Source organism: Ruditapes philippinarum, unplaced genomic scaffold (assembly GCF_026571515.1).
Source record: "Ruditapes philippinarum isolate M1 unplaced genomic scaffold, ASM2657151v2 ctg4146_1_1_1_1, whole genome shotgun sequence".
Lineage (NCBI taxonomy): Eukaryota > Metazoa > Mollusca > Bivalvia > Venerida > Veneridae > Ruditapes > Ruditapes philippinarum.
The window spans coordinates 88,044-140,419 of NW_026856238.1; the positions used below are offsets into that span (position 1 = coordinate 88,044).

At 33.2% G+C, this 52,376-nt stretch overlaps 3 protein-coding genes across 3 annotated transcripts; all 3 read right to left on the reverse strand.

Annotated features, from left to right (window-relative positions):
- Nucleotides 1–14,163: 14,163 nt before the first annotated feature.
- LOC132745910 (ras-related protein Rab-13-like) lies at nucleotides 14,164–24,633 on the reverse strand. Its single transcript, XM_060734921.1, has 5 exons — nucleotides 23,991–24,633; nucleotides 20,158–20,306; nucleotides 18,823–18,948; nucleotides 15,495–15,588; nucleotides 14,164–15,003 (listed from the first exon to the last, which is right to left on the reverse strand). The coding sequence occupies exons 1-5, from the start codon at nucleotides 24,142–24,144 to the stop codon at nucleotides 14,906–14,908; spliced, it is 621 nt and encodes a 206-aa protein (XP_060590904.1). The 5' UTR covers nucleotides 24,145–24,633; the 3' UTR covers nucleotides 14,164–14,905.
- A 4,161-nt stretch (nucleotides 24,634–28,794) lies between these two features.
- Nucleotides 28,795–34,717, reverse strand: LOC132745906 (con-Ins Im2-like). Its single transcript, XM_060734915.1, has 3 exons — nucleotides 34,360–34,717; nucleotides 32,306–32,535; nucleotides 28,795–29,590 (listed from the first exon to the last, which is right to left on the reverse strand). The coding sequence occupies exons 2-3, from the start codon at nucleotides 32,508–32,510 to the stop codon at nucleotides 29,436–29,438; spliced, it is 360 nt and encodes a 119-aa protein (XP_060590898.1). The 5' UTR covers nucleotides 32,511–32,535; nucleotides 34,360–34,717; the 3' UTR covers nucleotides 28,795–29,435.
- A 2,260-nt stretch (nucleotides 34,718–36,977) lies between these two features.
- LOC132745907 (con-Ins Im2-like) lies at nucleotides 36,978–39,824 on the reverse strand. The gene is made up of 2 exons (XM_060734917.1): nucleotides 39,612–39,824; nucleotides 36,978–37,564 (listed from the first exon to the last, which is right to left on the reverse strand). The coding sequence occupies exons 1-2, from the start codon at nucleotides 39,805–39,807 to the stop codon at nucleotides 37,413–37,415; spliced, it is 348 nt and encodes a 115-aa protein (XP_060590900.1). The 5' UTR covers nucleotides 39,808–39,824; the 3' UTR covers nucleotides 36,978–37,412.
- Between the last annotated feature and the right edge of the window lie 12,552 nt (nucleotides 39,825–52,376).

The following is a 52,376-nucleotide window of genomic DNA, read 5'->3' on the forward strand; positions in this document are numbered from 1 at the left end:
TGACACATGAATAATGTTAATAATACATTGTGTAGTATGCATATTTATTTGATTGGATGCCATGTGCTCATTTTGTTGAAATATCTCATCTTAAATAAACGTATATATGTAAAAACGAACATATAAATGAAAATAAGTCATGTTGAATATGATTGTTAATTTTATAACATATTATCAGTCTTGCAGTTCTTTTCGGTAAGGCGATATATTTATGTTATAACCATTAAACAAATGAATTAAAATATGCATCAATTATATTCTATGTTTCTTGTCTTAGAGTGTGGCAAGAACCGTGGATATATTCAGTACAATGTATGTATATAACCTATTATTTGATGATGTATATAATTTCACATAGGTTTTTAAAACTTTAAAGATTTCATCAAAATAGATATGTTTTGATTACATTTATATAAAATGATACTATACATATATATGTAAGTTAACACAAATTAATGTATTTTATACTTGAAGAGTTTGTCGTTATGATCTTCTCCGATATTATCATCATGCTATGTTATGTATTTCATATGTATATGCACTGTTCGTTGTCTAGTATTATGCTGTTAACATGTCATCGTGGGCTTTTAAGCCTAATATGATTGAAATAAAACTATCTATCTATCTATCTATCTATCAATTTATTCTCGTTTTTTTCTTTTCCTGAGTCTGAAAATTTTAAATGCACCCGTACCCCATATAGCATGTATAGCCTTGTTATATTCAGATTAAAATCGAATGTATATGGTTCCACGTGAAGTCTCGTTTTCATTTTCTGGGTATATAAAAGCCTGTGTACTCCATCTAGTGTTCTTTTCATTTTTGAAGTCCAAAAACCCCTATTAACATCTGACAAAATATCCAAAAATGATGATGTGAAATAAACTTGTCATTATACATTGTTGAGAACAATTATACTGTAGTACCCAGGCGGAAATCCTTTGTCAGACTCGACTAGCGTCTAGTTCAATATATCTTTGACAGCTGTGTACTCGTCCAAAAGAATCCAGTCCAGTAGAGAACTAAGGAATAATTGTTTAAGTTTCATTTGTCAGTGATTTAATAAAAAATTAAGCAAATTTAATTAAGAATATATAATCCGCATAATTTCTCCTACATTAGCCAATTAACTCATATCCTATACTTTTTTTAACGAGTAGCCTGAAAATTGGATCGATATGTAACGTATATAAAACATCGCAATGCAAAGACAGATGTCACAATTCTCTAGAAGGAGAAGTTATAATTATTGTTTATTAAATATTTTATTCTTAAAATAAAACTCCGTCTTTAAAAATAATCTGTTATCGACAATTCAAGACTTCGGTGTGCAACCAATAAACAAAATTTTGGATTAGAAGATCAGACAAACAAAGTTTTACTTTGTGGTAAGTGAATTTATATCCATTATTAACGATTACTTTAAGTTTCCAAACGGGTGTAATAGACCCTACTTCGTAAAAGAGGTACTTAGAGATCCTTAATTGAAAGATATAAAGAAATACTTTTCGTTTCTCTTTTCGTGTTAAGTAATAATATGCTGTACATAAATAATAAACAAGATTGAAACCCGTCTATAACACGTTGTACGTTTGGTACGGCGAATTTCATTGGGCAAACATATCATCTATATTTTCTGTAAACATTTCATCAAGGATAGCAATTGTGTATTATTGTCAGACTTGTAAAGACTTCCTTATAACTTCAGCTGGTGTGATTGGGTTGTGTCGGAGGCTGCGTTTTGTGAACGTCGGCTTGCCTTGTTGACCTTTATTCCAAATTTTTTATAAAGGTTATACAAAGGTTGTTCAGAAAGAGAGAAAGAAATAGGACAGCGCGTTTCGCGTCTTCACTCGAGTATTATCTTTTGATGATCATCCCATAATTACGGCTCGGACTGTATAATCGTACAACATTTCTTCACCCAGCTCTAAGCCTGTCATATTTATGGTGGACTTATGCTGCACTCCTATATCTTGGTGACATAAAAACTTCATTGTTATCCAATAAAAGTCGATGTTGCAACCATACAGTGTTATAAAAAGTATTACATTAAAAACTGTACTTAAATTCGAAAATTTATGACACAAATTTTAATACTATATCAGTGAAGTAATGTATTGTCAACCTTCTTCTTTTTAGGTTAAATATGAGACAGATATATAAAGTCCCTTTAGTAATGCTTTTATTTTTGCTGATGTATGAATGCGAAAGTGGAATAAGCCGAGATAAGATAAAGGAGATGGCAAGACTGCTGTGTACCGGACAAGACATATGCTCAGCGAACAACTCACTGAGTAACACTGTCCAAAATTCAACTACTTGTTGCTATCGTAAGTATGCGTTTTTATTAAAATAGGTTTATAATTGAGAGGCCCCTTTGTGTGCTTAGATGCTAGTGGTATACGAGTAAGCCTTACAAAATATAAATAAGTTGCTTGATGCAGATTTACATGGACCTGTTCTCAAGATTACATCGTCACGTTAATGCAATAACTGATTGACTGCTATTGAATGTAGAAGGACTTATTCCTTTTTGCACTTAGGCGACGATATACGGCTGTTCATATCTTACATAATTCGTCAGCCCTTTCAGCTCAATAACCCAGGTTTATAATCCAGGGATCGCTACTTCCATCCTCTCGTACGAGGCGAATTTTGACACGTGACAATCGATCTTGGACATTGAGTCTAATGATTATTTGTCCAAACCTCTGTTTCAGAAATAAGTATTATTTATCTTGGTCATTTACGGAGATATTGGCTATGACTTGTTAGTTATCACGGAAAGACAGTTAAGAGGATTTGATAGTCTTTTCTGTTATTTTTGGGACATTAGTGTGTACTTTTTAATATTTACATATTTACTTTTTAGAATGTTCCTGTGGCCCAAGTTGTAAAGAATATGGAAATTGTTGTTTCCCAGATCAGGCGTATCCTATTGGAAACAACAATACTGAAGATGGACCAGGAAAAATTGAATTAGAAAAGGACACTGAACTTGTTTACGAATGTTTATATCCTTTATCACCTCAACCATCTGATGCATCTGACAGGGTTCAACTTCAATCCTTTTGGATGATGTCCGAAATAGTAAACCCTCGTCAGTTATCAACAAATCAGAAATGTGGAAATTTCCAGGTAGCACCATGGGGAAGTCTTCTGCCAGTATCATCGAAACAGACTGGAAATATTTACAAGAATATTAACTGTGCAAGAGAACATAATGTGAAAGAAGAGGATATTGTTTTCTGGGAAGGATTCTATTATTGCCGTAATCAAAGAATTCTTTACCCGGAGTTAAATGAAAATTATCTAAACCAGGTGTACAGAAACAATTTTATCCACCAAATGACATTGCTATTCAAACATCAGTTTTGTGTTTCAATAATTTAATTGACTCTTGCCCCTGTGATGGACTTTCCTATTCCAATGTATTTTAGAATGCGCTCATCAGATGTCATTGACGCATGTACCAGCGGGTTCGTGTCTCCGTTTACAGACAGAAAGATATGTTTGTAAACATATTTTGTCACATATGTAATGGATTTATGCTGAATAGTAAAGGCGAATGCAGAAACCTTCTGTCACTGTCAAGTACCATCGGAAAGACTGGGTTAGACATATTTGGACTTATTGATTACAGATATTTACCGAGCTTATCACGCGATCAAAGTGTTGGAAGTGATTCCACTATGGCAAAGATGGCATGTTTGGAGGAGGATACAGTTTTCGGAAAGGTATATTTAGTGGGATAGCATAAATATTTTTAAAGGTTCCTTATTTGTCCGTGTTTTCTTCTTTTCTTCTTTTATCTATCAGCATTTATTATGTTACATACCAGTACAATAATTTTTACATATTTCACGAATTAAACTGTATTTATATCTCACAGTGTTAATACTACAAATAATTACAAACATTAGACGAAGAAATTAGATCATTATGAAGAACAAAACATTGTTCTCGTTCGAGAAATAATTTAAATAATTTCTTTCAACTTATTTATAGAAATACCTGAGCCATACATAATATATATATACATTTAACATTTGATTTGAGATACTGAATACAAAAGTGTTATTTATTGTATTGCAGGATGGTGACAAGTGCAAACTTATTTATTGTCCATTAGGACAAATCCGCACCAGTGATGGAAAATGTATCTATTTGACACGTGAATGGTCCAATATTAATTTTGAAATAAGTATACAACTTACAAGTCCTAAACGTTTTAACATTCTCCACTATTTTCCAGATCTTTACAGTTCACAACCTTTTGATATTTCAAACTTAAAGTCCCCACTTCCAAATTCATTAAAGATCGAAAGTGTTCATTACAAAGAATTCAACTCTACCATCTATACAGATGAACTTGCTGTTTTTCTAACTAAAATAACGCCTATTACTAAAACTGAACTGTTCATGAACAAGGTCAAGGAAAGTATCGGTAAAGAATGGCTTCTTACATCACAGAATACAACTCTTTCGTTGAATTCAAAATTAGCTAGTGAGGTTATTATTTGGATGACAAAGATTTTCACAGGTAGTACCAACACAAGTTATCGAAGAATCTATTTCAAATATAATCGCGTGAATCACCCTGTTCTTCTAACAGAATTGTATTTTTGTGAAAATATTCAATTAGAAGGCAATGAATTTAATGTTTCGAATGACGAAAAAATTGTGTTTAACAAAATTTCAGATCGCTTCTTGTATGATAACGAGTTTAGTCTTGTTAAGTCAAAACCAAATTGGGTTTGCCGTGTTTGTCTTGATAGTTCCGGGTACTATGTTGTTGAAAAGAATCATTCTGCTAGCAATCCTCTCTCCTTAAGATTGTTTGTCACTTTCACCTGCGTTTTTGTTATCACTTGGGCGAACATAAATGATGCAAATTAGCGGTTTATAATACGATGATTAAAATTTAAAAAATAAGTGTTAAAAGTATTAATATCAGTTGATGACACAAAAAGATAATATATAAAGTAGTAGTCAAGATAATGTATAAAGTTATTTATTTCACCTAATTTGACATAATTTGACTTAATGTCCGGAAGTGGATGTTTCCGACGAAACCAGAAAAAAATAAATTATAGATAAACAAGCATTTACAACAAACAAAATATGCCAGTAATTACCTTCACGGTCAGAAAAAAATGAGAATTTATGGGAAATCAATTACAAACAAAGCACTAATGTTCAAAAACAAGGTGAACTTTCAGTTTCCTCGAAGGCCACACTTAATAATACTCAAGTTACAATAATTTTGATATTTATTATAACATGGTTCATCCGCTACCAACATTATTGTATTTCTGTACCCTTAGTGTTATAACTGTAGTTTAAATCAGAATGTATTTATGTAAGTATCTACTATATTTCTAATTGTTTCGTTAATAAGGTGGGTATATCCAATTTCTACAGCTGCCAATTTCATGAAATTCTTCTTTAAGTTGTGGTTGAGAAATTATACAGAATTTAGATAATTCAGACACTTTGGAACAGTAAAACATTTACATTGTTTAATCGATCAAAGGAAAGAAATAGACAGAAATATTTTGCGGCATCATATGGTACTGATTAGTCTTGGCACGAAGGATGTAGCACAAAAGAAATAGTTTTCACAAACACTGCAGAGGAAGTAAAAGCCATTGTCTACATAAAGGATTCTATATATCAAAAATGAATTCTAAAACATAATGACTATAAGAAACCATAAATGTAAATGATGCAGCTTATTAAAGTGTATAATGTAGTTCTGTGTTAAATAACAGTCTACGTAGAATAGAAAAAATAGGAATCCCTCAGGTCAATAAAATAATTATGTTAAATGCGCTTCCTGTGGTAAAGCTATCTTTTACATTGAAGGAACATTAAAACTGGTAGAGGGAGAATATTTTTAACTCTGCTTGATTAAAGAGTATCATTATTGAAACAAATTTATGAAAAACAAGTTGGGTCACCATGCTTTGTCATGACTTATCTGTCGTTGAAAGTTTTTTTATGTCATTTTCAAAAGCATTTAATGTCTTTAATATTATAGTTTTATTGTTTGTTATTGCATATATATACGTAGATGAAATTTCACAATAATACGCAATGATACATTTATGTAATATACAGAGGCGCTTAATATATATGAACCATGCATATATAATCGTAAACAATTTTAATTTGACAAATAATGTCGGGATGATATTAACCACTGAATATGAACGTCTGATTTCAATTACTGTATTTTCAAATGTACAAAACATAACAAAGTGACGTCAACGTCACGTCGCGATAAAACGATACGTACCATAATAGCGCCAAAGTATATAAGATGTCTAACTGTCTAATAATAATACGCGTAATATCTAACAAATAGTGTTTATAAATCAAATAATAATCTTTTTGTATAATAAATGTCAAGTTTTGAAGACAGACATTGATGTATTGAAAGGCTTTATTTTGATTATTTCCGTTATTTGTTTAACATATTTAAATCGAGTTTTTAATGATGGGCTTGAAGAAAAGGGAAGCTTAAGTCATTATCGTTATATCAGATCATAGAAATCAATGATGTCTGCAAAATTGTCAATGTCAAAATATCTTATTACAGGCATTTTTCTAGAAGACTTTTCTTATAATAGCAGTCTTGATTAAATTGTTTTATTGCAACTGAGCTAGACATAAATTTAGTTATTTGTCTGAAATTTTATTGCCAAAATCAACAAACTATTGTGAAATCCTTGCTTAAAAGAAATATAAGTACTTGACGTAAAGCACATTGTTCTTTATTATTCTTAACATGTATTCAAAAAATGATTTCATTGATTATACTGAAATATTGTAAACATTGTATTTGTCTCTCTTTCATATTATTAGATAGGAATCTCTACTGCTTACGCAGGTGCTAGAAAAACCTGTCTGATACCTCCATGTTAGATAAAAAAAAAATCTCAAGTGGTGATTGTTTATATGACCAATATCAGATGGCACTGTGTATACATTTATGCGAACATTTCAGGTTGTGTACAAGTACAATTACAGATTCAGCATGTAAATTTCAAATATGCATTAATTATTATGCGTCTGCGTGCGTACATGCGCCAGCGCGTATAGTTGTGGGGTGGGGGCGTTTTGGTGCATGGGGGTATGAATGAATACGATACAATAGCTCCTTTTCTCTGGCTGTCGATACTGCTTTTCGATTTATTCATTTCTGCAGATTTTAAAAACAATACCCCAAATCGTATCTTCAAAGATAAATTGTCTCCATCGAGAGAACGAAACTGTGAAACTAATTAATGAACCGACACATTTTACTGAAATGAACTTTATATCTAACATTTATATCCAAAGGTGAAAATGCTTTATTGTCAGGAGTTGGTGACCAAGTTGTCCGGTTTCACTGTCAAGTCTTTGCTACATTGAAGTTTCCAAAGCCAATTTTGAAAATTGATTTCTTATTCAACACACATATGGATTTAGACCGTGGCGACCATAACTCTCTAAGCAAACTACTATCTGAGTTTCACTAGCACTCTTGTTACCATGTCATCATCAATACATACATAGTATACCAGTACCACAGACATTACAACTCGGCAAAAATGTATCCCCAATAAAACCATAATAATACGCCCTAACGATGTACCATGTTTGAATACATCGGTTTGAAAACTATCAGTAAATGTAAATGTGCATATCGAGAGGTCAAACACACTTATAAGGAAAAATCATAGGCTTTATTAAAAAGACTTCGTAATGACGCTTATCGTTCCAGAACCCTGGTAATATGAATCATGTAGTTCTATCGAGCCTTTGTCATTGCGGCAAACCTGACAAACAAATTATCATCATCTTTTCGAATGTCACTTTAACAGTCATCTTTGTATATATCTTCTCGCAAATGTGTATCGAATTACTGAAAAACGTCTCTGTCTATTCCCTATGCTCTGGAATGCTTTTCTTCCTCAATATTGTGACGGTTACATAGTTGTGGCATTCATAAAAATAATGGATAAATTGAGAGATTTGTCTGGTGATAAAATATCACATAGCATCGAATCTGCAATGCTTCCGGAGTATCACACATGTAAAGACTCTATTAAACCGTGTATGCAATTGTTATGTACTTCTGTTGTGATCAATGCTTCCGAGGGATCACCTTTCTTACAGATTTTTTTTAAAACTAAAACAATGCTGCGTTCAAAACAAATCAACTTATATTGTTTTAATGTTTTGGTGCTTAAAGAATTTTTTTCCAGAGCTATAGGCGTTTGTTTTTTAACTAGTAATTATCTCTTCTCGTTTCCTTTAGTTCTTTTTTTTGCTCGACTTAAGGATAAATTTACAATGATTAACCATTAAACCTTTGAAATATTTGAATTTTATTTTTTATGCCCCCACAATGTGGGAGCATATAGCGTTGCACTTGTCCGTCCGTCCGTCCGTCAGTCCGTCAGTCCGTCCGTCCGTACGTCCCGAAATCTTGTGAACGCGACTCCTCTTAAACCGGATGCCAGATTTTACTTAAACTTACAGGGATGAACAACCTTAATGTGTAGATGGTAGTAAAGGAAGGAATTTTCGCTGCGACCAAATTTAACAGAATTATGGCCCTTTGTTGATTTTTTCACTAGATACTATATAGAAATTTTGTGAACGCAACTCCTCTTTAACCAGTAGGCAGATTTTGCTTAAACTTACAGGGATTAACAACCTTAATGTGTAGATGTAAGTAAAGGAAGGAATTTTTGCTGCGACCAAATTTAACAGAGTTATGGCCCTTTATTGATTTTTCACTATATACTATGTAGAAATTTTGTGAACGCAACTCCTCTTAAACCGGATGGCAGATTTTGCTTAAACTTACAGGGATGAACAACCTTAAGGTGTAGATGGTAGTAAAGGAAGGAATTTTCGCTGCGACCAAATTTTACAGAATTATGGCCCTTTGTTGATTTTTTTCACTATATACTATGTAGAAATTTTGTGAAACGCAACTCCTCTTAAACCGGATGGCAGATTTTGCTTAAACTTATAGGGATGAACAACTTTAAGGTGTAGATGGTAGTAAAGGAAGGAATTTTCGCTGCGACCAAATTTTACAGAATTATGGCCCTTTGTTGATTTTTTCACTATATACTATGTAGAAATTTTGTGAATGCAACTCTTCTTAAACCAGGTGGCAGATTTTGCTTAAACTTACAGGGATGAACAACCTTAATGTGTAGATGGCAGTAAAGGAAGGAATTTTTGCTGCGACCAAATTTAACAGAATTATGGCCCTTTGTTGATTTTTCACTATATACTGTGTAGAAATTTTGTGAACGCAACTCCTCTTAAACCGGATGGCAGATTTTGCTTAAACTTACAGGGATTTACAACCTTAATGTGTAGATGGTAGTAAAGGAAGGAATTTTTGCTGCGACCAAATTTAACAGAATTATTGGCCTTTGTTGATTTTTAGTTTTCAACTTGTGGCACATGTAGTCCAAAAAATATTTGACCTAGAGTCATAAGATTGACAGAACAGTGGCATGTGGGGGCATCCGTGTCCTATGGACACATTTCTAGTTTTATATAGGTATATAGATATACAATCAATAAAGGTAGCTGTAGTACATACATTGTAAGATGATAAAATGCTCTTTACATGTACATTTACCAGCCTATATCACTTTTGTTGTAACTAATGAGTGTGAGATAAGCCCATGTGAGATTTTCGTCTATCAGATTGGTGAGAAATCAAGATCTTTAGAGACATTGACAACAAAACATTTAAAAAAAATAGTCATTGACTTAACAGAAAATCAAGTGAGTTTATTCTAACTATAGTCTTGCATACTAACTGAGCAGAGATACATTTATGGAAATAAAAACAATCTGGAAAAAGTGTAATCCTTCGGAAGCATTTGTAACAACAAAAATAACATGAAATTGTAGACCCTCGAAAAATTCAGGGGAAAAGAAAAATCCCCGGTGACTTAAGGCACTAAAGTAAAAACAGCTTACTGCAATGACAGCCCCGATGGTATTATAATCAAAACAGTATTGTCAACATAATGACGCTAGCTCGTGAAAAACATTGAGAAACGGAAAAAAAAACGGAATGGAACATAACTTAATCAGACAAATGCTTTAATGCCGATATGTACTTTAAGAGCAGTCTCTTAGAGCCTAAGGAAAAAAGCATTATAATACAGAGAAGTTCTTGTTCGTATACAGTTTATATCGTTTGAGTTGCGAATATTGTATCTTGATGTCTCACCTACTGAAGGGGGACAAGAGATGAAAGGTAGTTTGGGGAAATTCCATTTTTCTTTTTGTGAAGAAGTATAAGTTTGTGTTTCCTTCGTCTAGACTCTAAAGATTCCTAAGGGACTTCTTGTTAGATCTCATGCAGAAAAACAAGTTTACTAGCGCCAGAGGTAATTTTACAAGCTTCGTATTGGATTTTATCAAGTTCATTTTTTTCATATTGAGTACAAATTATAGAGACAACATCGTCGTATTCTAAAATAGGTCTGATGTAAGAAAGACATAGAGTTTCTAGAGATCTACGATCAAGTTGAAATCTAAGTCTAAGCATGATATGTAAACGTTTCCAAGCTCTTTCCTTTATATAGTTTATATGAGTATGCCAAGAACCATCATCAGAAAAATGTAAACCAAGGTGTTTGTGAGAAGTAAATGCAGAAATTATTTCGTTTTGCATAGAAATATGTGGATAGAAAGGTTAAGATGTTTTACGTCTGAGTGACATGGTTTCAGATTTAGAAGGATTGAACTTGACCCGCCATATATCAGCCTATAAAGAAATTTTGTTTATATCAATTTGATGAGTCTCAGCTGCATGTATTGGATAATCGACGATTAAATAAAAGCTGGTATCATCAGCGAAGATTTACACAAGACCGTAGGTCTACATCTATATAATTGATATAAACTATAAAAAGAGAAGTTGACCCAAAATCGAACCTTGAGGGACACCTGCTTTGATAGAAGGCCAATCAGATTTAGCACCAGGAAGAACCATAGATTGACGTCTATTTGACAGATAGTTTGAAAAATAATCAAGAAAAGGCACTCGAATACCAGCTCTTTGTAACTTAGGCAGGGAGACCTTTGTGCAACACATTATCGAAAGCCTTTTGTTTATGTCGAAGAACACAACGTCTGTATCTCTAGACCATCGTCAAACACCTACAAAAAGAATTGTAGAGAAAAGTTTAGTTTGATTCACAGTTTGAAACCAGATTGAAGCGGAGATATAGAGTTCAAAGACCTTTTCCATACAATAAAGAAGTGATATAGGACGATAGTTGTTTGGCAGAAGCAAGGGTCATCTTTCTTAAAAAAATTGGGCAAACATAAAGCATCTTTCCAAAGATTGTTGGACTTTACAGCAGCGAAGTGAATGATTGAACAGGGAGCAAAGTGGATATTTAATTACGGAAGCTGTTTCACACAAGATCCGATTGCTGATTTCATCAGGCCCGGACGCTTAATTGATATTGAGAGTTGACATTTTAAGTTGTAACCGTGATTGAAGTGAGTGTGCGGACAGGCTCTACGTAGAAATCTTCAGGAGTTTCTTCATTTAAATTATCAAGAGAAGTCTGACAGTAGAAAAAGATATTTAATATATCAGATATTGATTTATTGTCAAATATCAGTCTGTTAGAGTCTGGACATGTCAGTGCGGGAATGATTTGGTTTTCAGTCGGAGATATAAATGATTTGATGACTCTCTTTTTGTATAGTATTATCAGATTGAATGGGAATATGCCCAGTTTCTTTATTATGGTTTCGCCCCTTGGCACTATGAATAAGCCTGAAACAAATTTTGTTAACGAAGTTGGGTTTGAATTTGTGCCAAGTTCATAGGATTTTAGGTGCGTTTTTGCCTCTGTGGTAAAGTTTCTTAACGTTTACGAAATAAGTTGTTTAGTTTGTGACGTGATCCACCACTGCATCATTTTGGTCTTACTAACTGTTTATTGTTGCTTTGTTGGAATTCACTGCTCTGAGAGTTTAAGAATCTTGTTGTTTATTGTTGTTGTGTAAATGTTTATATCATTGTTAATATATTGTTCCCAGTCTGTTTGCATAATGTGGTGTTTAAGGGTTTTGTAATGTTCAAGTTTTTGAAAACTATTGGTAAGGCTGGCGTTTCGAAATAACAAGATATCTAATATCCCAATGGACCTTTATAATAGCAAGATCTTTGATATTGATTATATTGGAAATAATGTTACCTATTTAGGAAATCATATATAGAAACTAATGAAAATGTACCATATTTATGTGAAAAGACTAACTATTATAATACAGGTTTTTCCAAAGCATGTAGCATAGATAATAATCCATATAAGCTTTTAAGAAATTACACTGTCGTTTTTGTTTTACATTATACCTTTTAATGTGTATTCTAATAAGGGCAAAATACCTAAAGATTGGGGAAAGGTTTTATTAATCAGATATTAAGTATTTACTTTATATCTATATTATCTTAAGCAATCACAAGCTATAATAGAGTCAAATTTAATTAGTGAATGTATAGACATGTAGGTATGTATAACAAGGGAGGTAAATCTCTAATTAAAAAAAATCCTCATTATTATATGTTGTTGAGTTATCCCCCTTTTCAGCCAAGAATAAAGACGGGTAAACAGTAAAAGTTGGGATATTGTCATGACCTTCTCGTCGTTGTTAGCGTCGGCGTTTGCGTTGGTAGCTGCGTTGGTTAACCTTTTTGTTAAGGTCCATTTTCTCAGAAAGTATAAATGCTATTGATTTCAAGCTTTGTATAAATGTTTATTGTCATAATTATGAAGACGCAAATAATCCTAAAATTATTCTTCGTAAAGTTATGTCCCTTTTCGAAATAGATTTTTGGATCTGTATTTTTATATGTAGCTGGTATGTACCACTTATTCCTTTATGGACAAACAAACAAATAAAATAAACATTTAGCAATACATTTGAACTATAAGTTAAAACACGCAATTCATGTATTTAATTCATTTGTTTTCAATATGAACAACTTCAAGGGAAAAAAATCCCCAACGTTAATAAAGCCAATGATTACGATGAAGATAAATGCAAAAATATAGCGTTGTATGACCTTGATAATTTAGCAACTTTCACCTTAACAATATCACATCTTCTTCCCTATATGCCGGTAATTTATTCAATTGTTTGATGACATCATGCGCTACATAGACAACAAAACTTTTTATCTTATCATAACACATTGAACAATATTAACAATAGTAAAGTACATTTGTACATTTCAACTAGTTAATTGATTTATCTCTTTTTTAAAAAAACTTTTGAAAAAAAATTTAAAAAAAAATATTTTACAACATTTCAACTTAACAGCATTTAATTTAATGGTGTAGAGAATACCTCAGACATTCCTTTACACGGTTTTTTAAACACTGACAATATAAGTATACGCGAAAAGTTCGTGCGAGACCGTAGGACCAAAGAGCTTAAGCCCTCTAAGATAACACGTATGACGTGTATAAGTTAAATTGAAATCACATTAAAATAAATAAAAAAAGATATTCTCTCCAAATCTAAAAGGTTTCAGAAAAATCAAAATTCTAAGTTAACAGGGCGCCGCTATTTTGCAAATCTTGGGACTGTTTCTAGATTTGAGTTGTATATTTAGATTACAGGGCGCTTTTGGAAAAACAATGAACAAAAGCGTCTACACAATTCAGACTGTTGCTTGAAGACACTACAGCCTTCTCTCTATCATAAATTACACTTCCGGTAGAAGTATGATTTTAGAAAACCGGTAAATAAATATCATTATCTTAGAAAAAAAAAACTTAATTAACGATGATAAACATAAAATGTTACGTCTTTATATGCATTTCTAAGATAAATCATCACGTTTCAAATTAGGTAAAATTAAAGCTTAACAAGCATGGTGGACGAGCTATGTAGAAACACTCGGTACAATAGCAACACCAATTCATGCGTATCTATTAAACGGCACAACATACTTGCATTTACTTATTATTTACAAAATCTAGGAAAGATATGGTTTATATATGGAAATGTTTATGCTTGATATTAAATTCAAAAAAAGCTAACCACGTCACTGGTATAGACCCTAATTTCATATTATCTTAATGTAAGATATACAAAATGTATGTCATTTTGACTATGGATCCTGTGTTTAAACTGACACGATAACGTGGCCTAGAGTGGCGGAACTGATTTTAAAGGCCCATTTTGCCACAAAAATAAACAATGTCAATCTAAAGAAAATAGCATTTTCATAGTTCGTTATGTATATATGTGCCTTTTGAAATGGTTTTCCCGTTTTTGACACAACCTTTAGTTATGTAAATATTTGTAAACAGCCTTTTTTTCAGTTCAAGGTTTTGTAACGTGCAATTTCATTGGTTAAAAATTTTGGTCAAAAGCGATTTTTATTCAGCCACACCAAATAAAAAAAGAACAAAAACAAACTCCTTGTGTGAATCAAATGTCCCGTTTTACATATTAACGGTATTAAATGTCATTCTTTGATAATCAATTAAAAGTTTTTTGTCAAAATGCAGAACTATACATAAAGCTACAATGGGCAGTTTAAAAATTCAAAGTACAAAGTCATAAATAAAGCATAAAAAAATGTAAGCAAACTTTCATTATCCTGACGTCACTAAGGATGATATTGCCTCATCCTTCTTATTTTTAATCACAATATCATACATTAGTATTTGTTTTAAGTTTAGACTTATACATTATCATATAATGATATAAATCCAATCCAAACACTTTAGAAAGACCGTCCAAAATTTGAAAAATGACGTCATCTTCTCTAAGGTCGTACTTCATTCTCTTTGCAATTTAAGTTTCTTGACGTTTACGTATATAAATGTTGACGTCAGCAACATTTCCTTTCCTTTTCTATAGACATGCTAATACTGTCAGAGTATACATAACGAGATGGCTTTTGTTTTATCTTTCTTAACATTTCTTCCCCTGATTACATAGAAGAGAAAAAAAGAGAATAAAAAACAAAGTTTAATGATTGATATAGAGATAATGTAACTTCTACAAAGCGCGCCCTCTGTAGAGCGATAACCTTTATACAAAATCGGTATCATTTTATGTTCTTTAAGATATAATATCATCAAATTTGATATTAGAAAATATTGAAAATTGTTACACAGTCTCTGTAAACATAAAATATTTACTATACTTTACCATATTTTGACTTCACAGAAAGTAGATATGTTATGTTTAAAATTCTACACAATAAAGGTGGTCACCATGCATATATATATAGTGTCTTTAGAAAAACTTTCAGTTTTTTTTTATAGTTTTTTTTAGAAATTTTATCAAATTTACTTTACCTGTGATAGGAAACGCAGCTTTCTGTACATAGTTTATTGATTGAATAATAAAAAAGTAAATTTTCGTACCAAAAATAAGTCATTTGTTTATATTTGAAATCAGAAATAGATACCTACCAAGTGACAAAAATAACTTGTCTACATTTTCGCCTGTCTTTGCGGAACTTTCATAAAACAGGATGTCATGGGACTTGCACCAAGATTCGGCCTCCTGAAAACATAAATAAACATAGACACTAAGTTACTTGGATGATCCGGGACGATCCAGGGTGATATTATTGTTGCGGTCACACCTACCCCGGCAGCGCTACGGTAATTCCCAACTTACCACACAGGATGCGCTCCGGACCATCCAGGCAGAGCCCAGGTGAAGCTACGGTTCATGCCGGTGCTTCCCCGGCCGTTACCGGTTGACGCCGGAAAAATCCTTACGCAAGACTTGATAGAAGTGAAATGGAAAGGGTTTTAATACAAACAAGTGCAATCATCGCAAAATGTCGTTATTTTTTTTTAATGAACCGGGCTTTACCGGGGCTCTACCGGGACCAACCGTAGCTCCATCGTCATTCAGTAATGGTCAAAAAATCAGTTATGGTCAAACGTAAAGGTTATAAAAATCAGTAATGGTCAAAGAAAAATGGAATAAAAATCAATTAGGGTCAAAGGAAAAAGTTATAAAATCAGAAATTGTCAAAAGTAAATGTTAAAAAAAATAAGTAATGGTCAAAGGAAAAAGTGATTAAAATCAGTAAAGGTCGAAGGAAAAGTTATAAAAAACTAGTGATGGTCAAAAGGAAAAGTGTTTTAAAAAATCAGTAATGCACAAAAGAAAAAGTTATAAAAATCAGTAACTATCAAGGAAAATAGTTATAAAAATTTGAAATGAACAAAAGATAAAGTAATAAAAATCAGTAACTATCAAAGGAAATGGTTATAAAAATCAGTAATGAACTAAAGTAAAAGCTATGAAAATCAGAAACGGTGAAAAGAAAAAGTTATAAAAATCAGTAACGGTCAAAGGAAATAGTTACATGTATATAAATGAACAAAAGAAAAAGCTATAAAAAATCAGTGATGGTGAAAAAAAGTTATAAAAATCAGTTATAGACTATGGTGGCATATTTCTGCCACCAGATAACCTGATAGCTAACTAATTAATTAAGAGGTTAACTAGTTACGATACTAGTTAACCTGATAACTAACTAGTTAATTAAGAGGTTAACTAGTTACGTAACTAGTTAACCTGATACCTAACTAGTTAATTAAGAGGTTAACTAGTTACGTAACTAGTTAACCTGATACCTAACTAGTTAATTAAGAGGTTAACTAGTTGCGTAACTAGTTAACCTGATACCTAACTAGTTAATTAAGAGGTTAACTAGTTACGTAACTAGTTAACCTCTTAATTAACTAGTTAGTTATATGGTTATCTGGTGGCAGAAATATGCCACCATAATAGACAAAGGGAAAAATATATAAAATAGTAATGAACAAAGGAAAAAGGTTATAAAAATCAAAATCAAAGGAAAAAGTTTTAAAACATCAGTAATGGTTAAAGGAAAAAGTTATGAAAGATAGTAATGGTCAAAGGGGAAAAAGTTATAAAAATCAGTAATGGAAAAAGGAAAAAGTTTTTAAAATCAGTAATTATAAAAGGAAAAGGTTATAAAAGTCAGTAATGAAGTAATTATAAAAGGAAAAGGTTATAAAAGTCAGTAATGAACAAAGGAAAAGGTTGTAAAATCAAAATGGTCAAAGAAAAAAAGTTATGAAAGACAGAAATGGTCAAAGGAAAAAGTTATAAAATCTGTAATGGACAAAGAAAAAGTAATAAATATCACTAATGGAGAAAACAATAATTATTAAAAAAAGTAATAAACAAAGGGAAAAGTAATGAAAATCAGTAATGGACAAAAGAAAATCACAGGTTTTACTGTAAACACATACATTAATGATTTACATAGGAAATAACAAAGTGCAAAAATAACAATGTCTTGAAAACAACCATACGTCATACATCATAATATAGAAATATATATCCTGAGACCTATAGCCTTATAACTGACTTAATTTCCTGAAAGAATGTATTGATTTCTTACATACGTACAAACAATGAATTTGATTCTTTGTTTGGATTTCACTTAAAACACTTTTGTATTTTAGTGTTCATTATGGAGAGGGCTATTGAGTCCGCTTCTGGAACAAACCAGCATTGATGTCATAAAAGGTCACTTGGAAGTGACCCAAGTACGGCTCGCACCCACGATCTCTGGGGAAAAGGCTGTTTAGTGCGCTTCTGGATCAAACCAGCAATGATGTCATATGAAATCATTTGGTTGTGACCCTAGTAAGGCTCGAACCTACGATCCCTGGGTTGAGAGGCAGATACCTTAACCAATAGGCCACCGCCCCGCCCCATTACAGCTTACATAAATGTAGGGTTTTTTTAAGCGCAATTCGCTATACATATAAATGGTAAAATATTGTATCTATATATCCTTTTAATAATCTCACTTTTAGTAAATAAGGTTGTTATGCTTCTTGACATCAAGAAATATGTCATAACCAGAAATATGATATATCAAAAATTATAATATAATTTATAAGAGACCCTTCTAATGTCTAAAAACTGAAATGGAATGAAATTCAACACAAACTAGCAACTTCCCGCCAAAATTAACAACACAAAACAACACAAGCGGAGATAAGTCAAACAAGCTAACTATGTATATACAAAACATTACACAAGTATAAGAAATAACTAAATGAAATTTGAAAAGCGACTTTCTCTAAACGTGTCCGACAAAAACGTGAAAGGGCACCAAACCCTATAATTTATACAATTTAGCGTAGTAATACAAATTTGACCTATGACCTAACCTAAACAACATCCAATCAGAAAGGCTGTTATATCTATAATTAAAAGAATTTATCTGTTAATGTCGCAATGGGTCCCCGTCGCAATGATATATCAAACTAATGATCGTGAAAATCAAGCATGTCCTTGATAGAAACCCTTCGAAAGATAAGTTACTGATTTAAATTCTTTACGGGGATTCCACAAACACAAACAACAGCGATCTTAATTAACCAACCGAAGATGTACCCCAAAATTGATTAGTATGACGTTGGACAAGATTTACTAGTATATTTTTATCATATGTTTTCGATGGTTTTCAAATAGTTAATATAAGATACGTATTCATAAGACATCTACTTATGGGATTTCCATGCTCTCTCATTAGTATCGATGAGATTTGTTAAAACTACGTGTTGATTTATAACAACGATTATATAAAACAATGTATTGTATCTTCAACACCATTCATACACACATGACACGAGCAGACTGAAAATTTATTATTAAACTCCATATGATATTCCCTAATGATAATCACAAAATAGTACTTTTATCTAGGTTTAATCAATCAAAAGTGTCACTCACCGCGGCGGTTACTTGTTTTCTATCTTCAGGTAGGTCTATTTTGTTTCCTACAACCATAATTGCCGTATTGGTCTCAGCATATTTTCTGATTTCTTTAACCCAGCCGTTCAAATTGTCGTACGTAACCTAGCATGGTTAAATAAATATATTTTTTATAGTTTCTTTAAGTATGTGGATATTAATATTAAAGGCCCATTATGCCTGAGAAATGCTATTATTTTTTTATTTCTCTTTTTTTTTGTATCTTGTTACAGTTTCTAAATAATACTTATTTGCCAAATACATGAACTGCATTTTGATCAGTTAGCTCTGTTTGCTATAGATATAATTAAAGTAAATAAATATTTTGTATGGAAGTCAAAATACTGATTTGATTACATGTTGCTATCTTTACGACACATTCCTGCACAATCAATGCTACTTTCTTCCTTAATTTTTGTTTAACAAAATCCATTTTTGAAACATTATTAATATCAAACATATGTTTGACATTTCTATAGAATTAAAAACTATTATGGATTTCTTAAGCATAAAGTGCCTTTAATAGAACGTACAAACTTAAATGTTTTTATGAATATTTGCTCATATTTTAATTAGATTTTTCGGCGTAAAACTTCAGAAAATATATTGAAAAATGTTGGTGTGTAGGTGTTCGGTCAGACTTTAATATTTCTTCCAGTTTTTTTTAAACATTTTCCAAAGTATTTCACATAAATGTTATAAAGTGTCCTAGCATACTTTCCATGTTTAGGTTAATTGTTGCTTTAGAATTTCTAAATTGGAATATTGGCAGAACACGTGTTGTTACATATTGATTCAGATCAATAGACGTTTCGAAATAAAATAACTTTTTAAAAATCATTTCAGTAGCATAATAACATGCAGCATGAAAACAATAGCGGATTTTATGTCTTTAATGTCTTTCAGGTATTTACCCTTTGAGTTCCTTTAATATCTAAAACATATTATAGTTATCACTAAAAATAAAAATAAAATCTGTGCATATTATTGAACACGCTGATTGCAAAGTTTTAAAAAAAATCCGGAACTTTATTTCACAAAAGTGATATGTCAAATGTGTGCGCGTCACGACAAAACCAACGTTATGCGTTTGCGACCAGCATGGATCCAGACCAGCCTGCGCATCCGCGCAGTCTGATCAGGATCCATGCTGTTCGCTTACCAACCCTATTACAAGTAGAGAAACTGATAGCGAACAGCATGGATCCTGATCAGACTGCGCGGATGCGCAGGCTTGTCTGGATCCATGCTGGTCGCAAACGCATTACGTGGTTTTGTCATGACATGGCTCAAATATATGTGATGATATATTACTTTATCGGTTACGTCATACACAACAAGAGCGCCATCTATGCCTTTCATGTACAACGGCAGTAAGGAACGGAAGCGTTCTTGACCAGCGGTGTCCCAGATCTGAAATACGACTCTGTTACCTTGGATTTCTAGTCCCTTTGTTTCAATATCTGAAAAGTAATAATTCTTTCTTGTGAGACAATTGGCCCATGTTTTATATGCGTCAATTTTAACTTCTGTTGTCCGCACATACAAGCCGAATGTCGTTTCTTTAAACAATCTGTCGCAGTCTGTCACTACACCAAAGAGAATAGAGTACATGTATATCCAAGGTCATCATTTATTTAGGACGGCATTGCTTAAGAGAAAATATTGTGTGTATTTTAACTTTCGTAATAAACGCTTGAAATGTTCTTGACATTTGCATAAATTAGATCGTATATTAACTTGGGTCATTCAATTTGAACTGACCCTGACTAAGGCGTCCATTCCTTTTAGTATATGTATGTAAAAGAAAATTCATAAAAAGTCAAATGTACAAAGCTAAGTCGTAGCATTTGCTTATCTTTTTATAATCATATACGATTGAACCACATCCTAGAAATCAAAGCCCCATTCATTCTTAAAAATATCATAATTTCGTTACATAAGAATAAAAGCAACATTTACCGACTGTTATCGGCCCATAATGTGACTGATACAGATACATATTTCTTTCTTGCCTTGGAAAATTACTCTCTGCAGAGTCTCAAAAGGATGTCATAATATTGATCGTGTTTAAGTATTCCGCAAGCAAGTTTCCGAAGTCTGTCCGTAATGCATCAGAGTATTTCCGTAATACATCGAAGTCTTCCGTTATAAATCGATTTCTGTCAGTAATACATCGAAGTCTGTCCGTAATACATCGGATGTCTGTCCTTAATACATCGATGTCTGTCCGTATTTCATCGAAGTGTGTCCGTAATACATCGAGATCTGTTCGTAATACATCGAAATTTGTCCGTAATACATCGAAGTTTGTCCGTATCACAACGAAGTCTGTCCGTTATACATCGGGGTCTGTTCGTAATACATCGGGGTCTGTTCGTAATACACCGACGTATGTCCGTAATACATCGAAGTTTATCCGTAACACATCGGAGTTTGACCGTAATACATCGAAGTATGTCCGTAATACATCGGGGTTGGTTCTTAATAAATCGAAGTTTGTCTGTAACACATCGAAGTCTGACCGTTATACATCGAAGTCTTTCCGTAATACATCGGAGTCTGTTCGTAAAACATAGAGGATATTCAAGTTTTTCTATGAATACATGATTTATTTTCATTGAGTGGTATGAACATAAATATTTCATGAGTGGCGGTAGCCACGTGTGAAATATGGTAATTTTCATGCCACAAGATGAAAATAAATCATGTATTTATAGAAAAACTTGAATTTTCTGTTTATTATATATACATTTTTCTCCTTTTTGATATTAAAATTTAAAAGATTTTCCCTTAAATTTTGTGAACTGGCAGAATTTAAAAGAAAGTAGTCCGGTAAGACACCAGTGAAAATACGGAAAATATGTTTCACTGCAGTGAAAAATAAATTTTTACAGTGAAATACGGAAAGTGAAAATACGCATTTTATTTCAGCAATATTTCTCAATATTTCATTTATACGTATATAATAAATCGGGGTCTGTTCATAAAATATCAATTAAAGTATGTCCGTAATACATCGGGGTTTGTTCTTTATACATCGATTTTGTCCGTAATAGATGAAAATGTGTCCGTAATACATCGAAGTTTGTTCATAATACATCGGGGTCTGTTCGTAATAGATCGGAGTCTGTTCTTAAGACATCGACGTCTTCCGTAATACATCGGGGTCTGTTCGTAATACATCGAAGACTGTCCATAATACATCGGTGTCTGTTCGTAATATATCAAAGTCTGTTCGTAAAACATCGACGTATGCCCGTAATACCCCGGTCATATATTCACGGAATACGCCCACGGAAGAGCCACGGATTAATTCCGGCATTGTCCGTAGCTACCCGTACTGGTCAGTAGCTCTCCGTATTGTAACCGTAGTCAATCGTAGTAGTCCTTGTATATCCGTAGCGATTCTTGACAATTTTTGAACATGCACAAAAATTTGCTACGGAAAAATCAACCGTAGCATATCCCTGCTAGTCCGTATTAAACCGTACTGTACGTACTGGTCCTAACGAAAACCGTGTTAGTCCGTACTGATTCGTGGACCACCAACTTGTCAAGGATTTCTACGGTTTAGTACGGAAAACTACGTATTTGTACGGTTACACTACGTATATGCTACGGTTTTAATACGGATTAATACGACATTGTCACGGAAAGTCACGATCGTAATACGTTGTACTACGGAGAGACAGGGATTAGCACGGTCTTATACGGTTTATTGCGTTGCAACAAGAAACGGTACGGAATTGTACGGTCCACCACTGTTTAGTACGGATGAATTAAGTATCATGTACTTTTTCATGGGTATAAATACTACCTTCTTGTTAAAAACAGACATATTTGCGGGAACATTCAATAAATGATAATTGCCATTTACTGGTTGCAACTTTATATTGAAAAGACTCAGAATGCGGGGTCAGTGGTCGAGCTGCTTGATGACATGCATAGAGGTAAAATATATTAATATCGTACTACACTTCATAAGTAATAGAATAACATTTAATGTTACATATTTTACAAACATTGGATCGTGAATTTGGAGTTAATATGTACATACAACCAAGTGTCTCATAAGCCTCATTCACGATAATTAATGTAATTGTAAAATGAACAGCAAATTTTAAAATTAATAGAGAAGCAGTATTGATCAACATTTTTCATAAATGCTTACTAGCCTATATCTAATCAGGTAAGAGAAGACAGACGAGATGGTGGACTAGAGATGGGCTTTTACAAAGACCACTTTATGTTTAGTATGAGGCTCTCATGTCCGAACTTGTTGAGGATACAGCGTCCTTTAATCGGACCTGATTTGTCTCGGGGGTCGGACGCAGTTAGGCCGAATCCTCTCATCCAAAATTATTGAACTCTGCAATTCGTTTTCTATGTTTTCTTTTCTTGTGGGGCATTTTGAAAATGAGCATGCAAGAGGTTGTGGACGGATGTATTAGGTCCGTATAGATCCGTGGCAATTCGTTCTTCTCCGTATCAATTCCTCCTTCTCCGTATCAGACCGTACTTATTCGTACTAACCCGTGCTTATACCGTAGCAGACCGTAGTGTATCCGTAGAGCGTCCGTCCTGATTCGTGTCGCTCCGTATCAAACCGTGTCGGTCCGTAACAGTCCGTATCTTTCCGGGGGCTTTTTGTGGAAAATCCGTCGGACTCCGTACTCATACCGTTGTGTGTCCGTACTGGAACCGTAGCGGTCTACGGAATTTCACATTTCCGTAGTAATCCGTGAACAATTAGAACGTAGCTCTTCCGTGGCATTATCCGTGAATATGTGACCGGGGAATTAAACATCGAAGTATGTCCATTATACTGTAATACATCGGGGTCTGTCCGTAACACACCGTAGTCTAGCCGTAACACATCGCAATGCATCGGACGAGTTTGAGCTGTAATTTTTCCGGCAGCTATATACAATGTCATGATCAATAGTTACAAAAATATACATAATTATACATGTGTGTACTTAAACACTTCATAGAGATGTACTGTAACTCTTTAAACTTGAAAAAAATATTCGATACCGTGTCTATAACCACGAATGCTACATTTCTTTAAAAGAAAAATGGTAAACCTATTTGTTTGAATCGAATTTTTATGTTACATGCATACATGTTTAAGCATTACTAACCTGAGATAGTGGCTTTATGAGCGTCAGTGAACAGGTCTTTTACAAATCGTAGTGACAGGCACGTTTTACCAGTTCCCATATCACCAATGATAGATATCTTAAATTTCGTCGCCTCTTCAATATCATCCCGTTTGTGTTTAAAAAGTTTTTCCATAGCGCGTTCATTACATGAATATATAGTAAAATGCCGTAGTTAATATAACTATATAATACAACTGTATATGTAACGATCTTATTTTAATAAAATAACAATTATGAATGTATGTATGGACATATATAAAATGTCAAGGAAATTCACCACTTACATGTACTTTCTTGTGATTAAAGCCTACGCTCATTAGATAGAATACACTATAACTCTGTTTCCGGTAAGGAATATATATTAATCATGTAAATCAACATTAAAAACAAACGAAAATAATCCAAATCAACAGCGTATTACTTGTATTTAAAGTCTTTTCTTAGTGTTTGGGTGTGAGTGTTCACATATTGATGATGATTTTAGTTGAACGTTCATCATTTTTCTTTTCCCTTCAGTGACTTTTATTTAACACACACATTAACACATTTATTTATCCGTGTAAATCACTGTGTTATATTCACATGGAGTATTTACTTCCTTAACGTTGATAAGTCACAATCTCATTTCATCATTAACAACAACAACAACAACAACACACTGTGGTATTATTTGCACGCGTTGCTATTTTTGTTCAGTAACATCGGCAGTCGACACTTTCGTTTCTTCCTTGTAAAATGTTTAATAAAGTTTCAGGTACAGTTATCATTTGTATTTATAATACTATATAGAGGATATTTTTTTCCTCTATCTACGGGATTTATTTTCATCGGGTGGTATGGAAACAGATATATTATTGGTGGTGGTATAGCGACGAATGAAATATGATAATTTTCACACAAGATGAAAATAATTCTTGTGTTTATAGGGAAAAACATTTGAATTTTCTGTTTATATATACATTTTTCTCTTTTTTGACATTTATACTTTGAAAGATTACCTTTTAAACTTTGTATTTTGCCTAAATTTATTGTAAAGCAGTAGTCCGGCAAGACACCAGTGAAAATACGGAACATATATTTCACTGCTGTGATAAATAAATTTTTACAGTGAAAATACAGAACATGAAAAATACGCATTTTATTTCACCATTTTTTCTTATTATTTTATTTATAAGTTTATAATAAACGTTAGTAACATCTCTTTCGATTTACTAATCGTGACCTTTATATTACGTTAACTATATGTGCGAAGTAATTTTCATTCTCCCTCAAATAAAACGAGTCTGCTGTATTATTAATTCGTTATTAAGATGATGACATATTATATGGCTTTGCATTAACGGTGGCTCGAAATATAACCATCGAGATGGTTATATAAGCTTACAGCCGTTTATGTTGAGCCATATAACACATTATTTCACGTATATACGAAAATATTTCATTTTGTAAAATATCTTCGTTTTTTTCTAGTTTAAAAAAGTAACATGTTTATGACAGTGTTTTTTCACATCTTCAATCTCTTTTTCAATGATGGTTTTAGCGGATTTTTTACATTTTCTCATTGATAGTTTTATAGGATTTTTCACATTTTCTCATTGATGACATTATCGGATTTTTCACATTTCTTCTCATTGATGGTTTTATCGGATGTTCCACAGATTTAAATCACAACAAACCCTTATGAATTTCAGGGGCTCATTTTCATTTGAAAAAAATATACGAGTCTCAAAAACTAGTTAATGTTCATTCATTTGAGCCGCGTCACGACAAAACATAATGCGTTTGCGACCAGCATGGATCCAGACCAGCCTGCGCATCCGCACAGTCTGATCAGGATCCATTCTGTTCGCTTACAAACCCTATAGCAAGTAGAGAAACTGATAGCGAACATCATGGATCCTGACCAGACTGCGCGGATGCGCAGGCTGGTCTGGATCCATGCTGGTTGCAAACCCATTATGTTGGTTTTGTCGTGACGCGGCTCATTTATGAAAAAAGAACCGCATCAATAAATAAACAAATAAATAAATTGAAAACAAACAATGACATTAAGCTTGAATAAGATAACAGTTTGGAGAAATACGACAGTATAATAAAATTATGCAACCGCAATTGTTTACCTTCCTATCGAGGGCGAATAATATCTTTCACCAGGCAAATAACACTTTTCAAATGTAACTTAAACATTATACCGGACAATATATAATAACCGTTTCAATTTAGACCTTAAAGCGGCCTTCACATTTTCTAAATGTTAAATATGCTATTTTTAAGTTAATCGTTTCATATAATTGTCGAATCAAAAAAATTAAAGTGGAAAAAGAAGTTTGATAAAATATATAAACAGTAAGAAACCCCTTCGATACCTTTGATATACCGGACCGCTTTCTATGTAAATTTGTAAAGCGGGCGATTCTTTTCCTGATTTTTCTATTTTTAGAAACGGACGTTACTGGCGCGCTATAAATAGCTCTAGTGACGTTGATTTGAAAAAGGCTTAACTGTGATATGATGCACTTTTACAAGATCAAATAATGAAATTCTAAGTTTGTAACAACAAATAATTTTTTTTTTTCGGCAATTTTTTTTTTTTTAAATGAATGAATGAAGGCGTCCGCTTTAAAATATGGCTAGAATTGATATGATATGCGGAAAATGTAATATCACATATCCCAATACTTTAAACATGATATCATAACTTAAGAAAAGTAACCAATTAGGAAATTTGGTAATCAAGATAAGTCTATGACGTTGTAAAATAATGTGTTACCCATCTTATCAAACATCTTTATGATAATTGTTTAACAGGTGCTCATTATGCCCTACAAAGGCTTATACACTGTATTTTTATTCCTCAAAAGCTTTTTAAATTTGATGGCTGATATAGATGCCAAAGGATTACTCATTGGCCAAGTACCTGATCATATTTTGCATCTTTGCTTTCTGAAAATTAATGCATTTATAGTGATTCGGGTTTTTTTTGTACGGAAGTCAAAATACAGCTTTGTATACATTTTTATACTTTCATGACGGATAATTTCAAATTCAGTGTCACTTTCTTCATGTAACAAGCCTCTTACGTTTTCTAAAGCTATTATTTAAGCATTATAAGATTCTGTTTGACCTTTCTAAAATGTATTTGTTTCTGTGGCATAATGTGCCTTTAATGCTTCATCTTAAGCCAAGTGAAAAGTCCTTTTTTCCTTACGGAAATGTAAAATTTGCATGCGAAAATCAATTCTATTTTGTTTTGTTTTGGACCCAGTATGTATTTGAATATATTCCGCACTATGACCCCCCCCTGATTTTACCTCCCGTACCCGGTCCTTCTAGTTCCCTTCCCCTACACTCGTATCCTGCATGTTGAAGGTCTTTTAATTTAGTTTCATCTGTTTTTACCTCGTTGGTTTCTATGATTTCCTGTTTTATAATGAAATCCCTTTCAGTTTTCTTGCTCACGTGCCCTGTTCTGTTTGATGTCATGCTAGTCACCTAGCCGGTGGCCCTGTGTTGGGAGATGCGTTCATTGAATGCCACCCATCCTTGTTGATCTTTTTTAAATACTTTACAGGTCCTATTAGGAGTCTCGTTAGCTTCTCCATGGACAATGTTCAAAACTGAACAAACGGCTTTTGATATCATATGTAAAGGATGATTGTTTCTTCTTCTCATTTAAATAGACATATCTCTTTTGATCAGAATTACCACGCAAAGGCAATCTTTGACACATGTCCGATTGGGGTCTGTCCTATGGTCAGTCAAGAAAACAAGGTTGTTGCATATTCAGTACAGCTAGTTCAGAACGTCCGTGTCTGAGGTCTTTCTCCATCAGCAAAGCTGAAAAAAGTGGACTTGGGTCGCCAATTTCTCAGTCACTGGAAATGTATACGGCGGACTGTGTTGAACCGTTTTTAAAATATTGGACTTTGTATTTCTGTAGAAGGAGATTATTTTGAAGGGTTGAAACGGAAACTTCTTTGTTAACTGTATTAAACATATTGTATTACAATTTGAGCCACATTTGTTCATGTAATGGAAACAATTATTGTTTGTGGGCGGCGTGATGGAAACAACACATTGTTTATGTGTGAAGGAATGGTAATATTTTGTTGATGGACGGAGCCACATAGGTTCTGGGTTAGGCAATATGGCCATTCGTTGAAGTCTACACCTTGTTTATAGGCGGGACGATTGGAGGCATGACAATAGAAATAAAATATTTGAGCCGTGTCACGACAAAACCAACATAATGGGTTTGCGACCAGCATGGATCCAGACCAGCCTGCGCATCCGCGCAGTCTGATCAGGATCCATGCTGTTCGCTTACCGACTCTATTACAAGTAGAGAAACAGATAGAGAACAGCATGGATCTTGATCAGACTGCGCGGATGCGCAGGCTGGTCTGGATCCATACTGGTCGCAAACCCATTATGTTGGTTTTGTCATGACACGGCTCATTTATATTACTTGCAGAGCCATGGGGAAATATTGTATGTTTTGACACTAAATTGAATAGATGAATTTTCAGTGAATTAAGCAAACTCTTTACCTACGACAATTTGTTTAATGAAGATCTCACAAAAAAGCATTATGCAATACAATAGTTCTGATCAAGCATAAATAAAACATAATTTTATGCAGTTTTGTATTATATATCACGTAACGAACTCAACATGAAATTTATATATCAATTATTGTCCATATACATTATTATATGAATTGTATATTTTTCAATAATCATGATATGTAAAATTATAAGACTGAAAAAATGGCAATTATTAACCCTTAAACTATTGTCTTTGTGTATTGGATTTGGCCTACTTTGGATTCTAAACAATCCGTTTAAAGGCCCATTCATAAACATAAATGATATAATTCTAAATTTTCAAAACCTATTTATTTTGGTGTCATGATACAGTTTCCAAAAATTTATCCATTTGTCATATTTCTGAACCATCTGTTGTTACTTTTGCGTATTTGGTACTTAGTACATTTATAATGAATAAGTATTTTGTATGGAAGTCAAAATACATTTTTTTCTTTTTTTTTCTACCTATATCACAATTTATTTCACATTCAACAATATTTTATTCAAGTGATGAGCATCTTGCATGTTCTAAATCAATTATTACAGCATAATTTAACACATATTTGCATGTTCTGCACAATGAAAGATTAACTGATTACGGAGGCATAATGTGCCTTTAAAACGTAAGGATTCCAATATCAAAATAAAAGAAATAAAGTGGCCAACAATTTAGGATAAAGGCAAGTCAGACTAAATGTAAATACAGGCTGGCCGGACTCTATAGAATAATTAGTTTCGATTCCAGGAAGGTGAAGGTTAATTAACACTGAAAACAACACTGTAGAAAAATGCGTATCGTCATATTTCGGCGAGATATCTATTTAGTTCCTTGTCTTCAAAAGTTACAATATCCTAAAATCTCGTCAAATTCACATTGATTGATACAACATTCACACACTATCCCTTGGAAGTAAAAAGAGGTCCTCTTTGTCAAATAGTCCTTTGCCTTGTGTCCGCCAATTGTTATTCCATTAAGCTCCATTTTGATTTCTGAAATATGAAATTGATACAAAACGATACAGTACAATACAATACAGCTGTATCTATTAAACATCTGAGCTCTGCTGGAACGATATATATCATGGCTGCTTATATCACAAAAATAGAGTCTTATCAGAATACACTTCTGCTGAGAGTTTGGCATGACTCTATTCTTTTGGTTTCCTAATTTGACCTAAAATCAAAAGTTTTATGTCTTAAGCTTGATTGGCCTACTCACAAATTCAGCATGATCATGGTGTACTGAGGGTGTATCGACAGTGTACTGATGGTGTATTGAGGGTGTATCGAAAGTGTACTGTTTGAGTACTGAGGGTGTATCGACAGTGTACTGTTGGTGTATTGAGGGTGTATCGACAGTGTACTGATGGTGTACTGATGGTGTATCGACAGTGTACTGATAGTTATTGACTGTAAACTGATGGTGTACCGGTGCTGACTGACGGTTTACTGATAGTGTTCTATTGGTGTATTGATTGTGTACTGATGGTTTACTGATGGTTTATTGATGGTATACTGATGGTGTATTGATGATATACTGATAGTGTACTGATGCTGTACTGGTTTTGACTAATCGTGTACTGATAGTGTACCAATAGTGTACTGATGATGTATTGATGGTGTACTGATGGTGTATTCATTGGTACTGATGGTGTACTGATTGTAAACTGATAGTGTAGTGACGATGTACTGATTGTTTACTGATGGTTTACTTATGTCGTACTGGTGGTGTATTTTCTTGTGTACTAGTGGTGTACTGGTTGTGTGATTGTGTACTGATGGTGTACTGATAGTGTGATGATGGTGTACTTATAGTGTACTGATGGTGTACAAACGATGTACTAATGGTGTACTGGTGGTCTATTGATTGTGTACTAATGGTGTACTTGTGTTGTACTGATAGTGAATTGTTTGTGTACGGCATGTACGGATGGTTTACAGATGGTGTACATATGGTGTAATGATTGTGTTCAGATGGTGTACTGATGGTGTACAGATTTGCTAAGATGTATGATGATTAACTGAATGGTTTCATAGTGAATAAATAACACATATTGAAAAGAATGATCAAAAACAAATTTAAAACTTTTTCGACACAGTGAAAAGTTGAATCTGTCGTAAAAACAGACATGTGAAAGAATATTTCAACATTTTCAAAATATATGTGTATGGTGGCTGATTTGGAACGCTTTTATGCATCGTGTTGGCGCTAGCGACAACAGGACAAAGCGCCAAACGGCGCGTTGTCGGATTTTCGTCTTGTCGTTCTGTCAATAACGATGTACGCCAAACGGCGCGTGGTCGTGCGGGGTGTTGTCGCGATGTCACATTGTCGCTCGGTTCAAATAGAAGGATTGGCTTATAAGCCAAGCGACAGGGCGACATCACGACAAAGTACCGCACGACAACGCGTCGTTTGGCGCTTTGTTGTATTCTCGCTAGGGATAAGACGAAAAGGCGATAACGATATAGGCTGCGATGTCGCTATTGACAAATGCAAAGCACAATGTTCCAAATCAGCCACCACAGTTATCGCTGTTTCGTCTTGTCGTCTTCGCTAGCGAAACGCGCCAAACGCCGCGTTGTCGCGCTGTCGACTTGTCGTCCTGTCTCGAGCGAAGCCCGCCAAACGGTGCGTTGTCGTGCGGCATGATGACGCCCTGTCACTTGACTTATAGTTCAATCGTTCAATTTGAACTCTACAATGTGACATCGCGACAACACGCCGCACGACAACGCGCCGTTTGGCGTGCATGGTTTGCAACAGAACGACAAGACGAAAGTCCGACAACACGACGCACAAAAGCGTTCCAAAATCAGCCACCATAAAAATAAGCTGATATCGACACGTATCTATATTTACTATTTTTTTTATCATTTATCGCCATTTTTCAGTGATGTACTTAATGTTTTGGCCAATAGCACTGTAACTAAATGTCACAGATTGAAATTATATGGTAATGGCAGCCGTGGATTTCCATAGTTTTATTTAAGCGGAAATATCGTGCACGCGCGTTTTTATTCGGTTTCGTTTAGGTTTTATCGTATAAGTTTAACTTCCGGTATTGAATCGGTGAAAATCGACAATTTCCGTCAATGATGTACATTGTCGATCTCACCCGTGCAATCTCGTGAACACTGGTCACTCGTTCTTTGTTGTACTTATCCAGTTGTTGTGTTTGTTATGTATGATCCTATGTGAGAGAGATATCCATTGGTTCTTTTAAATAGTTTTTACTTCTGCGCACTGTTTGCTTTTCCTGTCCCGCTCACTCTTGACAGTCATCTCTTACGAGTCAGACATAGTAAAAACTTAACATTTATACATAGATCTACATTTACTTTACCTATTTCAATTTATATTGAAATAGTTTAATTACAGACGCTGTGGTAAGAAATAGTATTAAGATTAACATATTGATTGTAATCTTATTTATGTATTTTTGTATTTTCTTATTCCGCGTCGATTGTGTATATATATTGTTATTTCAATGTATTTTGTTTTTATATGTATTGTACTTGTAAGATGTATAATTATTAATCTATTATATTTTTAGACCATTTTTACTTGGATTCATTAAAAAAAAACATCGAACCTACGCCCAGAGTTTGTTTCTTTTCAACAAGAAATATTTGACCCTGTGACATAAATATAAATGCCAAATGCCTAATAAAGTTTTGTTGTATTGACAGATGAATTCATACCTGTTGGTGAGCGCCTTTTCCTTTTGCGGGAGTAAGAACCATGAGCGTTATACCCTGTAGCTCCACAAGCCAGACTTAGCAGGTCGTCCAAGCCGTGACCACAACTTCCTTGAGCTGCCATGCTCGAGGTGCACCAGTGCTCGTAGCCACACTTGGCCTCACGTAATGTGAAAATCAAAATAAGTGAAGCCAAAATGTACTGCATGTTGTGAGCTGTTTTTTTAAAGTTACTGAAAAATATATGTAAAATTGCATTGTTTGTTTGTATCGCTATAATGTTAGAGCATTTATATTAAAGACTGATATGCTGAAAAACAAACTTTACGTATCGATAATTTTTTCTGTTAAAAATAACGCAATTGATGGCACAATAAATAAATAAATAAATAAATAAACAAATGAATAAATAAATAGTTTACTATCTACAATAAAAAGTAAAAAGAAAAGAAAAAAAAAACAACTAAAATGCTGAGCACGTTACATAAAAACGTACCACAATATATGAAATTATTTGTCCTTAAATTGGCAAATGTTAACAAGTAGTATTTTAACTTTTTCATTCATAAAAAAATAATTGATTTGTGTACTATTATGTTTTCCTTAAATTTACGTTTGCAAATTACTTTAACCATCAATTACCTTAGCCATATTTTTTGGCACTTAATACAATTATTTAGTTGTCATAATTCAACTTTCTTAACATTTTCTGCACTTTCGTTTCACATTCAGCACTATACTTTTAAGTGATCAGCATCTAACATGCTCTGAAACCAATATTTCAAAGATATCAAATGTATATTCGTGTTTTCTAAAGAAGGAAAAAAATATTCGTTTAATATATAATGTGCCATTAATGATATAATTATGATAGTTTTAGAATATTAAGAAAAAAGATCAAAAACAAAAACGTATGTTTTCGAGTTTAGTTTTTTTGGGTGTGTACTATTCGTGTTTTAATATACTTAACAAGCAGTTGCTTTCAATATTACTTTGAAACCTTGTTATTCTATATATTTATTTTATTTTATTTGCAAAGCTTTATGTAAATGTAATGTAAATGTAGCGTCATGTAAAGGCACGTTAAGCTCCAAAAATGTTTTTTCCACATTAAAAAGTTCTAATATGTGTAGCATAATGTTGCAAAAACCATTTCAGTTGCGTATCATCTAAAGAAAATGACGTTGAATTAAAAATCATTTGTCAGGAACGTATCAAAATGTAAATAAAATAGTATTAAAACTTTCACACAAAATATCAAATCACGTAAACGTTGTTCTAATTGCTGTCAGGAAAAATGAAAAAAAAAGGATGGCTCAGCTATAAGGACAACAACAAATAAAAACTCTTTAGAAATTAGACATGTATCATTTTAGGCAGTTTATTCCTTAGAAACGAATACAAGTTCACTTCCATAGAAAGAAAAAAAATGAATTTTGAAACACATAAATTATGGTTTTAGAAATGGCTATATGCTTTTTATCTGAAGAAAGTAGCAATAAATGTGAATTAATGTGTCACATAAGTAGCAAAATATAAACACAGCTGTATTATGACTTCCACACAATATACTAAATCAATGTAATAGTACTAATTCCCCAAATGTGACAGAAGAAAAAAAAATGTTCAGGTAATTGGTCCATGAGAATCATTTTGGAAACTAGAAAAGTACACCGAAAAATAAAAAGCTTTTGAGAAATAAAAATAACAACATTTATTGAATAAAATTGAGCTTTATTTATTGTAATAATCTTAAGGTTGGTTCAAAATTGATGATATCAACATATTAAGCCATAACATTAATAATAAATGGTATTTTGATAACATGCAATTATCCAATCTTTGTCTCTTTTACAAATAATTGACCATCTTTTTCTCTCAATAAATGTATAATAAAATATATATAAAAATCATCCCAACATAACTTTTAATGACATGCAATTATCCCATCTCTGTCTATTTTATAAATAATTTACAATCATTTTCTCGCAATAAATATATAGAAATCAAGTAAGTAAGTAAGTAAGTAAGTAAGTAAAAAAACAAATTCAACAAACCGTCTTTATTCCAGTCAACACCCGGCAGCTCGCTATGTACCCTAGACAAGATTCAAAAGAACAAGTCTAGTTTTAATCCTTTCCCTGTTTGTCTCCGTTTGTATACTTCTTTCCAAAGAATAAGTGACGGGCTATGCAATTTAAATGAAATTGCGAGCGCGGAATTAAAAAAGAATGTAATTTGATTTAATGTCCAAAAAAGGAACGTACACACTATCGATTGTTGATATTTGTAATTAAGAAATGATATCAAAGGTGCAATTTACGTTCAATAACTATCCTGTAGGTGTATTTTTAATTTTGAAACATAAAAGTATAATATAAATATAAATCAAGCTTAAATTACTCAGTCAGAATTGCTTATTATTGTTATGAGTAGTAATAATAAATTCTTACACACATAGAAAACTGATATTCGTGTGTTCTTATAATGTTATATTTCATTTCTTATAGATAATATTGATGCGATAAAATGGTTGGAATGATAAAACTCTTGTTGTCTACTTACTTTTTATCTCAAGTATTTCAACACCTGTCAAAACACCTTCTTAAGCCCTAAAAGTGAAGAAGTCCTAAAATTTCGCGCCAATTTCCGACACGGGGCTTGGTAAGACAATCGTATTATTACAGATATACCAGGAAAAATGAAACACGGCGAAAACAAATTTTACGTAAATAGCAAAAATCGATTTGTGACTTTAGAATGAACTCGTTCTGATACAGACTTTATGGAAAACTTTGTTCATCCGATTTGTGCATCTTCTAAAATCCCTGATTTAAACGCCGTATCATATAGAGGGGGGTCGGTCGTTAAAAACGGTTCACAATTATAGACTGTAAATACCTCAGTGAACAAGAGGATATTCTGAAATAGCGAGATCGCTCCGGAGGTATGAAGGAAAGCAGAATTACGAATTTGTTCCACGGGGTCTACTAATAAACTTAAGTCGTATAAGGAATATTTTCTATGTCATGTAATTCGAGAGGGGAAAATGTGAATTTTTTGAAAATGGCAGTCGAAATGTATAAAGGTTTAAAGAGCAATGAAATAAAGCCATTTAGAGGTTTATCTCTTTTTGTATTTTCATTTGCAACCCTTTTAATGGTAAATTTATTAATACATTACAATTGTCGCCACACATTAATTATGCGGCTCCCTTTTGTGTCTGAGGGGTTGCCCTTACGAGTTAATGCATCAGAATTTCAGCCACCGTTTATCCCTGCATGATCGTAAGAGGCGATTAAATGGGTTTGAATAACTGGAGTCCATGCATCTCTTAGATTCAGCAGGTGAGGTGGTTTTCACCCCTGTTGTTGCTTAAAGTTCGCAACCCTCGAGGTTAGCCAAAATCATATTTCCTGTCTTTTCTTTGTGCGCCATAAAACTAAACAAAACCAACAAACAATTATGCCTGCAAAGGTAAAAGTTTCGTATCTGATATTATAAATGAAGGTACTTATTAGTAAAATAAAGGTAATTTGAGTACTACTATTTGTAGTACTTGAGTTTACTGGTTATTTTAGCTAGAAGATCAAATCTACAAGCAGAACTTTGTCACTTCTGATCAATAACTATGCTAATTTTGTCTATTAAGTGTTGCTTTTTCTTTATTCATATGAATTGTCATTATATACTGTTTCTATACTGCATGTAATAAATAAGACAGGGATAACTGTGCACGGGTTTCTTGTGATTTCTTAAAGAAAAAAAATACACAACAAATTATTATTAAAAACTAATTTCAAAGTTTCATTTTATTTCCTCCTTATACATATTATTCAGCAGTGTGTAAATAAACAGTGAGGATAAAATCTTTGGGGAACTGGTGTTTATTAAATGAAATAACTTTCCTGAAAAAAAAATGGAGAAAATGAAAAGAATATTGTTTAATAAATTAAGATGTCATGGCCCCGCTTAAGTTTTATACATTTTATAAATGAATAGTTTATTAACTTTATAAATAAAAGACTGACCATAATTAGCAAAACATAACATTAAAATTCTGTCAATATTTCGGAAACAATTCAAGCTATAATATAACCATTGAGGGGATAAAATACTTTTATTGCAGAAATTTATTTAAATCTAAAAGTTCTAACTGAACATGTCTAACTTAAATAAGAGATTGCATAAACTCTTTTGTGAAGCTGCAGTCCCTATTACTGGTCAGGTTAGTTTAGTCCTTTCTTAAGATTTGTTTAATGACACTATGTATAAAGTTCTTTGCCTATATCGTGTAAAGTCGTAATCTATCTACAATGTGTGTTCTTTAAAAATGTTATTTTACATTTACAAAAGAGAGTATATTGCAAATACCAGTATTTTCAAATATCAAATTTAATCATAATATATCTTTAAAATTAAGGATGTAACAACACTTTAGTGGAATTTTATATATGTACATGTATATAATTATTCTTCAAAAACAATTTCCAAGCATCCAATAATATGTTAGATATGTGCTGCAAATGTTTATTCGCATTATAAGTTGTCATTAAAATCTATGCATTCATTTCCTATTGAAATATTCATCTTAGACTTCATCGAAAATATATTTCTAATTACCTCCCTTTATTTACATGAAACGTAAATTCGGTAATATCTTTACAAATAATGCTTTTTTGTACTTACAATATTGACAAATCTTTATTTGAGCATCAGATTTATGATATAAAACCATAAAAAATGATTTACAGGATCTTTAACCAATAAAACTGCTACAATAACATCGCACCGTATTGATTGTAATCGTAATGTAAGACAAATATCATACTCGTATATACATGTATAGGAAGCCTGTCATTCTGTTTCAAAGAATAAAGATTAATTTTCTTCATCAATTTATTTGTATGTTATCCCTGGGAAATGCTGGTATATCATTAACATATGCCACATATAACTTTTACCATGTTTATATTACATTTTGTAAACAGCTATGAGTGCAGTTGCGGTTTTGTTTCTTAAAATGTTTTTTTTTTTCTGATCTGATGTTTGGTATTATTGTTTTGATATATTGCTTTTAAAACGTAACATAGAAATTTAAATTGATACGTTAAGTACAATATGACTTTAATTCCAGTATAGTACACTGGTGTATACAGCACTCGCAGACGATACCCTGGTAGAAATAGTCCCTTCTCTTCTCCAGATACACATTGGCTTCCCTTTTTCCAAGAAGAACTTCTCCAAGCGGGTTTCTTTTCCCTGCAATAGGTACAAAAATTATGTTAATATCCATGTGTAATTTTTGAATTTAAAACAAAATGTTTCCCATTAAACTTAGTATGAAATTGTAGCAGTTTCCGTTTGTCTGAAATTTTCATGACTTTTTTTAATAGACGTTCTCCGGCACACCGCTTTTCTAAACAATTTAACATCTTGTTTAACCCGTCCGAGCGGGTTGACGTTTAAAACTATGTTTGTTTTGTTTGTTTTACACAACATTTTAATTGTTTTGAGGAGTCAAAATTAAATGTTATACATGTGTATATGGAAACGTTTAAAGGCCTCCATTTAGTACGATCATGAGTTGTAAGACGACTGATTTTTGTTCTAATTGATTAGATGTTTTAACAAAAATCAATTCATTTCATTCACAAAGTTTATACCTTTTTTGCCATCCTTAGTCACTTTTCTCAACATGCTTTAAGTGTTTTGTCTCTGCAAATTTTTGTCAAAAAGACAAATGTATTCAAAAGACGAAAAAGATACCTTTTCGCCTAGACTAAAACATCAAGCATATCGAGAAAAGATTCGGCGAATTTATTTGTGTTAAAACTTTTCATTAAATCGAAATAAATTCAATCGACTTAAGACTCATGATTTCTCTTTTTGGAGGCATTTTAACGTTTCCGTAGTTAAATATATAATTTGCCCTGAAAATCCGGTATATATTAGCAATCAATTGTATTTCTTGTAACAATAAATGAGGCACGAAAATTTTCCGAACTGATGATTTCGGTTAACCGATGATCTGAATATAAATTTTCATAAGTAGGACGAAATCTTGAAATTGCGAAGTTCAAAACATGAATTCACGATGTTTGAATTCATGAAAGTGAAATCTTAATTTTGTGAAGTTGAAATCGTGAAATTCTGAATTTTTAATCGTGAATTCAGAAAGTTAAAAATGTGAATTCACGAATATGAACTCAGGAGTTTAAGTTAAAATGTCGCAACCAGTCTTTCGCAAAATATTTTTTCTTCTAAAAGCATTTAATAAAAATATTACATGGTTTTAGAGATCCGATTACAAACAAGCATGCAAAATAGTTTCGTGCTTGTAACTTTTAACTTTTGAAATGACTTTAATACATAAGGCTTTAATACAAAAGACCGATGGGGACATTTCAACTTCATGAATTTCCTATTTAATCTTCGTGGATTTACAATTCTAACTTTATGAATTCACGTTTTCAAATTCACAATTTATGATTTCAACTTCACGAATTCACGATTTCAACTTCTAGTAGAATCAAACTTCATGAATTCCCGTTTTCAACTTCGAATTGTCATGAATGACGGAAATGATAATCAACCGCTCCCGATCACTTTATTACAACAGCACCGTCACTTATTACAACCGCAAAATCACTATCGTAACCTCACCAATCACTTATCACCACCGCACCTATCACTTATCACAACCGTACCAATCACTTAACACAACCGCACCAATCACTTATCACAACCGCACCTCATTTATCACAATTACAACCGCATCCCCATCAATTTTTACAACTGTTTCCAATCACTTATTAACAAAAGTAAAAAGTAAATGAATTCTTCTGAAATAAAAATCATTTACTTACACTTAAAAGAAATGGCAATGCATGCACATTCAGTAATAAACCAAAAAGGTAGGGTTTACGCCATTATTTATCTGTAGAATTGAGAAAAAACAGAATCCCTAAAGATCGCCCAAAACGTCAAAATTAAAAATGTTGCAGACTCGGTTTCACTGAGGCTGTTCATGGACGATACCATCCTCGCCCGCTAGCACCGGCTTAACCAGAATTCAATAATTAAACATGAAAAAGGGAAATTTGGAATTTAAAACATCCGCAGATGATTTCATACGGCGGTCATCATGGAACCTTCAAAGTGCCACTTTCATACCATACCGTGAAAACGGCGTAGGGTCCCCAAGTAAAAGAAAGCGTACCTGCTATGCGTGGAAACTATGGGCTATGAAAACTGCTAAAAACTGCTAAAGAACATATAAACGGACCTAGTAAGCTCAGCATTTTACCTGGAAGAAAATTGTCTGATGAGAAATCAGGTGAGTAGAAACCACCCCGTCCACAGGTAGTACCTAACAGTTCATCAAGATGACGTCCGCATTTACCACTTGGTATGCTGTTTGGACTACACCACCGGTCATGCTTTGCTGATACAAGATATGTTGTTAGAAATATGGTCCAAAGGGCGGGAAGGTAAATGTTCATCTTTGATTAAATCTTCTTTCCTGAAATAAAAGAATTCAAGTAAACTAGAATATCTTTAAATATCTAAAACGGGGGGAGGGGAATGGGTACCTCAGACTTAGAAGCAAAGAAGTCGACAGTGTTACTGGTATATTGTTTGCTTTACCGGTGCGCTAACACAGTTAAGGTCATCTAGGAAAGATGATTTCGGCTAACCTATATTGTTACAAGTTGCCTGATGCATAGACTCCAATGGACCATTCAGTCGCCTCTTACGATCACGAAGGGTTGCGTTCATTGAACGCCGCCTTGTTTATCATATTTTAAACGGTGGCTGCAATTCTCATATCTCAACCCGTAACGGTAATCCCTCAATCGCAAGTAGTGAAACTAGTAAATGTAAATCGCAGACACGGTTTAATTCGGTTCGTTCATGATAGATGATAATATTAAAGTGCAACATCTTTAATTTCTTTAATGACACTAAATATTCATAGTGTGGACCTTTAGCGTAAACATACCTACACGTGTGCAGTCAAAACATGTTTTTATATATATTTGCAAAGACGCTGTGTAGCAAATATCACATATTTAAATTATACAAAAATGAGAAAGATAATCTTTAAACTTATGTAATGCGGGCATGAAACATCGGCCAGTTTACAAACTTAACTGTGTCTGTGTGTTCTGAAGGAGTCTGCAGCTACCAGCCGTTTGTTCTTGAGTATTTCTGCACACCTTTTGAGAATATTAAGAGTCTGTTATTTTTAAAAAAAATATTTTTGTTGCTACTAACTTTCACCGCATCAGTTATGTACATTGTAAATATTGGTGTTTATTAAGTGAAATTCTAACACTTAATAACCAAAAAGGGGAGCGACCGCGAGTTCATAATTGTTGTTAAATTGTTCACTTGAAATAGAATATTGACAAGCTTTTAATCTGAAATTGATTTAAGTTGCTTCCCGAAACGGCTATATTTCTTAGTGTTAAAATCATTTGTCGACACTAAGTTAGTCTTTTTTTTATTAAGTGAACATTTTAACAACAATTTAGTGTTTAACTTCGTTGGTCGGCAAACGATTTTAACACTAAGAAATATAACTGTTTCGGGAAGCAAATAGGAAATTTTCAATATTTTATATATATATTAAATTCTTTTCTTTAACTATTAAAATACCTGGTTCTTTTTACTATTCATACATTGAAATAAGTGTAAAAAATAAATTCCATATAATAATTCCTTTGGCAACAAGGAAACTGGCATACAGTTTTATATTTTTATGTTTTTGTCCTTCTTACTCATTTTATCACATAAGACTAGGGGTGAATTGTGCTCATTTTATTATTATTTATTATATATAATTACTATCAACAGTTTACATATTAAAATAAAAAAGGAAACATTTTTCTAAAGTATACGGTTAAACTATTTAATTTGAGTTCAAACCCCGTCAGGGGCAAGACATTGTATCATTTAGCAAGAAATTACGCTCATTGCCCAGACCTGGTTGGTTCCAGTTATGGATTCGAGAGTGTATCTGTAAGCTCATAGCTTCTTACACAATCGTAGTACATTAAAGAGAGGATATTTGCTTGTTTTGCATGTAAGATTGAAATATAATTTCACTGAGTGAACACCAGATGTAATATTTTCACGAGTGGCGTAGCCACGAGTGAAAATATAATAGCTGGTGTTCACGAATGAAATATATTTCAATCTTATATGTAAAACAAATAAATTTTCTTTTTATTCCATGCTTTTTAATTGATTTTAAGTATATTTTTACTAATTTTGCCGCGTAACGTCACGCATTCTCCTTTGTGACGTCATCACATCATGACATCACATCATCAATTTTGAAATATAGGTCTGTTAAATTTCTCTTATTTTGTTACATTTTAGCATGATGTATGATGGCATCGACTTTCTTTTTCTAAAAAAGCAAAATTTACGCATGGCGGCATTTATTTCTACCTGTTATTCCATTTAGTTATGATTTTCTTTTCATCCGCATTCAGATATAGTCCGGCTACAGTGAAAATTATATTTTATAAATTTCACTAGTGGTTTATTAGAATATAATCATCTGATATATTACAATAAAACACTGGAAAGCATGAAATAAATTCTGTATAAATCAACTATTTATTAACAAGAGAGGTAGGTGATAAACAACTTGGTCTAAAAAATGACAAAAAATGTTCGTAATCCAATTGCTTAAATATCTCTGTACTTTAGGTTTAGAACCATAATTCATAACTAAATTTGAATATTTCAAAGAAATGTTCAATTTTGGTATATATCAAACCGTTATTTCTAGATAATTTTCATACAATCTTATAGCAATGGCATAATTTAAATCATGACATGAAAACAAAATTTTGTAAACACTTTTTACCAAGTTACAAATAAAACCAAACTTACATGCCTACATATCTAACATAATTCTATATTTCGCAAAAAAAAAGTAACAAAATATTATAAATTTGATATAAACGATATCATGAAACCAAACCTTGTATTAATTTCCACTAGGCTTTTTCTTCTGATGTGTGCATACTGGCTGAAGACTTCCCCTCTATCTGAGGCATCAACGTCCACAGCTTTAAGTACTTTGTTGTTGAAATACAATTAGCAACAAAGAAGACAATCAAAAAATACGTTAAGATATTGAAAAAGGTATAGTACTGAAAATAAAGAACGCGTCAAAGAAAAATGGTAAAATATCATCAAATATCATTTTAAGTAACGAGTTGTCAAGAAGCATTTTTATTTTTTATAACTATTGTTAAGGCATGAGCAAATGTTGATTCAAAATTTCTATAGCTTGTTTGAATAATTAAGAGTGATGTGGAGATAATCATTTACTGACTGTACATAGCAATTATTACCTCCCCTGGCTGCCATTTATTTGGTGGGGGTGGTTGGGGGTGGTGGGGTGGTGGTGTAAGGTAATTTCCAATATGTCGTATCCTTTTAAAAGATAAAATATTTCATTATTCTATGATCTTCATGAAAACTGATAAAACTCTTTAAAATGTTGGTGCTAAAATAATATTTTACTGCATATGTGTTAAATAATCGGACAATTAATGTATATTAATTTTGTCATATTTTGTCTATATGGTACATTGTATATAGGATATTGACCGGAAGGTAAATAATGTGAAAATCAGGAACTATCCAACACGTCTTCAGAATAATTAAAAGCATAATCAGCTTTAGCGACGATACATTTTGCGCTAAACCGCGATACGTCTTTAATCGGCAGTGACGATATTTGTTTAAACGATATTTGCTATACATCTTTTAGCAATATCGGCGACAAATCTTTTAGAGCTTGAACGGAGGTACATCTTTGAGCATCAGCGACGAAACATCATTGAGCAATATCGGCGATTAATCTTTGATCGGCAGTGTCGATATATGTTTAAGCAATATCGGCGATACATCTTTTAGCAATATCGGCAATAAAAATGCTTGTGCTTGAACGGCGATACAGCTTTGAGCGATCAATGTGGTATATATTTGTTGGCCAGCGACGACCAATCTTGGAGCGTCAGTCACGATTTATCTTGATCGCTACATCTTTGAGCGATATCGATGGTTAATCTTTGAGCGATATCGGCGATTGACCTTTTTGTGCTTGAACTGCGATACATCTTTGAGCGATATCGGCGATACATTTTTATTAATGAATTATGAAAGGTCATAGTCAGCGTCGATGAATCTTTGAGCGATAACAGCAATACGACTCCGTTATACAATTTTAATATCTTGATCCTGGAATTTCTAAAAAATTCCAGTGATGAAATTCAAACTCAAGTTTCTTAAATCAGCAACGAATAACTTCAATAGCTATTTATGAAGTTTATTATTTTATTTTATTTTTTCGCTTAAAAAACATTCCTGAAATACAACTTTAAATTTTGATGACAAGATTGCTTTGATGGACAGTTTATTTAACTGATTGATCAACATATAAACGAAATATTTATGACGAAAATGTTGTTTTCATTTCCGACATCACACATAATGAAAACATAGAAATGACACTTGTGTTGTGGAAACAAAAGACGATAGTACTTCAACGCCGAAATAGTGAGCCGATTATAACGCTTCACACCAGTTTTAGGACTGTTTCTGAGAAATGTTCAATATTTTTGTCTCCATATGAACTTTTTTTTATCTGTATGTCTTTTTTTTCTTCAAAACAACATGTTGATGAAGTCATCTGTGGTAGCTAATATATTTGAGCCGCGTCATGACAAAACCAACATAATGGGTTTGCGACCAGCATGGATGCATCCGCGCAGTCTGATCAGGATCCATGCTGTTCGCTTACAAACCCTATAACAAGTAGAGAAACTGATAGCGAACAGCATGGATCCTGATCAGACTGCGCGGAAGCGCAGGCTGGTATGGATCCATGCTAGTCGCAAACCCATTATGTTGGTTTTGTCATGACGCGGCTCATTTGTGTTTTTAAGATGTTTTAAAAAACATTTATAAAATATTGAATATTTATTACTTTATAAATCATATAAGCTTGACAATAAAAATGAGTAATAATAATACACTCTTTATTCAACGAAGGTAACTTATTAAGACAGTAAGTACATAAAAGCATCAAAGATAACACATCAACATGTTATAATATTCATATTTGCTCTTTCTAAAAGCTAGTATGAGGCATAATGTGCATACATATAGCTCCAAACATAATCGAACTAAAATCAATTCAGAGAATTTCCAAGAAGATGTATATTGAATAAGTATTGATTTGGATGGAGAATCTGGCTATGCATAAATCCATGACCCGTCTAATTCTTATTATCAAATTGGTTGATACAATAAGAATTTCACCGCAACATATTTGTTATTTAAAATAACTTAAGCGCACATGTCAAAGTTTGTTGTTAAATCTATTGTAATTCAATTAAAAGTCCAGAGTAGCGATCAATTGCATAGGTCCACGGGTAATATTATATTGGATGGTTTAAATAAGCGTTGCATTTTTAACTACGTGTATGATGAATAAAAATAACATGAGTGTTTTTGGGTTTTTTTTCAACACTTTATTTCTCAAAATTCACAATGTGGTCATTTTCGGTATGTGAGAAGTTCGCAGTTAACAGTGAGCTAAGCAAAAAGTCATTACGATTTATATAGGGAAATCAATGATCTGCTGTTATGCTCAGCAGATCTCAAGCAATCTAGCAGAGCATTCCAAAATATAGTGTAGAAATGCTTTGCTGATATGCTCAGCTGGTTCAGCAATCTAGCAGGCCATTCCTAAATATAGTGTAAAAATGCTCTGCTGGTATGCTCAGCTGGCTAGGCAATCTAGCGGGCGTTCCAAAATATAGCGTAAAAATGCTCTGCTGGTATGCTCAGATGGCTAAGCAATCAAGCGGGGCATTCCAAAATATAGTGTAAAAATGCTCTGCTGGTATGCTCAGCTGGCTAGGCAATCTATCAGGGCATTCCTAAATAGAGTGTAAAAATGCTTAGCTGTTATGCTCAGCTGGCTAAGCAATCTAGCGGGACATTCCAAAATATAGTGTAAAAATGCTCTTCTTAATTGCTCAGCTGGCTAGGCAAACTAGAAGGGCATTCCTAAATATAGTGCAAAAAATGCTCAGCTGGCTAGGCAATCCAGCAGAACATTCCTAAATATAGTGTAAAAATGCTCTGCTCAGCTGGCTAAGCCATCTAGCGAGGCATTCCAAAATATAGTGCGAAAAATGCTCTGCTGATATGCTCAGCTGGCTAAGCAATCTAGCAGGGCATTCCTAAATATAGTGTTAAAAATGCCCTGCTGGCTAGTCAATCCAGCAAAGCATTCTGAAAATTTGTGTAAAAATGTTCTGCCGGAATGCTGAGCTGTCTAGGCAAACTAGCAGGGTGTTCTTAAATATAAATATAATAAGTATAATGTCGTTGGTCTGATTATTTGGCACTCGTAGACTTTCTGAAATATTTAGTGTCAATGCAGATAATGACATTTTTCACTTATACGGGACCCTCAAGTGTCTATTACTTTGGTCTCCGACTGATTCTGGGACGATCGCAGACTTTCAGGAATTTTTGGTGTTAATGCAGATAATGATATTTGTGAATTTTTAGGACCATCCAGGGTCCATTTCGTTGGTCTGCGAATGTTTCTGGAACACTCGCAGACTTTCAGAAATTTTCGGTGCCAATGGAGATAATGACATTTTTACTTCAAAAGGACCCTCCTGAGTCTATTTCGTTGGTCTGCGACTGATACTGAGTCACTCGCAGACTTTCAGGAATTTTGGTGTCAATGCAGAAAATGATATTTCTGACTTGTTGGGACCTTCCTGAATCCATTTTTTCTGGTCTGCGACTGATTCTAAAGCACTCACAGACTTTCAGGAATTTTTAATGTCAAGGTAGATAATGACATTTTTTACTTCTAGGGACCATCCAGGGTCCATTTTTTTGGTCTGCGACTTATTCTTGGGCACTTGCAGACTTTCAGGAATTTTTCGTGCTAATGCAGATAATGACATTTTGGAGTAACAATGCTCTGCTTATGACTAAGTGGTCCTTAAAAGTAAAAAATGTAATGATCTGCAATGGCACTTAACATCCTTGAAGTCTGCTAGTCTCAAAGAATCAGTCGCAGACCCAAGAAATGTACTCTGGCGGTTCCCTAGAAGTCAGAAATGTCATTATCTCCATTGGCATCAAAATTCCTGAAAGTTTGCAAGTGTCCCAAAATCAGTCGCAGAGCAGCGAAATGAACTCTGGTGGGTCGCTAGAAGTCAAAAATGTCATTATCTTCATTGGCACCACAGATTCCTAAAAGTCTGCGAATGTCCCAGAATCAGTCGCAGACCTTAAAAATGGACACTGGCGGGTCCTTAAAAGTAAAAAATGTAATGATCTGCAATGGTACTTAACATCCTTGAAGTCTGCGAGTCTCAAAGAATCAGTCGCAGACCCAAGAAATGTACTCTGGCGGTTCCCTAGAAGTCAGAAATGTCATTATCTCAATTGGCATCAAAATTCCTGAAAGTCTGCAAGTGTCCCAAAATCAGTCGCAGACCAGCGAAATGAACTCTGGTGGGTCGCTAGAAGTCAAAAATATGATTATTTCCATTAGCATCAACCATTCCTGAAAGTCTGCGAGTGTCCGAGAATCAGTCGCAGACCAACAAAATGGACTCTTGAGGGTCCCTAGAAGTCTTAATTGTCAATATCAGCATTGGCACCAAAATTCCTGAAAGTCTGCGAGTGTCCATCAAAAAGTCACAGGACAATGAAATAGTCTCTTAAAGGTCCTAAGAAGTAAAAAAATATCATTATTTCTATTGGCACCAAAAATTCCTGAAAGTCTGCGAGTGTCCGAGAATCAGTCGCAGACAACAAAATGGACTGTTGAGGGTCCCAAGAAGTCTAAATTGTCAATATCAACATTGGCACCAAAATTCCTGAAAGTCTGACAGTGTCCATCAAAAAGTCGCAGGACAATGAAATAGTCTCTTAAAGGTCCTTAGAAGTCAAAAATATCATTGGCACCAAAAATTCCTGAAAGTCTGCGAGTGCCTCAGAAGTCCATAGAAGTCAAAATGTCAATAAAACGTTGGCAACAATAAATCCCGGAACTCAGAATCAGTCTGCCAGCTAAGCATTCCAGTAGAGCTTATTATAATTCAGAATGCACCGCAAGATTGCTTATCCAACACAGCATTTTCACACAATTATTCAGAATGTTCTGCTAGGTTGCCTAGCCAGCTTAGCATTCCAGCAGGGCATTTTTACACTTTATTTAGTAATGCCCTGCTAGATTGCCTAGCCAGCTGAGTATTGCAGCAGAGCAATTTTACACTTTATTTAGGAATGCCCTGCTAGATTGCTTAGCCAGCTTAGCATTCCACTAGACCATTTTTTCACTATATTTAGGAATGCACTGCTAGATTGCCTAGCCAGCTTAGCATTCCACCAGTGCATATTTACACTATATTTATTAATGCCCTGCTAGATCATGTAGATTGCCTAGCCAGCTTAGCATTCCACCAGAGCATTTTTTCACTATATTTAGTAATGCCCTGCTTGATTGCCTAGCCAGCTTAGCATTCCAGCAGAGCATTTTACACTATATTTCGTAATTCTCTGCTAGATTGCCTAGCCAGCTTAGCATTCCAGCAGAGCATTTTTAAACTATATTTAGTAATGCACTGCTAGTTTGCCAAGCCAGCTTAGCATTCCAGCAGAGCATTTTAGCACTATATTTAGGAATGCCCTGCTAAATTGCCTACCCAGCTTAGCATTCCAGCAGAGTATTTTTACCCTATATTTAGTAACACCCTGCTAGATTGCCTAGCCAGCTTGGCATTCCAGCAGAGCATTTTTTCACTATAACTAGGAATGCTCTGCTAGATTGCTTAGCAAGCTTAGCATTCCAGCAGAGAATTTTTACACTACATTTAGTAATGCCCTGCTACATTGCCTAGCCAGCTTATAAATGTTATTTTGAGGTTAATACAATGTACTTCGATGCTGATCGTCATTATTCGATTAAGGTCCGAAGATGTGCATTATAACATGAGGACTTCATGGCTTTGAGAGCCATTATTGCGTGGCAGCAACCAAGTTTTAACGTATTTAATACATATCTTGGATATACAGAATTTTGATATCGCCGCGAATTTAGGTAGCATACCACAGCCATTGCTGTCAATTATAACACGATCATGTATATATCAAAATGAGTTGTTATTTGCTTGAACATATAAGCGTTACTGGAACAAATAAACAAACAGTAAATCATTTATGTTTTTGAATTTGACTTCCACAAACTAATCCTTATGTTTAAATATGATATAATAGTGCCTCGATAGAATCTTAATTTGAAAACTGTATTAAGATCTGTTGTTGCAAGACTATTTTTTTACAAAACTGGTTTTGAGACAATTGTAACGTAATTATGTCACGAGAACGAGTTAAGCAATAGATTTCTTGACAAACTCGTTTTATTGCAATGTCGGTTCGTGAACAACTGCCCGTGATACTTGATAATGAAGGCATTCCTAAATATATAGTAAAATATTATGTTTGAATGCCGAGCTGGAAGGGAAATCTAGCGGGACATGTTCACCTCAACAAGGTAATGTGCAGAACCCATGTTACCCTTTTGCCGGCTTAAGGTTAAAGTCACACTTGAAGGTCAAAAATTGACTTAGAAAATATTCTTAAATTTTAGTATGTATTTGAATATTTCTGAAACTAGGAAAGGTATTTGCTTGAAACCTACAATTAAGATATACATGTCAAGTTTCATAACTCTGTATTGAATTTTGACAAGGTTATGCCCCTTTTTGGGCTTCAAATTTGCATACAATCAAATATTAGACAATATGTTATCTTATACTAATGGAAAAATTTTCCAAAACTTTACTCAAAAGTTTACCTCAACAAGGTTATATGTAGAATCCATGTTACGTTTGTGTCGGCCTAAGGACAAGGTCACACTTGAAGGTCAAAAATTGACTTAGAAAATGTTCTGAAATTTTAACATGTCCTTGAATATTTCTCATACTAGAACAGATAATCATTTGAAACTTCAAATATATACGAAGTGTCTCAAGCAAGATATGCAGGTCAAGTTTCATAACTAAAAATGTGTGGGATAACTTTGTATTATATTTTGACAAAGTTAACTCCATTTTTATGTCTTTAAATTTATTTAGTACTATAATATTTCTTAAACCAGAAAAAATATTTACTTGAAACTTTAAACTTATATGAATGGTTGCAAGCAAGCTCTGATGACGAAAATTCTACAATTCCATTGAATTATGACACAAGATATACTTTTAGGCTTAGAAAATGATCTGATATAACCATCAATACTTAAATGTTTCTGAAACTAGAACGGATATTCACTTGAAACTATATAATATGTGTAGGGTCACATGTAAGCTCAGTATGCAAAGTTTTTCCACTCTTAATTACATTTTGACATAATTATGCTATCTTTTCTTAACTTCGCTGCTTTTGTTCGTTTTAGTTTTTTGGGAAAAATGGGGGGGGGGGGGGGGGGGTTAATTTGTAACTGTTCCCAAAATGAAATTTGGGAATTTAATTTTTTAAAATTTTCCTGTAAAATTTTTCTTTTTTTTACCAGAGAAAAATTTCTTTTTTTTGTCACTAAAGGGATTATTTTAACCCCTTTTTCCAAATCGTCTTTTTGTTTTTTAAGGACATTGGTGGGGGAATGAAACGCTTTTTAGCGATTTGCTTAAATTACCAAAAGTTCTAGTTCTTGTTTATGTTTGGGTTTTTTTTCTTGTTTTATTTTAAAACCCTTTTTCCAAAAGTATTTTTAGTCAATAGGCGGGGAGTTTTTGTATACTTTTAAAATGTCCCGGAGTTCTTATTTATAATTTTGGGTTTTTTGCCGTACCCTTTTTTTTTCGGGTAAATTATGGCTGTTGTAGTGTATTTTATTATTCAACAAGTGTGTTTATCATTATGAAACATAATACTCTTATCCGTAGCACAAAATTGGTTACATACTGTTCGTTGTTAGCGTATTTTAGTTCCAAAGATATTTTTTAATTTAATTCATGCGATTTCATACCGACATTATAAAACCGAACGAATGAACTAAATGTCACTTATTGTCGTTTCTGTGTATACTGTTCGTCGACTATAGTTTTAGGTCTTAAGTTTCATTTGAAATGTAAACGCTGATTTTACAGCAACTACATTGTTCTGGTGATGTAGGAATATAAAGGCATTATTTCGTCACATAATATGCATGCATAACTATCTTATGTGTATTAATTTTTACCATAATAAGCAAGTATGTAGCCAGGAAAACCTTCACACCTATGCACATAAAAAATAAGATATTTTTATACATGGAAAAAACTCACTAACTCACTAACGATCTCTTCAACAGCTTTGCACGTGCCCTACAGTTAGAAGAACGCTAAAGAAGTTTGACTATATATTTTTGTTATCAATTAATTCAAAAGCAAAAGTAGAAGAGTTTCAACAACTAGGATTATACAAGGGGAATGCCTAACAAACATTGACAGAATTTAGTTTGCACTGTAAAAATGATAAATATTTTAAAGCAAATTAATCATGATCATTCAGTTTAAAGTAGACTGATTCTAAAGATATGGAATCAAACTTTGATAAGAAAAATGTATGCAATAATCTTCCGCAATATGGAGATTTCTGTAATTCACGTGAGGCTAAATTGAATTTAATAAAGAAAGGAACACGGTAGATCAACGGCATGAACCTTATGGTGCCTCACATACATTATTAAAGACTTAATTCATATCGTTATATAGTTGTCATAGAAAGTGTGTGCGTCTCTATCGCAACAAAATTGATACCTTTTAAAAATAATTATATCCATTGAAAACATGAAGATGACCCCGAACTAATTGAATTTAAGATAAAGGTAATGTACTTCATATTTTGCTACAAACCATTTACATGTAATTTGTTATGGTATACCGATAACATAGCCTAAAGCTGGCAATGATATTGTATACATGCAGACATTATGATAAAGTATTGAATTAAAAGCGTATATTATCCTCAAGAACGATGGTTGGAAAAATATCTCTTGAACTGAAATACACCCAAAACCAACATTATATAACCAAATGTTTGTGCAAATGATAAGCGTACTTGGCTTCGTAATGATTAACACACTTATGGACCAATAAAATGTCATAAGAACTCCATCCTTCGTGCAAAAGTTCCTCCCTCGTGATAAGAACTACAACACTTTACACTTTAAGTCTTGAATATAAAAATGTTTTATAAATATGTAATAATTTCAGCGAATTTATACATGGCATTAAAATATCTATTAAGTACGCTCACTTTTATCACCGTGTATATCCAGTAACGCCCGAATGTAAAAATAACACACGGTTCGTTCAAAATGTAACGCAGAATTGTGCAATAAATGACGGATACATGACAGGATTTCCAACGCGCTAAGTAAACTCACAAATATTTTTTTTTATTTAGCCAAACTAAAAAAAATAAATATTATTTCCACGAAATTGCTTCATTTGTGAAAATGATGGCTTGACCACCGTATTAAGCATGATTTTGGCTTTTTGTCGATTCTTTTAGGTGCAACAATGCATATTATACCGTATAATTTCGATTCTCTATTGGCAAGTTCCATTTACTAAATTTCTGGAGACTTAGAAAGTTAAAAGTAAGCTGATAAATGTGATTCAAACCGTTTTTTTATAAGGTACGCAGATGTTAATGAATATTGCTTCGCGGTTACACTGGAAAATGTGTTGTTGTTTTTCTTTTTTTCATATAAGGTATTAAATTGTTTACATAGGTTTAATGCCTTTCATCGGCGAATTAAATCAAGTGTTTTGTGATCTAGTCAATGTATTTTATTCTTCAAAATTTATTAAGAAGTTTATGATAATTAGATCTTGACATTTTACAACACCTTCTATTAATATCTTTTTATATTTTATATCAGTAACCGTAATGAACACAGTCAGTATGCATGTATATTATACAAATTTTTTTATTCATAATTTTAATAATT

Bases quoted from the DNA above. Each gene is read 5' to 3' on its own strand.
- LOC132745906 (XM_060734915.1), bottom strand. From the start codon at position 32,510: ATGCAGTACATTTTGGCTTCACTTATTTTGATTTTCACATTACGTGAG. The intron at 29,591-32,305 runs GTATGAATTCAT...TTCATATTTCAG, and splicing joins GAAAAGGCGCTCACCAACAG to AAATCAAAATGGAGCTTAAT.
- LOC132745910 (XM_060734921.1), bottom strand. From the start codon at position 24,144: ATGGAAAAACTTTTTAAACACAAACGGGATGATATTGAAGAGGCGACG. The intron at 20,307-23,990 runs GTTAGTAATGCT...ATTACTTTTCAG, and splicing joins TCATAAAGCCACTATCTCAG to ATATTGAAACAAAGGGACTA. The intron at 15,589-18,822 runs GTGAGTGACACT...TTATGTTTTCAG, and splicing joins GAAAACAAGTAACCGCCGCG to GAGGCCGAATCTTGGTGCAA.
- LOC132745907 (XM_060734917.1), bottom strand. From the start codon at position 39,807: ATGAACATTTACCTTCCCGCCCTTTGGACCATATTTCTAACAACATAT. The intron at 37,565-39,611 runs GTAAAATGCTGA...TACCTATTGCAG, and splicing joins ATCAGACAATTTTCTTCCAG to GGAAAAGAAACCCGCTTGGA.